Source organism: Eleutherodactylus coqui, chromosome 12 (assembly GCF_035609145.1).
Source record: "Eleutherodactylus coqui strain aEleCoq1 chromosome 12, aEleCoq1.hap1, whole genome shotgun sequence".
Lineage (NCBI taxonomy): Eukaryota > Metazoa > Chordata > Amphibia > Anura > Eleutherodactylidae > Eleutherodactylus > Eleutherodactylus coqui.
Window position 1 is genome coordinate 24474737 of NC_089848.1, and position 72089 is coordinate 24546825.

The following is a 72089-nucleotide window of genomic DNA, read 5'->3' on the forward strand; positions in this document are numbered from 1 at the left end:
TGAGATCCCAACAAATATCATCCACCGGCTGTGGAAATTGGCGCGTAGTGCGGATTATTACATGCACAATATATCCGTTTCCGTGGGGATGACAGCGGATTTGTTGCAGATTTTCCCCTTTGAAACCAAGAGGAATGAGGAAATCTGCAATCAAATCAATCTACAAGTGATGGAATGCAGTTATTATACCCCTACTGTACCTTATCAGATGAGGAGATCCTTTCTGTCTAACAGATTGGCGAATCACGTTGACGTAACATAATCGCCGGGAGATACACACGGAGTGCATATCTCTTCACCCGTAAAGGATGAAGTGTGAGGAATACCTGAGTGTCGGTCACTTATGTTCTAGCGGTCAGTGTTCTAGAACCGCTTACAGAACAATGGTTACTGTGACATCACAGTGCAGAGAGTTACTGGAAGGGCTTTTCTTAAAGGCGCAGTATCATCATTAAGTGGAATCCTTTCCCAGACCGGTGTCACATGAAGTCTCTTCACAAATATCATGTTTTTTGTGATTTTGACACCGGCGTTCTTCTGCAGCAAAAAATGCCATGTCCATTTGTTAGCTATAGGTCAATATGGAACATGAAATGCGCTACAAACACCGCATGTTTTGTGTTGTTTTTCATAACTTTTGGTACATTTTTGAAGTCCATGGCATTTTTTTCAAACTCGCCCCATTCTGTAGGTGAGATGTTTCTTCTGATGTTTTCCTCCAGGCTTCTCTGTAACAAATGAAATAGTAGAAATAAAAAGATGCGCGTTCAGAAAAAGCGCCACCAAAAAGCACTTGGAAAGAAAAGGTCCAGGAAATCCGTGGTGTTTTTTATAACCCTAAAGGCGCGATACACGCAGACAATCTTAGGGGAAGCTTGTATTTTATTTCGGTGGACAATAAATTCCTAAGGCCGCTCTCACACTTACGTTGAGTTAGACGCCGCTCAAAACTGCGGCATTTTACCAAGATTTTGAGCGCCATTTTTGAATGCATAGTGCAAAGCTTTACAGCGCTTTTTAACACACCCCATCACTGTGACGGGTGATGGGTTACGTTAAAAACCACAAAAACACTGATAAAAAGAACAAACAGTGCTGGTCTGCGAGGCCTGATTGAAATGGCAGTGTTGTACTGTGGTTAGCACGGTGCTAGGAACGGCGCACTAATCACTGCGCTCAGAATGCCGCACTAATCGCGGTTAAAAGCATCGAGTGTGAGACCGGCCTAACACTTGAATGCCAAATTGCTGGATATTTCTCTCCCGGTCCACCTGAGAAAGTTCTCAAAATTGACTATAGATGTCCTGTTCCATAAATTTGCGTAAGCCCCGCCTCCTTGTGGTCTTTTTTGCCTAAGGGCTCATGGGCGCGTTTTTATTGTGTATTACACATGCGATGCACGGCTGCGTGACACACGGTGAAGTCAATTTACATAAATTGGCTTTCATTGATCCATTCACATTAGCGTGTAAACACTGCGTGTAGATACCTGCGAGAAATAGATCACAGCATGGTCTTTCTCTCAGCGTATCACGCAGTGTGCGCCCCCTACTTTTCTATGTGCAGCGTATCAGGATCTGGTTTCCTTGAGGCTCTAAATCAAGGATTGACATGTGAGCCCTGAGCTTCCTCCCCCGGTGTCAAATGTTATCCTGCAGTGTGTTTACTGCGAGGAGCCACATGGTTACATTATAAAGGTTACACATGTATCTACTACAAGGTGCTGCAAGTCTCCCAACAATTCACATGCGCATGCAACAATGTATCAGTTGTAACACTGAACACATGTGACCTGTTAGCTGCACTGCTGGCAGCCTGAAAATATGGATCCATGGACATTTATCTGACATTCCCAAAATCCGTGATAAACATGTATTGTAGCTTCTCACCACTTTGCTGAGGTCCAGAATGGGGCTTTCTTTTACTTAGAAGTTTAGAGCATAGAAAGAGTTGATGCCACTGCGCCAATCAATAGCGCCGATCAAAATAAAGTGAAGAAAAAAAGCTAAAGATTTAGCTGCCCTGATGGATCGGATCCATCAGGGCAGCTGAGCATACTCCCCTGCCTTGTCCATGGTGTCCAGCAGTGAACTGGTCCTCCAGGACCCGTCGACGCTCTTCTGCGCATGCTCATGTGCTGAAGGCTGGGAGCCCCAGCAAATTTAAAATCTCCTGGCTCCTGAAGGTAGCCAGGAATCAGGATATGTCACCGGGGACCGCGGTGATTGGTCCCCGGACCTGTGATCGCCGCTATCCAATGGAAACAAAAAAGTTGAAAAACGTTTTTAAAAAGTTCAATTTTCACCTCCCCTCATGGATCAGATCCATGGGGGAGGTGAAAATACTCACCCCAGATCCTCCGCGATGTTCTGGTGTCGGAGGACCTGAAGTCCCCATCTGCACATGCCCGCCCAATGTCATTCATCGGGTGCATGCACAGAGGGGCTTGTGCCCCGGGAAATTCAAAATTCCTCTTCTCCTGGCTACCATGTGTAGATGTCAGAGAGATGTCACATGATCACTGTTATCCAATGGATTACAGTGATTATGTGAAGTAAAACAAAAGTGTAAAAAAAAAAGTTTAAAAAAAGTTTAAAAAACTTACGTTTCAGCTCCCCTCACTGATCATATGCATGAGGGAGGATGAAATTACGTACCTAAGGCCCCCGGATTTATCCACAGACCGTACCCCAGCTTCTGCACACGCGCCCGTTGCCGAAGTGGTAGACGCATGCGCAATAGCCGCGGAGCTTGTTGAGCGCCTTCTGTGTAAGACTGCCGCACCTCAGAACGATTACGAAGCCTCACAGAGAGCTACTTTTTACGCCCCATCCCTGCCACTGAGGTCAAGAAGTACCCCCCAAAAAGCATGAGAGGAGGGGGGATAACCGGTTTTATTGAGTCATGTACCCATCCCAACCAGCCTCCGTAATTACCCCTGTCTTCGGAAATACCACGCAGTTCAAATTATTACTATTATCTAAGATTTGAGGAATGCTAAAAAGGTGCGGAGGCGGGCATTATTTTTAGGGAGTCAATTTTTATTCTGTACAAGTGGGCAATGGGGCCTGGAATTTATTCAGATGTGCCCTGCAATCCAACGGGTGTTCCCTCCATTATAGACCTTACCATGGGTATGTTTCTGAACATGGGACAAACAGGGGGATCCATTTTTGGGTGAAAGTCTTCATTCATATGTGTGCTGTACAAAAAAAAGTGTTTTTAAATTGACACAATTGCCAAAAAAATGAAAATTGTAATTTTTTCCTACTGCTTCGCTTAGATTTATTCAAAATATGTAGGGTAAAAATATTCAGTACACCCCTAGATGAATTTGCTAAGGGGTCTAGTTTTCAAAATGGAAGAATTTGTTGGGGTTCTCTGTCGTTTTGGCCGCTCAAGTGCTAGGGCCGAAAACACCTTCATGCAAAATTTCTGCTCTGAAAGCCACCGACTACTCCTTTCATGTTGGGCCCCGTTGTGCATCCAGACATTAAAAAAGCACAATTTTTTCCTTCTGCTTTGCTTAAATTCATTCAGAAACTGTGGTGTCAAAATGGACAGTACAGCCCTAGATAAATTCGTTAATGGATCTAGTTTTTGAAATGGGGTCACTTGTTGGGGTTCTCTATGGTTTTGGCCACTTAAGAGCTCTACAAGTGTGCTATGGGGCATAAAAGGCCTTCAAGCAAAATGCGGTCATTTGTTGGGGTGTCTATCATTCTGACACCTGTGAGCCTTTGCAAGCTTGGCTTGGGGCAGGAAAACAAAGTGTTACTCAAAATGCTGAAAAGTAATGTTAAATTTGTATGTCTCCTAAATGGTTAAAAAACACGAGAGTTTTTCAAATGTGCATTCAGAATAAAGTAAACAGATGGAAATATATATCTTTGCAAAAATTTGTACAGTATGTTTGCACATATTTGAAAATGTAAAAAAATGACAATTTTTTAAAATGTTCCCAATATTGGCACTTTTAATTCTATCGGTCTATTTTTACCACCTAAATGAAGTACAATATGTGGCAAAAAAACAATGTCAGAATCACTTGGATATGCAAAGCCTTTACGGAGTTATGATATGTTAAGTGACACATGTCAGATTTCCAAAATTTGGCTCCATCGCTAAGGCGCAAACAGGCTTCGTCACTAAGGGGTTAATGGATGGCCTGTTGTGTTCATTCCGTGCATACACACTAGCTAGCAGCCATGACTGAGGGCACGTTGTGTGGATTTTGATGAGGATTCAAAGCAGCTTTCACCCCTTCAGTTTCTGGGATGTAGTCTGCTGCGGATCCTAGTCAGAATCCACAGCACATGGTGCAGATTTTATGCGGATGCCAACCAAAATGCACCACACATCAAGACACCCTAAGGGCTTAAACACAGGAGCGTATATTGGCCACTGTTTTGATGGCCAGCCGATATACGCTACCATCTGATCTGTCATCCCCCTCCCCCCTTCCCTCACCGTCTCTCTGCCTCTCTCCTCCCCTCTGGCTGTTTGCAATGGAAGAGGACGGGGTGAGTGTGGAACTAATCTCCCGCCCCCTCCCCTTGTCTGCAACCAGCAATGAGAGAGGGCGGAAGGAGGAGGGGCTTAGCTTCACCCTCATCCAGCCCTCTCCCATTGCAAACAGCCGGAGGGGAGGAGAGAGGCAGACAGGCAGCGAGGGGGAGGGAAGACAGCTCATATGGTAGAGTATATCGGCCAGCCGATATATACTCCTGTGATAAAAAGCCCTTAGGCCGGGCTCACAAGAACATATCTGGCAGGGTGCAATGACATTGTGTACTGGCTGCGTGCTGACCATAGCCATGTACTATAGTGACGTGTATGCAGGTGTAATATGTGCCCAGATAGAACATGCTGTTCATTACATCGTTCGTATACTAATTATGAGGACACAAAAATGGATCCACACATAGAGCTTAGAGTAATTAAAATAGCTAAACTTTATTACAAAACATAATAATAGTTAAAAACATATATATAGTGGGAAACAATGAGTATCTGGATTGCAGGAACAGGACTTAAACAATAGAATAAAAATATATTCATGGTATAAATAGGATAGCAATAAATACAATAGCGTATCTACTAAGTCATATATAATACAAGCCAGACAAACAAGGCAATAAATTAAGACTGTCAGATCACACAAAGTATAAATGCAAAGCTGTTACCACATCCTAGTCCAGACCTGTATCCTGAGCCCCAACACATGTTTAGCATCTGCTTTCTCAAAGGGCTCCTTTGAGAAAGCATTGGGATGCAGGAATTGAGATATAAGCCCTTCCCTGTAAATCATCCCTGTCAGGATTCAATGAATGGCTGAGCGTTGCCTGTGATTGTCTGAGCGCTGTGACCAATCACAGGCAGCACTCAGCTGTCATTCAATGAATGGTTGAGTGCTGCCTGTGATTGGCTGCGCGCTCAGCCAATCAGACACAGCCCTTTCAGGAGACGGGGATTTTTAAATCCCTAACAAGAGAAGAAGCTGCAGAAGAGCAGTAGTGTCGGGGAGCCAGCGCCGGACAGCAGCGGAGAGGTGAATTTTTTTTTATAGCAGCTACGAATGATTTTCAGGGGAGGGATTATATTTTAAGCCCTTCCCTGAAAATCAATGCGGGGGTTGCCTGCATCCCATTGAAAGCAACTGGATGGCATCGCGGTCCTTTGCCACAGCTGTCACAGCTGTGTCAGGGGATTCCTTTATACCTGTGGGGAGTCCCCTGGTCACTGAACACTGACAGCGCTGTCACAGAGGTCAGTAGTGAGGAGACTCCCTGCGGGGAATCTTTCCACGCAGCACAGAGCTTCCCAGTGCACAGGTGTCCTATCTTTTGTAGGTGCGAGTATTTTGCACCTGTAAAGGACGGACATGTGAACACACCATAGGAAACCAATGGTTCTATCAAACGCACTTATTTTTGCGCACATAAAAACGCTCGTCTGACTTCGCCCTCGGACGCATTTTTTTCCTCCAGTCAGTGTGTCTTATAAAGCAAACGTACCGGAATTCAAGCTGGCTGGCACTATTGTAGGATCGCATGCCAACAGCAGGGCAGGTTAGCAGTTCTCTATCTCCTCTGCACTGCCGCCCGTACCTACCGTTGATTGGTGGTGAGCGCCGGCAGGAAGAGGCATTTTGCATTAGGATAATGCTTGGCGGCACACAAGGGGATCACAGGAAGCCGCCACAACACTGTCACACTTTTTTGGCCGCCCGGTTACCAGATTTATCACCAGAAGAACATATATGGAACCATCTGGGATGTTAACTTCCACATCTTGCTCCGCATAGGGGACAATTTCTGAAACCCGGATAGGGAATGGCAGAGGCAGCATGCATGGCTGTATCCGAGGCTCTCAGGTCCCACTATTAAGCCAAGTTGGGGGCAAGAGTCGGGCGGTCACCTAACTATTTACTTGGGACAGACCCTCACTAGCAAGGCACACATGCTGGCACATCTTAGCCAAGCACCACACTAGCTGCAACCAAGGACAATTACTGCCCGCAGGTGACACCGCTGCCTCTTCTCCTGGGTTACATACTGGCATTGCTGTCCAACCCCCCCCCCCCCCCCCCCCGCACGACCTTGCATCCACAGCGCACACAAAATTTTCCCTGTGCAGCGTTCAGCTGCCCTCACGCCACACACTCACTTTATAGCCACACCACCCTCATGTCGATTTATAAGGGCATCTGCAATGAGAAGGAACTGGAGAAACACACTGCAGAGGGTTGGCAGGGCGAGGCAGCGACCCGCTTTGAAAGTGTAGGCGATAGCCCACAATGCTGATGAGAATTGATGATAAATTGACGTATGATCATCATTCCAATGCCGTGCCACCTCCATCACAAAATTGTCAGGAGCCGCAAATGTGGGCATAAAGGGGACCAGGTGCCAGCACTTCTACACATCTCCACAATGGCATACTAACACCAATGATTGGTTTGAAGCAGGAGGTGTCGCCAAAGTAGCCACCACAGGTATACAGTGACCCTCTGAAAGTCTCATGAAATCACTAACGCTTCCTGTGAATGCTCTAATCCAGTATCTCGGATATCTGTGGTAATTTGTAGCACAAGAGATATTACATGCCAAACAACGCAGATCCCCAGGCCCCAAGCAGGAGGAGGAGGTGGCATAATAAGCCTGAGAAGCCATGACCAAGGTAGGAACCGCAATACTCTGTGTGGGAAGTACGTGAGCGGGCCCAGCGTCAGGCTCGGTCCCAGCCTCCACCTTGTGTTACCCAAGGTGCTGTGAGTTACATAGCAATGGGAAATCCATGTGTCCCCACACAATTCATTCTGTGTAGGTGTCAGATAGCTGAACCCCGTAATGGGAAATCCTTCTGCGCCCTACCCAAGTCATTCAGTGTATTTGTGCCAGATAGCTAAAACACCGCAATGGGAAATCTTTGTGCACCCACAGCATAGGCGAGCCCATGAAAACCAAGGAAAGTATTAAACATGAAGCAATTACAGTGCCCAAACATGGCAGAGTTTCACCCCGCCTAGGACCTTGGCCTCTGCATACTCTGTATTCTACGCTTTCCATCCTGGTATGTCAGCATCCCTTTTCGGTCCCTAGTGAGAGTGGGGACTGCCGCCCAGTTGCCTACCTGGGGTTAGCCAGGAGTGGAGGCAGGCAGGTAAGGACAGGGGTTGTTTGTGAGATCTATTGCACCCGGGCTGGCGTATCAAAGGTAGTATACTGTAACAGATAGCTGAACAACGCAATGGGAAAGCCTTTGTGCTCCCACAGTATAGGAGGGCCCCTGGAACCCAGGGACAGTATTAAACAGGAAGAAAAGAGAGTGCCCAAACATGACAGAGTTTCACCCCGCCCAGGACCACACTTCTGCCCTAGCCATTCAGTGTAATTGTGCCAGACAGGTAAAGCAACGCAATGGGAACGCCGTCTGCACCCTACCCAAGTCAGTCAGTGTATTTCTGCCAGACAGGTAAAACAATGAAATGGGAAGTCTTTGTGCACCCACAGCATAGACGAGCCCATGAAACTCAAAGATAGTATTACACATAAAGAAATCAGAGTGCCCAAACATGGCAGAGTTTCACCACGCCAAGGACCTCGGCCTCGGCCCACATTACTGCCCAATTCATTCTTTGTATGTGTCAGATAGCTGAACAACGCAATGGGAAAGCCTTTGTGCACTCCAGTATAGGCGGCCCCCTGGAACCCATGGACAGTATTAAACAGGAAGAGAATAGAGTGCCCAAACATGGCAGAGTTTTACCCCGCCCAGGACCTTGGCCAACACTTCTGCCCTAGTCATTCAGTGTATTTGTGCCAGATAGGTAAAACACCGCAATGGGAAAGCTGTCTGCACCCTACCCAAGTCAGTCAGTGTATTTGTGCCACACAGGTAAAACACCGCAATGGGAAGTAATTGTGCACCCACAGCATAGGCAGGCCCATGAAACTCAAAGATGGTATTACACATAAAGAAATCAGAGTGACCAAACATGGCAGAGTTTCACCCTGCCGAGGACCTTGGCCTTGGCCCACACCCTCAGCAATCGTGGGCATAAAGCAGACTCGGATGCTAGTACAGCTGTGAATGTCTCATTCAATCAGTTATGGTTGCTTTCATCTCTCCAAAGACTGGATGAACCACAAAGAAATTCCACAGGCCAAACCTGGCGCAGTTGCATCCCCCCTCTGGACTTCGGCATCTGCCCACACCCTCAGTAATCATGGCATAAAGCTGACTCGGATGCTGGTACAGCTGTGAACATCTCATTAAATCACTTACGGTTGCTTTCATCGCTCCAAAGACTGAATGAACCACAAAAAAGTTCCACAGGCCAAACCTGGCGCAGTTGCATCCCCCCCCCCCCCCCAGAACCTCGGCCTCTGCCCACACCCTCAGCAATCGCGGGCATAAAGCGGACTTGGATGCTAGTACAGCAGTGAACATCTCCTTAATTCAGTTACGCTTCTTTTGATTGGTCCAAACCAGTGTCTCAGATAACTGCAGTAACACGAGAGCAAATACATGTCGACCAGCGCTGATCCCCAGACCTCAAGCTGGAGGAGGAGGTGGCATAATAAGCCCGAGAAACCATGACCAAGGTAGGACCCACAATACTCTGTATGGGAAGCATGTGAGCGGGCCCAGGGTCAGACTCAGTCCCAGCCTCCACCTTGCGTGACCCAAGGTGCCGTGAGCTACATAGCTATGGGAAATCCATGTGTCCCCACACACTTCATTCTGTGTATGTGTCAGATAGCTGAACACTGCGCTGGGAAAGCCGTCTGCACTCTGCACACTAACCAAGTCACTCAGTGTATTTGTGCGAGACAGGTAAAATACCGCAATGGGAAATCTTTGTGCACCCAAAGCATAGGCGAGGCCATGAAACTCAAAGACAGTATTACACATGAAGAGATCAGAGTGCCCAAACATGGCAGAGTTTCACCCTGCCCAGGACCTCGGTCCACACTTCTGCCCAAGTCATTCAGTGTTTTTGTGCCAGACTGCTGAACACCGCTATGGGAAACCTTTGTGCACCCTCAGTATAGGTGGACCCCTGAAAAATGTCTGTAGGAAGAGTATAGGTGAACCCGTAAGACTTTTCTGTTGCAAGAATATAGGCGAACACCTCAAACCTTTTAGTAGCAAGTGTATAGGCGGACCCCTCCAACCTTTTAGTAGCAAGTGTATAGGCAAACCCCTCAAACCTTTCAGTAGCAAGTGTATAGGCGGACCCCGGAAAGTTTTCTGTTGCAAGAATATAGGCAGACCCCTGAAAACATTTCTGTAGCAATACTATAGGTGAACCCCTGAAACTTTTCTGTTGCAAGAGTATAAGTGAACCCCTAAAACCTTTTTGTACCAAGTACATAGACGAACCCCCCAAACCTTTCAGTAGCAAGTGTATAGGCGGACCCCAGAAGCATTTCTGTTGCAAAAGATTAGGCGAACCCCCAAAACATTTCTGTAGCAAGACTATGGGCGAACCCCTGAAGCTTTTCTGTTGCAAGAGTATGGGCGGACCCCTCAAACCTTTCAGTAGCAAGAGTATGGGCGGACCCCGGAAACATTTCTGTATCAAGAGTATAGGCGAACACCTGAAAAAATTGGTTTGCCAAGAGGATAGGTGAAGGCAGGAAAAATTTGTTGGCTAGGAGTATAGGCGAAGGCCTAGAAAATGGGTGTACCAAGAGTACAAGTGTACCCCTGAAAAATTGCTTAACCCCAAAGACAGGTGAAAGATATAAACATTTTGTTAACATACAGCTCGTTGTTGCTTTATTTGTAACAGAGCCTGGAGGCAGCCCTCCGAAAACATTGGTTTTAACAGAGCCTTTTGGGCTGCAGAAAAATTGGCGGTTCAGCGTGATGATATGCTGTTTTAGGAGGAGGAGGATTAAGTTCAGAAAGGGATAGACCAAGCTACTTCTCCCCTTTTTGGGGGCTAGAGAGAGCATGCATATTTCTCCTGTTGCAGCTGAAAGAATCTTTAGCGGAGGCTCTATGCTGTGACTGGAAAAAATTAACCCGCTGTCTTACGCTGATACCTAGGGGAAATTTACCACTCACAGGGACTTGTAGATAAGAGCAGCTGTATGGAGTGGGAGAAGACTCTAAAGCCAGTGGATAGTGCTTGTAACTGCGGCTATTTGAACCCCCCCAAGGAGAGGGTATTGTGAGACGCTCTGCAAAGTGGCAGAGCTGAAATACTTTGCAGTGGCCTACAAAATATTAGAGTTCTGTTTCGCGGTGAGACCTTGGTCTAATGCATTGCAGACTGAGAACGGTATAACTGAAACGCTCTGCACAGGGGTAGACGCTTAAAAAAAAAGGTGCAATACTGCTCCCAGCCAGCCACAACTATAATGTACATGGTAAGGAGTAGCCCTAAGAAGGGCCGTTGGGACTCTTGTAGAGAGGATCCCTACTGTAAAACTTTCCCTATCCCAGCAGCTCTTTCCCTAAACTCTGCGTAATGCACTGCAGACTGAGAACGGTATAACTGAAAGGCTCTGCGGTGGCCTAGGAAATATTAGAGTGCTGTTTCGCTGTGAGACCTCTGTCTAATGCACTGCAGACTATAAGTGAAAAGCTCTGCACAGGGGTAGACGCTTAAAAAAAAAAAAGGGGGTGCACTACTGCTCCCAGCCAGCCACAATTATAATGCACACGGTGAGGAGTAGCCCTAAGAAGGACCGTTGGGGTTCTTGCACAGAGGATCCTACTCTAACACTTTCCCTGTATAAGCATCAGCACTTTCCCTAACTATTGCCATCATGCGTCTGAGGTGAGCCGCGGGAAAGACCAGTGTAAGTACTCGGTGGTCACCTAATCGACCCAGCCACTCACTACTGTTAGGGGGGGAGAGGACTGGTACGTCACAGCAGGAAGTAGTAATGCCTTCCCCACATGTTTATTGCTAGAAGATGGCGCTAAACATGCGGGGAAGGAAATGAAATTGACTCAAGTGCCGCTTGGTTTTCGCCTCGAGTAACGAGCATCTCAAGTACCATAATACTCGAACGAGTGGCAAGCTCGGAAAAACATGCTCGCTCATCTCTAGTGGAAATCTTGGCGGCAATTTATGTTACCAGTTTGATATATTTTGACAATGTTATAAAAAAAACAAAAAAAAACTAAAATAAAAATAGATTAAAGACATATATTTGTATGTGCAAAAGGTTGAAGAGGAGCAAACATAATCCAGGGTAAGAGCAAGCGATACCCCACACATGTGGCTCTTAGAATGTCTGCTTTCATCATTGTAATATCTTTATATGATTAAAACAAAGTGTATAATATACCTGCTCTCTACACAAATGTAAGCAGTAATACTGAGTATGTGATTTTCCTTTTTGTATGTCTTACAAAATGCTAATAAAAATTATTTGGAGAAAAAAACCGGGGTTGTACCATTGCATTGACGCATTGCCAATGTGGTTCCAATTTACAAAAAGGGGTCCAAAAGACAGCCTGTTAACTACAGGCCAGTAAGTCTCACTTCAATAACTGGAAAAACATTCGAGGAGTTTCTGAGAGATGCCATCCTGGAATGCCTCAAGGAGAAAAATGGAATAACTGCTCATCAGCATGCGTTTATGAGGCATCAATCATGTCAGACCAATCTGATCAGCTTCTACAATGAAGTAAGTTCTAGGCTGGACCTGGGAGAGTCTATTGATCTCGTATATCTGGATTTCTCTAAAGCATTTGACACTGTGCCATAATAGGCATAATAGGTTGATATATAAAATGAGACATTTCAGACTGGGTGAAAATGTGTGTATCTGGGTAAAGAACTGGCTCAGAGAAAGGAAGCAGAAGGTGGTAATAAATGGTTCCTACTCTGATTGGGCCACCGTCACTAGTGGGGTGCCACAGGGCTCAGTATTAGGCCCCATTCTGCTTAATATATTTATCAGCGACCTGATAGAGGGGCTGCACAGTAAAATACCAATATTTGCAGATGACACAAAATTATACAATATAATTAATACAACGGAGGACAATGTGCGGCTACAAAAGGACCTAGATAAGCCGGGGGCTTGGGCAGAAAAATGGCAAATGAAGTCCAATGTTGATAAATGTAAGGTTAAACACATGGGCAGGAGAAACAGATGCCACCAATATACACTAAATGGGGTAATGCTAGGGAAAAGTGATATGGAAAAAGACCTGGGGGTACTAGTGGATTGTAGATTTAACTGGAGCAACCAATGCTAGTCAGCTGCTGCAAAAGCAAATAAGGTCTTGGGGTGCATTAAAAGAGGCATAGGGGCGAGCGACGAGAACATTATTCTCCCACTATGTAAGGCACTTGTCAGGCCTCACATGGAATACTGTGTACAGTCCTGGACACCGGTGCTCAAGAAAGATGTTGCAGTGCTTGACAGGGTTCAGAGAAGGGCAACTTAATTAATACATGGAATGGGAGGACTGGAATACCCGGAGAGATTATCAAAATTGGGATTATTCACCCTGGAAAAAAGACGGCTATGGGGCGATTAAATAACTATGTATAACTACATTAGGGGACAATACAAGGATCTCTCCCATGATCTGTTTATACCCAGGACTGCGTAGGTAACAAGAGGACATTCACTACGTTTAGAGGAAAGAAGGTTTCATCACCAATATAGAAGGGGGTTCTTTACTGTAAGAGCAGTGAGACTGTGGAACTCTCTGCCTGACGATATGGTGATGGCAAAATCCATTGAGGATTTAAGAGCGGACTAGACGTCTATCTAGAGCGCTATGATATTACAGGATATACACATTAGGTGACCAGCGGATTATTGTTCTGGGTCTTATATTCAGGTAGGAACTATCAAAGGTTGATCCAGGGATTATTCTAATTGCCATTATGGAGTTGGGAAGGAATTTTCCCCCAAATGGGCTAATTGGTTTTCTGCCTCTTGGGGTTTCTTGCCTTCCCCTGGATCAACAAGGTAGTTGCAACAGGCTGACCTAGATGGACATTGTCTTCATTCAGCCTAACCTACTATCTTACTATGTTTTGCCCAAAATTTTACATTACATTGTAAACACTTGTGGTGCACATATAAATGGCTATTTATCAACAATGTAACAAACCATATGTTCCAGCAGAGCCAACACCGGCGGTGACAATAACGATTGACAATTGTTCAGCATTACCACCGACTAAATATCTGACCAAAACAAAAACCTCTGATCAGCCAGCTGAGCGCCCCATGCTTCAAGAGACATTACTACGGAATTTTTTTTACCGTACTAATACTTAATGATCTCCCTCTCTTTCCACCAACCTGAGCAGGGAGTTCTGCACCCATGGTTGCCAAAAATACCCAAATCGATGACTCCCACTGTATCCGTAAGATCTTGCTACTAACTAAATACACGATACATGGAGATAGCTCTCCATCCCCTTGTTATGCAAACAAAAAGATGCGATTCCGAAACTCCCACCATTGCCAAGGAACATCTCCTCAAAAAGGACGACCCATAGAGATAATCTAACACACCCATTTCAGCAACTCTAAAGCACCTGAATTTGGTGAGAAGTAACCTTTGCGCCTACTCACTGCATTGACCACCGGCTGCAACCGCGTCACTTTTTTGCTTGGCAATCTGAAAAACCCATACTTCATTAAGTTCGATCCCTAAGAAAAAAATCACGCGTGACCCCAGTCCGCCGTCTAACTCGGACAATGGGACGCCGGACTGCGACATCAACCTGTGAAAAGACGTTACTAAGACAACAATTCACAAAACAGTGAAACCTTCGAGCGACAGATAAAAAATCATCTATATAGTGAATGACCGCTGATACCCGTCACCACTCCAAAAAGGAACTAAAGAACTCAAAAATAATAACACGAAATGAGGCAATCACATATAATCTACAGCCCAATAATGAACTAATGGGAACTAAACCTAATCTCGTAAACGATTGTCCCAAAATGAGACCGCCATGCCCTCTTTAACCCACAGGACACTAAATGCCCCTTTCTTATTAAAATAAAAAGTCTTCAACACTACCTTCGTTTTTTACTTCAGGCAGGCTAACCAAGCCCCCTGTTTTCATCAAAAATTAAAAGCGATTTTAACGCTACCTCCATTTCCACATCTGGCGGACTAACCAAGCCCCCTGGGCCACCACAGGACACTAAAAGCCCTTTTAAGAGCGATTTTAACGCTACCTTATTTTTCACATCAGGTGGGCTAACCAAGGCCTCTGGACCAAATCAACAAGTAAACGTGATTTTCCACATCAGGCAGGCTAACCAAGCCCCCGGGGCCAAATCAACAAGTAAAAGCGATTTTCTACGTCAGGCGGGCTAACCAAGCCCCCCGGGCCAAATCAACAAGTAAACGTGATTTTCCACATCAGGCAGGCTAACCAAGCCCCCTGGGTCCAAATCAACAAGTAAACGTGATTTTCCACAGCAGGCAGGCTGACCAAGCCCCCTGGACTAAATCAACAAGTAAAAGCGATTTTCCACATCAGGCGGGCTAACCAAGCCCCCCGGGTCCAAAGAGTTTAAAAGTGAATTTAACGCTATCACAAATTCACTATCACCATAAACAACCACAGGAGCAGCATTTCAAGCATTTTGACAAATCCACTCACTGGCTTGTCCGTCCTCTGGCTTCGCCAAGGGTAGACTCTGCACCGATCCGCGTTGCCGTCTCGTATCCTACTTTGTTACATGCTGTTCCTTACTGTGCCTGGGAGAAGCACCATGATCCCCATCGATCCGACGACCACTGCACAGGTCTAGGGCCCACTGACTGGATCCTCCCCTGCGCCTATGCTGCCATTTATGAACATCCCCCATCAAGTTTGATGTTGACTCAGATAACAAGCGGTGGCTCCTCTTGTGAGGGTGCCGTCCATGACGCATGCTCTACCCAGAACCATTGCTTGCCTCGTGATAATGCATATCCATCTGATGCACTTTCGTCCTGTGCTGCTGATGTTCCGCTGCAGCTAAACATGAAAGTGAACTGTGATCTCAGAACTGCCTAGCTCGCACCCCTATCTCGCCCTCCCTATCAGCCAGCCACCACTCCCTCCCATCCTATCCTTATCCATACCACCCCTCCTTGTCGCTGCCATTCTCCCTCATTTCTCAAATACACGCTATGCACCCATTAAAACACCTCCCCACGTGCAGATGATCCCCCTCTTGTGCTTCTGCGGTCATACCACTTGTTATCCAATGCTTACTCTGGCTGGCTTCCCTATCCCAGCTGACAGATGGCAGCCACTTCTCCAGGCTCTCACTCCACTGCCGCTGGACTGCACCAGTACGCGTCCCTGTGCGAGCCTGCTCACATCCCGACACATGTGAAACACAAGGCTTGTGGGGCAGATCCGGCCGGCCACCTCATTTTAGATGGCCCATCGGTTGTGCAGCTACTTAACAGGTATTCCACTCACCCAACCTGCAGCTCAGATCTGGAGGCCGCACTTAGTCTGTGACTGCTGAACTCTTCCCCCGGGCGTTGTTACTGAGATCACTATGGGGGTCACTATTACTACTGGGACTACTGCAGAGGTCACTGTTACTACTGGTGACTCTATGGGGGTCACTATTACTACTGGGACTACTGCAGGGGTAACTGTTACTACTGGGGACACTATGGGGTCACTATTACTACTGGGACCACTGCAGAGATCACTGTTACTACTGGGGACACTATGGAAGTCACTATTACTACTGGGACCACTGCAGAGGTCACTGTTACTACTGGGGACACTATGGGGTCACTATTACTACTAGGACCACTGCAGAGGTCACTGTTACTACTGGGACACTATGGAAGTCAGTATTACTACTGGGATTACTGCAGGGGTAACTGTTACTACTGGGGACACTATGGGGTCACTATTACTACTGGGACCACTGCAGAGATCACTGTTACTACTGGGGACACTATGGGGGTCACTATTACTACTGGGACTACTGCAGGGGTAACTGTTACTACTGGGGACACTATGGGGTCACTATTACTACTGGGACCACTGCAGAGATCACTGTTACTACTGGGACACTATGGAAGTCAGTATTACTACTGGGATTACTGCAGAGGTCACTGTTACTACTGGGGACACTATGGAAGTCACTATTACTACTGGGACTACTGCAGAGGTCACTGTTACTACTGGGGACACTATGGAAGTCACTATTACTACTGGGACCACTGAAGAGGTCACTGTTACTTCTGGCACCACTATGGAAGTCACTATTACTACTGGGACCACTGCATAGGACACTTACTACTGGTGACCCTATGAGGCTCACTATTACTATACAGTCTTAGGCCGCTTTCACATCTGCGCTGAATCTGGCACAAAGTACCAGAAGAATAAGTGCTGCATGCAGTTTGATTACATCATAAGACGGATCCGTTCGGCAGGGGATTCCCCTTTTCTGCCCCCTGAACACAGCAGGAGGGCAGAAACCCAACGCAGATGTGAAAGCAGCCTTACAATTTCAATTGGTCCATTTGGTGATGTGGCCCTCGGTGAACACTAATTTGCCCCCCTCCCCCCTTGCTCTTTGTCTCCCTCAGTTTCATTCATTCCGGTACTTACCTAGACCAATTGTCGCTGGGTGGTGTCCTCCGGCACAAGATTCCAGCAATTTCTTTAGTGGCTCAGTGACAGTTTTGAATAATCTGATTCTCGGAGATCTAGCAGTTGAACTTGTGGCTACAAATATAATTATTTTGGGCTGTCTGGCGCCCGTCTGGAGTACCAAGTAGAATATTTATTGCAAGGTTATACTTATTTGTAAATCACCTGTAAAAACTACTGCAGCCATTATGTTACCAGACTTTTATTTCTTCCTGCCTTGTTGGCAAGCAACGCTGCTAAACTTTACCTGCCACGTTTAGTCCTGGTGGACTGTTATGTACCAGGCCGGCCGCTGGCTCGCTAAGCTGTCCGTCCAGGAATCCGTAGAAAAGGGAGCGTGCTGCGATTTTGTATCCTGCGTGTGTGATCCGCACGCTGGGATAAAATGACATGCGCAGGTTTTTAATAACCTCCACATGCCCAATGATTATCTATGGCCATATTGAACTGCAGATCGTCTACAGGTGACCCGCACGCATTCCGCAGTTCAATTTTGGCCGTGGACATGAAGCCTTAATGTACATTTAAACGGGGCGATTATCACCTGAATTATTGCTGGAAACAGTGAATTTGGGCAATAGTCATCCCGCTACAAGCCGCCGCCGCCGTCAGGCATCGAGGGACAAACCGGAGTTGCTTGTTTTTTTTAGCAGAACCCAAAACCAAATGACTGTCAGCTGCGGAAACAAGAGTCACTCAATCTTTGGGCAACTCCTATTTACAGTGAATGATAGCGGGCGGTCAGAACGATCCCCGACGCATACCGCCTCCATTCACGTGAACGACTATCGCTCCTGTGTAAAGTCCAGCAGTAATAGTCGCCGGTACAGCTGTCATCTCACGCAGATATGAATAGAGCCCAAGAGCGGCTTCACCCGACCGTGTTTGTGCGCAAAACACAGAGGATAGGACCCCCTGATTGCAGCGGGTTACTTCTCATGAGTTTTGTGCGCACATTTCGCATGTGGGGAAAATAATAGGACCTGCTCGATCTTTCTACGTTTTGCACAGCAAAAGCCCCATAGAATACAAATGTCCAAGGGGATGCGTGAAACACCGCGCAAAAACGCTATTAGGTGAGCTGACGAGTAGCGACTAGCAACTACTGAGCGCTTCCTCACATGGCGCCCCTGTCAGGTCCCGGATTTACACGGGACAACTACCGCTGGAAATCATTCATTTGAGATTTTTCGGCCGATAGTTGCCCCATGTAAAACCACCCGAACTCCGTATTCTCTCTTGTGGAGGATAAATACAGCAGATACCAGAAAAGGGTTTTTTTAATTCTTTATTTATATTATATACACAAGTATATATTTAAAGAAGCATCATAATAATTGCATTTTCTTTGGTGGTAGCTGATGCTCTATTGGCATGTATTGGAACGCTATGGTTCCTGGGTGAACAGGGTCTTCTCTTGTTCACCATCCATAGTCAGAGTGGGAACTATGAATTTTAGCCACATGACTGGTCCTGGGGCACTACGGACATCCAGTTTTGGGCATCGCATCTTGATAAAGACTCCAAAGCATTTCAGAAGATGATTAATATGCTTGCGGCACTCTGCATGTTTATCAGCCGCAGCCTGATGCGGAACCTCTTTAGCGGAAGATGCTGTAAATAAATATATATATACATTATAAGAGGAGCACTCATAAACCAATCCATGTGATTAATAATAAAATACTGACTAGACGCAGAAAGAAGAAACAAAGTGACTTACAGGTGACGTCCACTCTGATGGTCAGTACTTTGGAGTCTTCAATTTCATCTGGTTCCCCAGAGAAATCCTTTCGGAATAGATTTCCCATCTGCAGAATTAGATACAAAGACATCGTTAGCGGATGCTGGAGTTCTGGTCAGAGCGGTGGGGATACGTGGAGGATACGCTCACTTCACAGTAATGTATGAAGTGGAAAGATAAGCTGTGCGTCGGTCACCTAACGGTTAATATTCAAATACAGGACTATAACGACCGTTGCTATGGCAACAGCACCTGTCAGAGTTAGTAAAATTCTGTTGTAATGGTGCAAAAATCATCATTAAGTGGAATTCTTTTAAAACCTTATTTGTGGTAGATAAATTGTTAATCCACACAATATTTACTTCTAACACCTGAATATTAAATTACAGAACATTCCTCACCCCCCCCCCCCATGCACCCAGGAAAGCCCTGACTATTCCCTATAAATGCATAAGCCCCGCCTCCTTGTGCTCCCGTTCACCTAAGAACATCCATACGGGAAAGAAATGTTACGCAATTTTTGAATAGAAAATCCCCAGAATTCCTTAGCAGTAAAGTAGATGAGATCCCAACAAATATCATCCACCGGCTGTGGAAATTGGCGCACAGTGCGGATTATTACATGCACAATATATCCGTTTCCGTGGGGATGACGGCGGATTTGTTGCAGATTTTCCCCTTTGAAACCAATAGGGATGAGGAAATCTGCAATCAAATCAATCTACAAGTGATGGAATGCAGTTATTATACCCCTACTGTACCTTATCAGATGAGGAGATCCTTTCTGTCTAACAGATTGGCGAATCACGTTGACGTAACATAATCGCCGGGAGATACACACGGAGTGCATATCTCTTCACCCGTAAAGGATGAAGTGTAAGGAATACCTGAGTGTCGGTCACTTATGTTCTAGCGGTCAGTGTTCTAGAACCGCTTACAGAACAATGGTTACTGTGACATCACAGTGCAGAGAGTTACTGGAAGGGCTTTTCTTAAAGGCACAGTATCATCATTAAGTGAAATCCTTTCCCAGACCGGTGTCACATGAAGTCTCTTCACAAATATCATGTTTTTTGTGATTTTGACACCGGCGTTCTTCTGCAGCAAAAAATGCCATGTCCATTTGTTAGCTATAGGTCAATATGGAACATGAAATGCGCTACAAACACGGCATGTTTTGTGTTGTTTTTCATAACTTTTGGTACATTTTTGAAGTCCATGGCATTTTTTTCAAACTCGCCCCATTCTGGAGGTGAGATGTTTCTTCTGGTGTTTTCCTCCAGGCTTCTCTGTAACAAATGAAATAGTAGAAATAAAAAGATGCGCGTTCAGAAAAAGCGCCACCAAAAGGCACTTGGAAAAAAAAAGGACTAAGAAATCCGTGGTGTTTTTTTATAATCCTAAAGGCGCGATACACGCAGACAATCTTAGGGGAAGCTTGTATTTTATTTCGGTGGACAATAAATTCCTAAGGCCGCTCTCACACTTACGTTGAGTTAGACGCCGCTCAAAACTGCGGCATTTTACCAAGATTTTGAGCGCCATTTTTGAATGCATAGTGCAAAGCTTTACAGCGCTTTTTAACACACCCCAACACTGTGACGGGTGATGGGTTACGTTAAAAACCACGAAAACACTGATAAAAAGAACAAACAGTGCTGGTCTGCGAGGCCTGATTGAAATCAATGGCAGTGTTGTACTGTGGTTAGCGCGGTGCTAAGAACGGCACACTAATCACTGCGCTCAGAATGCCGCAATAATCGCGGTTAAAAGCGTCGAGTGTGAGACCGGCCTAACACTTGAATGCCAAATTGCTGGATATTTCTCTCCCGGTCCACCTGAGAAAGTTCTCAAAATTGACTATAGATGTCCTGTTCCATAAATTTGCATAAGCCCCGCCTCCTTGTGGTCTTGTTTGCCTAAGGGCTCATGGGCGCGTTTTTATTGTGTATTACACATGCGATGCACGGCTGCGTGACACACAGTAAAGTCAATTTACATAAATGGGCTTTCATTGATCCATTCACATTAGCATGTAAACACTGCATGTAGATACCTGCGAGAAATAGATCGCAGCATGGTCTTTCTCTCAGCGTATCACGCAGCGTGCGCCCCCTACTTTTCTACGTGCAGCGTATCAGGATCTGGTTTCTTTGAGGCTCTAAATCAAGGATTGACATGTGAGCCCTGAGCTTCCTCCCCCGGTGTCAAATGTTATCCTGCAGTGTGTTTACTGCGAGGAGCCACATGGTTACATTATAAAGGTTACACATGTATCTACTACAAGGTGCTGCAAGTCTCCCAACAATTCACATGCGCATGCAACAATGTATCAGTTGTAACACTGAACACATGTGACCTGTTAGCTGCACTGCTGGCAGCCTGAAAATATGGATCCATGGACATTTATCTGACATTCCCAAAATCCGTGATAAACATGTATTGTAGCTTCTTACCACTTTGCTGAGGTCCAGAATGGGGCTTTCTTTTACTTAGAAGTTTAGAGCATAGAAAGAGTTGATGCCACTGCGCCAATCAATAGCGCCGATCAAAATAAAGTGAAGAAAAAAAGCTAAAGATTTAGCTGCCCTGATGGATCGGATCCATCAGGGCAGCTGAGCATACTCCCCTGCCTTGTCCATGGTGTCCAGCGGTGAACTGGTCCTCCAGGACCCGTCGACGCTCTTCTGCGCATGCTCATGTGCTAAAGGGTGGGAGCCCCGGCAAATTTAAAATCTCCTGGCTCCTGGCTCCTGAAGGTAGCCAGGAATCAGGACATGTCACCGGGGACCGCGGTGATTGGTCCCCGGACCTGTGATCGCCGCTATCCAATGGAAACAAAAAAGTTGAAAAACGTTTTTAAAAAGTTCAATTTTCACCTCCCCTCATGGATCAGATCCATGGGGGAGGTGAAAATACTCACCCCAGGTCCTCCGTGATGTTCCGGTGTCGGAGGACCTGAAGTCCCCATCTGCACATGCCCGCCCAATGTCATTCATCGTGAGATGTCACATGATCACTGTTATCCAATGGATTACAGTGATTATGTGAAGTAAAACAAAAGTGTAAAAAAAAAGTTTAAAAAAAGTTTAAAAAGCTTACGTTTCAGCTCCCCTCACTGATCATATTCATAAGGGAGGATAAAATTACGTACCTAAGGCCCCCGGATTTATCCACAGACCGTACCCCAGCTTCTTCACATGCGCCCGTTGCCGAAGTGGTAGACGCATGCGCAAAAGCCGCGGAGCTTGTTGAGCGCCTTCTGTGTAAGACTGCCGCACCTCAGAACGATTACGAAGCCTCACAGAGAGCTACTTTTTACGCCCCATCCCTGCCACTGAGGTCAAGAAGTACCCCCCAAAAAGCATGAGAGGAGGGGAGATACCCGGTTTTATTGAGCCATGTACCCATCCCAACCAGCCTCCGTAATTACCCCTGTCTTCGGAAATACCACACAGTTCAAATTATTACTGTTATCTAAGATTTGAGGAATGCTAAAAAGGTGCGGAGGCGGGCATTATTTTTATGGAGTCAATTTTTATTCTGTACAAGTGGGCAATGGGGCCTGGAATTTATTCAGATGTGCCCTGCAATCCAACGGGTGTTCCCTCCATTATAGACCTTACCATGGGTATGTTTCTGAACATGGGACAAACAGGGGGATCCATTTTGGGGTGAAAGTCTTCATTCATATGTGTGCTGTACAAAAAAAAGTGTTTTTAAATTGACACAATTGCCAAAAAAATGAAAATTGTAATTTTTTCCTACTGCTTCGCTTAGATTTATTCAAAATATGTAGGGTAAAAATATTCAGTACACCCCTAGATGAATTTGCTAAGGGGTCTAGTTTTCAAAATGGAAGCATTTGTTGGGGTTCTCTGTCGTTTTGGCCGCTCAAGTGCTAGGGCCGAAAACACCTTCATGTTAAATTTTTGCTCTGAAAGCCACCGACTACTCCTTTCATGTTGGGCCCCGTTGTGCATCCAGACATTAAAAAAGCACAATTTTTTCCTTCTGCTTTGCTTAAATTCATTCAGAAACTGTGGTGTCAAAATGGACAGTACAGCCCTAGATAAATTCGTTAATGGATCTAGTTTTTGAAATGGGGTCACTTGTTGGGGTTCTCTATGGTTTTGGCCACTTAAGAGCTCTACAAGTGTGCTATGGGGCATAAAAGGCCTTCAAGCAAAATGGGGTCATTTGTTGGGGTATCTATCATTCTGACACCTGTGAGCCTTTGCAAGCTTGGCTTGGGGCAGGAAAACAAAGTGTTACTCAAAATGCTGAAAAGTAATGTTAAATTTGTATGTCACCTAAATGGTTAAAAAACACGAAAGTTTTTCAAATGTGCATTCAGAATAAAGTAAACAGATGGAAATATATATCTTTGCAAAAATTTGTACAGTATGTTTGCACATATTTGAAAATGTAAAAAAATGACAATTTTTAAAAATGTTCCCAATATTGGCACTTTTAATTCTATCGGTCTATTTTTACCACCTAAATGAAGTACAATATGTGGCAAAAAAAACTATGTCAGAATCACTTGGATATGCAAAGCCTTTACGGAGTTATGAAATATACAGAGGTCAGCGTAGCGCTCCTGCGGTCATATATAGTGAGATATAAGATATTAAATGAGGACTTACCCGGTACTGTGCAGGGTCTTATGCCAAGACAGGCCCTGCCAGCACCTCTCGGTCCAAAATCGCCTTAAAATTTTTGATGAAAATTCTTCCTCCACATCCACAGATTGGGAGAGCTGCAGGGTTCCTTGAGTGCCCCAAGGAGGAGACCCAATAAATTCAGGAAAATGGTAGAAAGAAAAATGACCCCAGCGCTCGCTGGAGAAAAATTCCAATATGTATGGAAATAACTAGTTTGCAAAATAAACTAGTTATTTCCATACATATTGGAATTTTTCTCCAGCGAGCGCTGGGGTCATTTTTCTTTCTACCATTTTCCTGACTTTACGGAGTTATGATATGTTAAGTGACACATGTCAGATTTCCAAAATTTGGCTCCATCGCTAAGGCGCAAACAGGCTTCGTCACTAAGGGGTTAATGGATGGCCTGTTGTGTTCATTCCGTGCATACACACTAGTTAGTAGCCATGACTGAGGGCACGTTGTGTGGATTTTGATGAGGATTCAAAGCAGCTTTCACCCCTTCAGTTTCTGGGATGTAGTCTGCTGCGGATCCTAGTCAGAATCCACAGCACATGGTGCAGATTTTATGCGGATGCCAACCAAAATCCACCACACATCAAGACACCCTAAGGGCTTAAACACAGGAGAGTATATTGGCCACTGTTTTGATGGCCGGCCGATATACGCTACCATCTGATCTGTCATCCCCCTCCCCCCTTCCCTCACCGTCTCTCTGCCTCTCTCCTCCCCTCTGGCTGTTTGCAATGGAAGAGGATGGGGTGGGTGTAGAACTAATCTCCCGTCCCCTCCCCTTGTCTGCAACCAGCAATGAGAGAGGGCGGAAGGAGGAGGGGCTTAGCTTCACCCTCATCCGGCCCTCTCCCATTGCAAACAGCCGGAGGGGAGGAGAGAGGCAGACAGGCAGCGAGGGGGAGGGAAGACAGCTCATATGGTAGAGTATATCGGCCAGCCGATATACACTCCTGTGATAAAAAGCCCTTAGGCCGGGCTCACAAGAACATATCTGGCAGGGTGCAATGACATTGTGTACTGGCTGCGTGCTGACCATAGCCATGTACTATAGTGATGTGTATGCAGGTGTAATATGTGCCCAGATAGAACATGCTGTTCATTACATCGTATACTAATTATGAGGACACAAAAATGGATCCACACATAGAGCTTAGAGTAATTAAAATAGCTAAACTTTATTACAAAACATAATAATAGTTAAAAACATATATATAGTGGGAAACAATGAGTATCTGGATTGCAGGAACAGGACTTAAACAATAGAATAAAAATATTCTCATGGTATAAATAGGATAGCAATAAATACAATAGTGGATCTACTAAGTCATATATAATACAAGCCAGACAAACAAGGCAATAAATTAAGACTGTCAGATCACACAAAGTATAAATGCAAAGCTATTACCACATCCTAGTCCAGACCTGTATCCTGAGCCCCAACACATGTTTAGCATCTGCTTTCTCAAAGGGCTCCTTTGAGAAAGCATTGGGATGCAGGAATTGAGATATAAGCCCTTCCCTGTAAATCATCCCTGTCAGGATTCAATGAATGGCTGAGCGCTGCCTGTGATTGTCTGAGCGCTGTGACCAATCACAGGCAGCACTCAGCTGTCATTCAATGAATGGTTGAGTGCTGCCTGTGATTGGCTGCGCGCTCAGCCAATCAGACACAGCCCTTTCAGGAGACGGGGATTTTTAAATCCCTAAGGCCTCATGTCCACGGGGAAAATCAGATCCGCTGCAGATTCTACATGGAGAATCTGCAGCGGGTCCCTCCTGCCCCCGCGGACATGAGCGCTGAAAATAGAAATTTAAAAGCATTTACCTATCCGTAGCAGGCGGCGAAGGTCAGCTGTTCCTCACGGCCGGATCTTCATTTTCGGCCGGCGGATGAATTCCTGACGCCGGCGGCACGTCGCCGGCACGTCGTCGACGTGCCGCGCGCATGCGCCGGGCACATCCGCCGAGCTGAAGCAAGGGAGATGCGGCCGTGAGGAAGAGCAGAGCTTCGCGGCCCGCTGCGGGTGAGTAAATGCTTTTAATTCCTATTTTAGGTCTCCCGCGGATCCGGACGGCTTCCATAGGCTTCAATAGAAGCCCGCGGGAGCCGTCCCCGCGGGAGACCCGCATGAAAATGGAGCATGGTCCAGATTTTTTCATGTTCCATTTTTTTTTAAATGCCTTTTATTGACGATCCGCGGGTATTTATCTACCCGCGGGTGGTCAATGCATCCCTATGGGGTGCGGATCCGCGCGCGGGAGATCCGCTGCGGATTTTAAATCACATTTTGCCCGTGGACATGAGCCCTAACAGGAGAAGAAGCTGCAGAAGAGCAGTAGAGTGTCGGGGAGCCAGCGCCTGATAGCAGCGGAGAGGTGATTTTTTTTTTATAGCAGCTACGAATGATTTTCAGGGGAGGGATTATATTTCAGGCCCTTGCCTGAAAATCACTGCGGGGGTTGCCTGCATCCCATTGAAAGCAACTGGATGGCATCGCAGTCCTTTGCCACAGCTGTCACAGCTGTGTCAGGGGATTCTTTTATACCTGTGGGGAGTCCCCTTGTCACTGAACACTGACAGCGCTGTCACAGAGGTCAGTAGTGAGGAGACTCCCTGCGGGGAATCTTTCCACGCAGCACAGAGCTTCCCAGTGCACAGGTGTCCTATCTTTTGTAGGTGCGAGTATTTTGCACCTGTAAAGGACGGACATGTGAACACACCATAGGAAACCAATGGTTCTATCAGACGCACTTATTTTTGCGCACATAAAAGCGCTCATCTGACTTCGCCCTCGGACGCATTTTTTTCCTCCAGTCAGTGTGTCTTATAAAGCACACTACCGGAATTCAAGCTGGCTGGCACTATTGTAGGATCGCATGCCAACAGCAGGGCAGGTTAGCAGTTCTCTATCACCTCTGCACTGCCGCCCGTACCTACCGTTAATTGGTGATGAGTGCCGGCAGGAAGAGGCATTTTGCATTAGGATAATGCTTGGCGGCACACAAGGGGATCACAGGAAGCCGCCACAACACTGTCACACTTTTTTGGCCGCCCGGTTACCAGATTTATCACCAGAAGAACATATATGGGACCATCTGGGATGTTAACTTCCACATCTTGTATCCCAGCTATAGTCAGTCCAGCAGGGTACTAGAGCATCCATGCCCACCCGTATCACATCTAGTATCCAATCTAGAGGATGCCCAACAGAGTACTAGAGAATCCATGCCCCTGTATCACATGTTATATCCAAGCTAGAGGTAGTACAACAGGGTACTAGAGCCTCTATACCCGCTCGTATCACATCTTGTATAGATTGATTACATGTATAGACCGATATTAGAGATGAGCGAGCACTGAAATGCTCGGGTGCTCGGTACTCGAGTCGAACTTTCCGTAATGCTCGAGAGCTCGTTGAAGTCAATGGGGGACTCAAGCATTTTTGTATGGGACCAATGCTCCGCATAGGGGACAATTTCTGAAACCCCAGAAAACATCAGAAAGTGATGGAAACACCACAGAAACGGATAGGGAATGGCAGAGGCAGCATGCATGGCTGTATCCGAGGCTCTCAGGTCCCACTATTAAGCCAAGTTGGGGGCAAGAGCCGGGCGGTCACCTAACTATTTACTTGGGACAGACCCTCACTAGCAAGGCACACATGCTGGCACATCTTAGCCAAGCACCACACTAGCTGCAACCAAGGACAATCACTTCCCGCAGGTGACACCGCTGCCTCTTCTCCTGGGTTACATGCTGGCATTGCTGTCCAACCCCCCCCCCCCCCCCCCCGCACGACCTTGCATCCACAGCGCACACAAAATTTTCCCTGTGCAGTGTTCAGCTGCCCTCACGCCACACACTCACTTTATAGCCACACCACCCTCATGTCGATTTATAAGGGCATCTGCAATGAGAAGGAACTGGAGAAACACACTGCAGAGGGTTGGCAGGGCGAGGCAGCGACCCGCTTTGAAAGTGTAGGCGATAGCCCACAATGCTGATGAGAATTGATGATAAATTGACGTATGATCATCATTCCAATGCCATGCCACCTCCATCACAAAATTGTCAGGAGCCGCAAATGTGGGCATAAAGGGGACCAGGTGCCAGCACTTCTACACATCTCCACAATGGCATACTAACACCAATGATTGGTTTGAAGCAGGAGGTGTCGCCAAAGTAGCCACCACAGGTATACAGTGACCCTCTGAAAGTCTCATGAAATCACTAACGCTTCCTGTGAATGCTCTAATCCAGTATCTCGGATATCTGTGGTAATTTGTAGCACAAGAGATATTACATGCCAAACAACGCAGATCCCCAGGCCCCAAGCAGGAGGAGGAGGTGGCATAATAAGCCTGAGAAGCCATGACCAAGGTAGGAACCGCAATACTCTGTGTGGGAAGTACGTGAGCGGGCCCAGCGTCAGGCTCGGTCCCAGCCTCCACCTTGTGTTACCCAAGGTGCTGTGAGTTACATAGCAATGGGAAATCCATGTGTCCCCACACAATTCATTCTGTGTAGGTGTCAGATAGCTGAACCCCGCAATGGGAAATCCTTCTGCGCCCTACCCAAGTCATTCAGTGTATTTGTGCCAGATAGCTAAAACACCGCAATGGGAAATCTTTGTGCACCCACAGCATAGGCGAGCCCATGAAAACCAAGGAAAGTATTAAACATGAAGCAATTACAGTGCCCAAACATGGCAGAATTTCACCCCGCCTAGGACCTTGGCCTCTGCATACACCCTTAGCAATCGTGGGCATAAAGAGGACTGGGGTGCTAGTACAGCTGTAAATGTCTCATTAAATCAGTTACGGTTGCTTTCATCGCTCCACAGACTGGATGAACCACAAAGAAGTTCCACAGGCCAAAGCTGACGCAGTTGCATCCCCCCCCCCCCCCCCAGGACTTCGGCCTCTGCCCACACCCTCAGTAATCATGGGCATAAAGCGGACTGGGATGCTAGTACAGCTGTAAACGTCTGATTAAATCAGTTACGGTTGCTTTCATCACTTCAAAGACTGGATGAACCACAAAGAAGTTCCACAGGCCAAACCTGGTGCAGTTGCTTTCCCCTCAGGACTTCGGCCTCTGCCCACACCCTCAGTAATCGTGGGCATAAAGCAATCACAGCACTTCAACAGTTAGCAAGTTCTCTCCATACATATACAAACAGCTTGCAATTTCCTACTTTGATAGGATATTTAAAGCAACCCTCCACGCTCTGACTTATTAGTTCATATATCCTTCAGTATACTGTATGTACAATAATTACCTGATAACCATTTTTTTCCACTGGTGGCTTATTTGCATTTTGTAATAATTCTGCCCTTGTACTGGAAATCATCCCTTTATACACTGACATCCTGGTCATTATGTGGTAAGCTTGTACTTATATACAACTTCAAATCAGAAGGGGCAGAGCTGTAAGGAAACATAAACCAATTGTGAGACAGGGGGTGTGTCTCAGACTACATAACCCTCCCTGTAGATACTGTAGATAAACTATAGTCACAGACCATGGCTCTCCAGTTATGGAGAGGATATACTGTAAAAAAGCAGCAAACCCTTGACTGGACTTCACTTTAAGTTGTTTTAGCCATCTACTTACTCCCTATCTGCTGCTACAGCTCACACCAGAAAGAAGAAAGTAAATAGATGCAGTAAATCAAGTCTTCTCCTACTCAGTCCTAAATTGAAATGAATGGAGTATGCAGTCTGCAAGTGAAAGAAGCAACCAAAGAGCATTGATTACTCATTCTCTTAATTCCAAATAATAAACTTGAATTTTGTATGTAGATTACCGGGGCTACGCTTGAAGAGCTTCACCGTATGTGCAAGAATATGCAAGCAAATATACTGCTCTCTACTACCTCCTAACTTTCTCGTCATATTTGTCAAGCTTGTATATGTAAGGGCCCTTTTCAAGGGACACAAGATGAGAAGGGGAAGGGGTGGAGCTCCTTTAGCTTATAGGGTTAATATTCCTTATAAGAAATGGAGTGAGGTGCTACCTGTCCACCAGCGCCAACTATATACATGGAGCATAGCGTGTAGACTGGGAGGAGGAAGAAAAAAATTGTTGACTTAATTGGCGCAACTCTTCTAAATATTTCAATGAGTATTATAATTGGTTCTTTTATTAATAAATTTAAAAACAGCCAATTTAATGCGTTTTGGGGAACCCCCCCCCCCCTTTTTTCCCAGAAATGACTGAGGAGCACGGAGTGTGTCAGAGATTTCTCCTGTCTGCGCACAGAAGAACAGTCCTGATGTACAACTCCATCTTGAGGCTTCATTCACACGAGCATATATCGACCACGCTTTCACGGCTGGCCGATACATGCTGCCCATCTGATGCATTGGTTTACAATGCATCAGTTCAGATGGGCGTATTCCTGCGGCGTAAAAGCGCCCAGCTGGACAAGATAGCACATACGGTGCATTTTTAAACCGGCCAGAAAAGATAAATACGGCGGGGGCTCCCATATACTCCTGCTGGAGAAGGGAGGTGGGAGGGATTTTAGAAGCTTGTCTGCTAAAGACCCACCTCTTTCCCTCCTCCTCTTCTCCCCTTGCCGACTGTTTGCAATAGGAGGGAGTGGGACGGGGAGGGGCCTAGTTGATAAACTCTCGCCCCGTCCCAACCCCTCCCACTGCTGGTGCAACACCTCAGAGGGGTACCCCGCGCACTTGACTACTGTGCAGAGCTGGGAGGGATAAGTGTTGGCTTGTTACAGCGGCACTTACCAGGCTCTAGTCGCTGAGGGACATCACACAACCAAGGCTAGAGCAGGATTTCAAGCCACCTTCGACACCCCTAGGATAGGGAATGCCAATAAACGGGTAATAGTACCGTAGTAGTTATCACTTGTGATACCACCATTCCCACACACTGGTATTCTACGTGGCGGGTAAAAGAACACAGAGACTTATATATAGTACCTTGGTCCCCAGGAGAGACTTGTATAAAGTACCTCCTACAGTCCACAATATCTGTATGGCACCACTCCTGGATTGGGAGAACGCCAGAGGAGGAAGGGGGGTAGACGTCTCTCCACAGACATTCCGGCAGACAATTATTTAAAGGAAGGCTTAGACAATAAACACCCTGCATGGCAGGTGCGTGGGTGTAACTCAGTAGTGTACCTCTGTGCAGTGATCCTGACTTTGGACAGCCGCACAGGAAAAGCCTGTAGTGTGAATTAGTACCTTTAAGGCGGGTTCCTCTATACAGAATGATTTGGATTGCTCTTTCTCTCTACGATCTTGGGACTCACTCCATTCACATTCAAACTTCACACGCTACGAAGTATCGCTTCTGTTCCTCCATCTTCACCTACATGGAAGCTGAAGGTGCTTCCATGTGGCTCTGTGTTACCACTATCTCAGTAGCAGACAAGATGGAACTCCTCTTCCCGCTCTCAAGCACTCCTATTTATACTCTCACTCACACCACATGACATGACAAACTGTTACATCTACATGCAGGCAGTGATTTTATTACTGTTAACCTCTCAAGCACTGCAGCTGGGCAACACACTTGCTGGATATGACAAAACAAGCTGTGCACAGTGCATGTACATAGGACAGACATTTATAGAGGGGACCAGGATGGTGTTCTTGGCCACTAGACTGGCAGCTGACAAGGGGCTAGAACACTAGCTCCTGTCCCGTCCCCTACCCTTGCCGAGAGCTGGCGAGGGGGCGGAAAGGGCTAGGCAGTTTAGCAATGCTAAACTGTCCCCCCCCCCCCCCCTTCCCCCGCTCAACTGCATTCCAGGCTCGGCATATATGTGCCAGACCTGGGCATTCTGAACGAGAGCACAAATGGCTGATTTGTGCACCCCTTCACGTGATTTTCAGTCGCGCTGTGGCTGTGACACGGACGACTAAAAATCATTACGCTTGTGTTAAAGAGCCCTAACTGTAGATGTGGAACTTTCGAGATGAGGCTCCTTTGATTGCCCCCTTTTTTAATTTTAAATGGACAATCCCAGGTACAGCATGTAGAACCTCTCCTAGCCTAAGCCTACTCAATTAATCAAAAAAAGGCTGACATTTTTGTATGCAGGTCCTACTTCATGCAAATACATCCTATTTCTCTCTACCATTTTAATTCTAATTGCATTATTGCTGCACGAATGCAGGTAGGAATCACCAGTGTGCTCTTATATAAATACTCTCTACAGCAGTAATTACCAGATAAAAAGCACTCGCTGAATGCACACTGCTATTATGCAGAATGAACTTAATGTGCAGAATAGTAACTTATATATTCACAGCTCTACAATATATTCAGAAGAATAGCTTTCCGCAACTCCCTTCATTTGAGCTCTATTGCTATTTACTCTTAAAGGAACACCTCACTCATTGTTTTCAATTGGAACTTAAAAGACATTGCACGCCACTCGCATACCTTGCGATGGGCATGGAAGTGCAATGTTTCCTATTGAAGTCAATGGGAAACACTTGCGATCCTAGCATGTGTGTGAGGATTGCAATTTCACAGTAGCGATACAATTTTAAATCAGAAACACTTCACACTGCTGTCGCACTCGCCTGTATAAATGTAGCCTAAGGCCTCATGTCCACGGGAAAAATTAGGCCCGCTACGGATTCTCCATGGAGAATCCGTAGCGGGTCCCTCCTGCCCCGCGGACATGAGGGCTGAAAATAAGAATAAATCAGAATAAACTCACCTCCTGCCCGCTCCGGATCCTTCCTTCGCTGCGGCGTCATCTTCTCTGCATCGCGGCCGGATCTTCTTTCTTCGGCCCCGCGGATGCGCAGGATGACATCGGTGACGTGCCCGGCGCATGCGCCGGCCCGAAGAACAAAGATCCGGCCGCGACGGAGAGAAGATGAAGCCGCGGCGAAGAGAAGAACCGGTGAGTAAATTCTGATTTTTGTCTCCCGCAGGTCCAGGCGGCTTCCATAGGCTTCAATAGAAGCCCGCGGGAGCCATCCCCGCGGGAGACCCGCACGAAAATGGAGCATGGTCCGGATTCTTTCATGCTCTGTTTTTTTAAAATCACTTTTATTTACCATCCGCGGGTATTTATCTACCCGCGGGTGGTCAATGCATCCCTATGGGATGCGGATCCGCGGGCGGAAGAAGAGTTAAAATCCGCTGCGGATTTTAATTCTTCTTTTGCCCGTGGACATGAGGCCTAAGGCTGGGTTCACACTGGGCGGATTTGCCACCAAAATTCCATCTGGAATTTCCCCACGGCAAATCCGCCTGCGGCCGCTAATCCCGTTATTGGCCAGCCATGTGGACGAGATTTCACATAAATCTCATCCGCACGGGACAGCGAATCTGCCGTGGCAAAGCCGGCAGAAACCGGCGCTGCAGCGCCCCTCTGCACTATTTGCAATGGGGAGAGGCGGGGCGGGCTAATTCTCGGGACTTAGCCCCGCCCCCATCCCGCCTCCTCTCATTGCAAATAGTGCAGAGGGGCGGAGAGGAGGCAGAGAGGGGGCAGGAGCTCAGTTCCTGCTTCTGGCTCTTCCATCTTCCCTCCCCCCTGCAGATGAGGACGACGTATATCGGCTCGGCGTGAAAACCGAGCCGATATACGTTCATGTGAATGCACCCTAAGAAATACAGGCAGATACTTATGCATCATTCAGTACCACCAGGAAGGCGTCTGATTGGCTATAAATGTATTCTGCAGCTGTCTACAAGCTGTCCGTTCACAAACAAGATTACTACTACCCATAGTCACTCTACAGCCATACAATGACTATGTGACTGCTCAGAGGCAGCCAGTGACAGAATTAATAATGACACTGTGACTCACACATGAAGTCATCTCTAATTAGCATGGTGGGTTTCTTCTCCATCCAGTCCAGAACGACATGACAATTTCTCCTGGACATAATTTGTCTCTTCAATGGTTGTCACACAGAAGTCTTTAACTCTTTGCTTTTTCATATCTGTAATTACTATATTAAGATAATCTTTAAATAGTGCCACACTTAATTTCCTCTAAACACTGTATAATAGTGCAACTTACAGCGTCCTCTGAGTCATAAATAACAAGCCGCATTGTCCCCCTATAGGAAATAAGAAGCCATACAATTCCCCCTTTAGTAACAGCCATAGTGTCCCCCTGTAGTAGCTGCCATAATGTCGCCTATAGGAGTCATAATGTCCTCTGTAGTAATAAACAGCCATAATATCTCCTGTAGTAGCCATAATGTCCCCTTTAGTAACAGCCATAACGTCCCGCTATAGTAACTGCCATAATGTCGCCTACCGGAGTCATAATGTCCTCTGTGGTAATAAACAGCTCTAATATCCCCTGTAGTAGCCATAATGTCCCCTTTAGTAACAACCATAATGTCTGCTGTAATATTAGCCATACTGCCTCTTCTTTTGCTATACTGTGCCCCCATTGTAAAATAATAAAGTCACTCACCTCCCCCCCAGTTCCACGCCACTTTTCGTCCACCGCTGGGCCTCTTCTGTCTCAGATCATGCGGAACATCACCAGCAGCGCAATGACATCATCATGTCGCCTGTGTCACATAGAAGGTGCCAAGTGGCAGTGTAGGGAGCTCAGCATGGTTTCCAGCACCGGCGCTGCCACTGTTAATTGTATTTGCATCATAAAGACATGGATACAATTACCTTTAAATTCTGCCATAGAGGATCAGTGGGCAGCCAACTAAACCCAGGCATGCTGCAATTCTTCTAAATTGCCGCCCCCCTGCAGTAGGGAAGGGGCGCCCCCTGAGTCAGAAGACTCAACTCACCTCATAGACATGGCGCCCCTGACTAAAAATCATCGAGCCTGTCGGGGATTACATGAAAAAATAAAAAGATTTGAGTGAGCCGGCCTCCACAGAAGATCTGTGCTTAGTTCTTGAAGATGTCTGGAACAATGTCCCTGCTGAGTTCCTTCAAAAACTGTGTTCAAGTGTACCTAGAGGAATTAATGCTGTTTTGAAGACAAAAGGCGGTTACACCAGATATTTATATGATTTAGATTTCTCTTTTGTTCAGTCACTTTGCATTTTGGTAATTTACACTTCTATTTATAAAAGTATTCTAACTTTGCAGCATTTTTTGCAGCATTTTAGGACTTAGAGAATGCACGCACCAAATTTAACGCTTCTACAACACCGGGAAGTTACATTACATAGGGGAGCCAATACTTTAGCACTTAGCGTTGAATAATCACGTTGTGACCCCTTTACTTTACCTATTTAGGACCTAAGGAATGGTCATGCTAAATCTCATGTTTGTACGACACAGAAAAATTAGAGAATTAGTGGCGAGTGAGTCAGTGAGGGCTTTCACCTTTATATATCACATAGATATTCCACAGACTGTACTTCACTTATTTGGTTATGTCCCCATTGGGGCTCACAATCTAAATTCACCTATTAGCGCAATAAAATGCGGACTGATAAAGACACCAGGACCATGGACACCCCTGAAGGGAAACCCAGACTTCCCTCAGGGGGATACGGGACTACATTTGCTAGAGGGTCTGGGCTTACAATGCCTGAGGGTGCGCGACATCACAGACAAGGATGGAATATTACGAATGGAAACGATCTCGGGAGGGGGGAGGCCGCGGGCAGGCGCGTGGCTCCAATATCATCAGATCGCTCACTACATAAGAACCTTGGGCCCGATGGCTATACTGACACAGCCTTCGACCCCCTTCGAGGAGCTATGTGAGACACCTCAGAAAAAGAAGGGAATGATCTCCGCGGTCTATGGCATTTTGGTCGCCGAGGGGGGTCGGGACGCCGGGGAGGGATTCAAGAGATCCTGGGAGAAGGAGCTAGGACAAACCGTGCCAGCAGAGGACTGGGCAAAGGCCCAGTGTTTGACACACAAGATGACAGTATCAGGTAACCACCAAGAATTGAACTATAAGTTGCTTACGAGATGGTACCGTACTCCGGCAAGATTGGCTAGATTCTACACAGGGGTGTCGAACCAATGCTGCAGATGCTTGACGGAAATCGGGACACTTACACACATATGGTGGGCGTGCTCCCAAGTTTCACCCCTCTGGAAGGCGGTGGAGGAATTATACAATGCCTTAACCAGAGATTCTTTAACATTCACTCCCGAAATTGCCCTCCTGTCAGTGCTACCGGGGTCAATAGGGACAAATAAGAAAAGAATTCTCCGATTCTTTTTGCTAGCGACAAGGGTATCAATCCCCCGTCTTTGGAGATCGCAAACCCCGCCCTCCAGACTTAACTGGGTGACAGATTAGCCATATGGAGGAGTTGAGAGCAAGCGACGATAACAAATATACATCCTATCATGCGATTTGGGAGCCATGGCTGACTTTCCGAAGGTCAGTAGACTTCAAAGGGTGGCTGCGGGGAGGCGACTCGCCCAACCAATAAATAAATTAGGGACTAACGGGCGCACCGAGATCCGAGGTATAAAGAGGTATTCTTTACCCCCTGTACTCTTTCTTCTTACCAACCCCACCCCATCTGTTTACCCTTTTTTCTTCTTCTTCTTTCTCTTACTATCTTACATTCTTTTCCTCCCAATACACCATATGATCAGTTCACAAGCAATGCTATCAAAAGTTATATAGGGATCCGACGACCGCCACGTCCTGGCCACGCGTGGGGCGGGGTGGAAGCCGGATAACAGAACAAAAGTAAGTTAATGCAGTTACAATGTTGACAGTTTTAATTACTTAAGTAGCAACGTTAGACACGAAGATAAATTCAGCTGGAGGACAGCGTTGAAGTTTAAGGAGATATTTGTTGTGAAAAATGAGAACAGATAAACAATGTATGTTATACGTTAATTTCAGTTTAATCAACATAAGTTAGGAACAGCGCGAAAATTGGATCCAGGAGCGACATGAAAAGAAATGTGTGTTGTATCTTGCAAAAAACCTTAATAAAATACTTTTGAACACATAAATTCACCTATTAGAATGTTTTTGGTGTGTGGGAGACAACCGAAGCATCCAGAGTTAACCCACGCAAACATGTGGAGATCATGCAAACTCCATGCAGTTATTGTCCTTGGTCGGATTTGAAGCAAGGACCTCAATACTGCAACTTGACAGTGCTACCCACTTAGCCACATGGCTGCTATCTCACGGAAATATCTGGAGCTCTGTATCAGGGAAAGACAAGCTCTGACCGCTATGAAGATATATTAACATAGTAACATAGTAACATAGTATGTAAGGCCGAATGAAGACATTGTCCATCTAGTCCAGCCTGTCTATCCTACTGTGTTGATCCAGAGGAAGGCAAAAAACCCCAAGGCCAGAAGCCAATTAGCCCTTTTGGGGGAAAAATTCCTTCCTGACTCCCTAATGGCAATCAGACTGTTCCCTGGATCAACCCCTAATAGTTCCTACCTGCCTATATACCAGGATTGACACTTAACCTAATATTTATATCCTGTAATATCCTTCTTCTCCAGAAAGACATCAAGTCCCCTTTTAAACTCCTCTATGGATTTTGCCATCACCACTTCCTCCGGTAGAGAGTTCCACAGTCTAACTGCTCTTACAGTAAAGAACCCCTTTCTGTGTTGGTGATGAAACCTACTTTCCTCTAATCGTAGCGGATGTCCTCTTGTTACCGTCGTGGTCCTGGGTGTAAACAGATCGCGGGAGAGATCCATGTGTTGTCCCCTCATGTACTTATACATGGTTATTTGGTCGCCTCTTAACCTTCTTTTTTCTAGAGTAAATAGTCCCAATATTGATAACCTCTCGGGGGATTCCAGTCCCGTCATTCCATGTATTAGTTTAGTCGCTCTTCTTTGAACCCCCTCAAGTACTGTGACATCTTTCCTGAGCACCGGTGTCCAGAATTGTACGCAGTATTCCATGTGAGGTCTGACAAGTGCCTTATATAATGGAAGGATGATGTTCTCGTCCTTCGCCCCTATACCTCTTTTAATGCACCCCAAGACTTTATTTGCCTTTGCAGCGGCTGACTGGCATTGGTTACTCCAGTTTAGTCTATTATCCACTAATACCCCCAGATCCTTTTCCATATCACTTTTCCCTAGTGGCACCCCATTAAGTGAATATTGGTGACATCCGTTCCTCCTGCCCATGTGCATAGTCTTACATTTTTCAACATTGAACTTCATTTGCCATTTTTCTGCCCAAGCCCCCATCTTATCCAGGTCCGTTTGTAGCCGCACATTGTCCTCCGTTGCATTAATTATATTGTATAATTTTGTGTCATCTGCAAATATTGATATTTTGCTGTGCAGCCCCTCTATCAGGTCATTAATAAATATGTTGAACAGAGTGGAGCCTAATACTGAACCCTGTGGCACCCCGCTAGCGACTGTGGTCCAATCAGAGTACGAACCATTTATTACCACCCTCTGCTTTCTATTGTTGAGCCAATTTTTTACCCACTTACACACGTTTTCGCCCAGTCCGAGCTGCCTCATTTTGTATATTAGCCTATTATGTGGCACGGTGTCAAAGGCTTTAGAGAAGTCCAGATATACAAGATCAATAGATTCTCCCTGGTCCAGCTTAGAGCTTACTTCATCGTAGAAACTGATCAGATTTGTCTGACATGAGCGACCCTTCATGAATCCATGCTGGTGAGGAGTTATTCCCTTAATCTCCTTGAGGTACTCATCGATGGCGTCTCTCAGAATCCCCTCGAAAATTTTCCCCGTTACTGAAGTGAGACTTACTGGCCTGTAGTTACCAGGCTCACTTTTGCTCCCTTTTTTGTAAATTGGAACCACGTTGGCAATGCGCCAGTCCAATGGTACTATTCCGGTCTTGATAGTGTCTAGAAATATTAGGTATAGCGGCCTAGCTATCTCGTCACTTAGTTCCTTTAGTATCCTTGGGTGTAATCCATCTGGGCCCGGTGATTTATCAATTTTAGTTTTCTTTAGACGCTTCCGCACCTCCTCCTGCGTTAGGTATGAGATATTTTGTGAGGGGTTTGTTTTATTCCCCTGCATCTCGTGTGGCATTTCCTTTTCTTTGGTGAACACACTTGAGAAGAAACTGTTTAGTAGATTTGCTTTCCCTTCGTCATCATCAATGATTTCTCCTGCATTGTTTTTTAAAGGGCCAGCGCTCTCCCTGCAAATCCTTTTGCTGTTTATGTAGTTGAAAAATAGCTTCGGGTTGTTTCTGCTCTCTTTTGCGATCCGTCTTTCTGCTTCCTCCTTGGCAGTTTTGATCGTATCTTTGCATATTTTGTTTTTTTCCCTGTATGATTTTAGCGCTTCTTCGCTGCCTTGTTGCTTTAGTAGTTTGAACGCTTTCTTCTTTTCGTTTATTGCCCCTCGTACCATCTTGTCGAGCCACATTGGTTTCCTTTTAGCTGAGTTTCTTTTATTTTTAAAGGGAATGAACTGCTCACCTGAGGCGATTAGGATCCTTTTGAACTTTTCCCATTTGTCCTCTGTACCGTTATTTTTGAGGATGTTGTCCCAATTAATGTTACCGATAGTAGTTCTAAGCTCATCAAATTTTGCTTTACTAAAGTTTAGTTTCTTTGCCACTCCCTGATAAGGCTTCCTATAGATTGACAGCTGGAAGTTGATTATATTGTGGTCGCTGTTCCCCAAGTGCCCCTCAACCTGCACCCCCTTTATACGTTCCGGTTTGTTAGTTAGTACTAGGTCCAGAATGGCTCTCCCTCTTGTTGGTTCCTGCACAAGTTGGTTCAGGTAATTGTCTTTAATTACTCTCAAGAACTTATCACCCCTGTGAGATTTGCAGGTTTCGTTCTCCCATGTTATATCTGGGTAATTAAAGTCCCCCATGATAATTACTTCGTTTCGTTTTGACACCTCTTCTATCTGCCTTAGTAGTAAGTCTTCAGTTTCTTCTGTTGCTTTTGGTGGTCTATAGAAGACCCCTATCAGGATTTTGTTATATTTTCCTCCCTGTATTTCTACCCACAGAGATTTCACCTGTTCGTCTCCTACCCCTATATCCTCCCGTAGCCTTGGCTTCAAGTTCGATTTGACGTACAGACATACCCCTCCCCCTTTCTGGTTCCTTCGGTCTCTTCTGAAGAGATTGTACCCCTGCAAATTCACCGCCCAATCGCACTTATCATCAAGCCATGTTTCAGTAATTCCGACTATATCATAACTTTCATCAGTCATTCTTGCTTCAAGCTCGCCCACTTTACCGATCAGACTTCGTGCATTCGTGATCATACAATTTATATCATTTTTTTTGTTTTTTAAATTTGTTTTGTTGCTATTCGTACTTATGGCTGATCTATCAGTTCTAACTGTACTAACCCCACCCCCTGCTCGTCCCCCATTCCCTTTGCTTGGACCCAGATCGCTAATTACACTGGCTACCCCACTATTTCTCATTTTACCCTCCCCCCCAGTCCCTAGTTTAAACACTCCTCCAGCCTTCTAGCCATCTTTTCCCCCAGCACAGCTGCACCCTCCCCATTTAGATGCAGCCCGTCCCTACGGTAGAGCCTGTAGCCGACCGCAAAGTCAGCCCAGTTCTCCAGGAACCCAAATCCCTCCTTCTTACACCAACTCCGGAGCCACTTGTTTACCTCCCTAAGGTCCTGCTGCCTTTCTAGTGTGGCTTTAGGTACAGGTAGTATTTCCGAGAAAACTACCCTGGAGGTCCTCGCCCTGAGCTTCGACCCTAAGTCCCTGAAATCATTTTTGAGGGCCCTCCATTGACCTCTAACTTGTTCATTGGTGCCAACGTGCACCATGACTGCTGGATCCTCACCAGCCCCTCCCAGTAATCTGTCAATCCGATCCGCGATGTGTCGAACTCGAGCGCCAGGAAGACAACACACCGTTCGACGATCCCGGTCTTTATGGCAGATTGCCCTCTCTGTCCCCCTAATAATTGAGTCCCCCACCACTAGAACCTGTCTAGCCTGCCCTGCGCTCCCCGTCCCCGTCTCACTGGAGCAGTCATCCCCCTGGCGTTCAGAGGGCGTGTCGTGCTGCAGCGGTGCTGGCTCTGTAATGGCATCCCCCTCATCTGCCAATCGTGCAGACTTGTTGGGTTGTGCCAGTTCAGGACTAGCCTCCCTGGTTCTCTTCCCTCTATCCCTCCTTCTTTCTGTCACCCAGCTGACTGCCTGCTCCCCCTGCTCTTCCGTACTACCATCCGCCCCCGCCTCTACCCCAGCGAGTGCCTGCTCAGTGAGCACCAAACTCCTTTCCATGATGTCAATGGCTCTCAGTGTTGCCAGTTGCCCATTTAGATCCAGAATTTGGGCTTCTAAATGTGCGACGTGCATGCATCTTGCGCAACAGTATGCACCCTCGATCGGCTGATCAAGGACCGCATACATTGCACAAGTAGCACACTGGATGACATTGCCAGGCATGGAGCTCATCCTAATGATGAATGAATTGCCACTTAATTTTGAAGGAATTTAGATTAAAAACAAAATAGTATTTAACCCCTTAACGACCAGCCCATAGTGTTTTTACGTCCTCCCGAAGTGGGCTCTATTCTCTGAGGACGTAAAAACATGCTTCCTGCAGAGAATAGTGCCCCTCGGGCTGTGGACGTGACAGCTCCATGCTGTCGGTGTCCGCAGGTAGCTGACAGCATGGAGCTGTCATCCCGGGCTGTTCGGAGCCCCCCCCGGCATTGCGATCGGCGCTATGCAATGTATAGCGCCGATCGCAAAAAAAGTAAATGAAAGTACATAAAAGTTAAAGATTCAGCTGCTCTGATGGATCGGATCCATCGGAGCAGCTGAAATTACTCACCCAGGTCCTGCACGCTGCTCCCCGCTCTCCTGCCGCTCCGGGGCCCGAAGCCGGTCTTCTGCGCATGCGCGCCAGGCGGCATTACGTCAGCCGCATGCGCAGAAGGCCCGGCGGCGCGGGAGATTTAAAATCTCCTGGCTCCCGGCTCCTGTAGGTAGCCGGGAGGCAGGAGATGTCAGCGGGGACTGCGGTGAGCGGTCCCCGGTACCGCGATCGCCGTTATCCAATGGTTAGCGGCGATCGCGAAAAAGTTAAAAAAAAGTTTTAAAAAAGTCAGTTTCACCTCCCCTCATGGATCGGATCCATGAGGGGAGGTGAAAATACTCACCCCCAGTCCTCAGCGGTGTCCCGATGTCCCGGGACCCGAATCCCCGTCTGCGCATGCGCGCCCGATGATTGACATCGGGCGCGTGCACAGACGGGCTCGAGCCCCGGGGAATTTAAAATCCCTCTGCTTCTGGCTGCCATGTGTAGCTAGGAGCAGAGAGATTATACCGGGGACATGATCACTGTCATCCAATGGATGACAGTGATCATGTAAAGTGAAAAAAAAGTGTAAAAAAGTAAAAAAAAAAAAAGTAAAAAAAAGTTTTTAAACGTTTAAAAAGCGTATGTTTCATCTCCCCTCATGGATCATATCCGTGAGGGAGGATGAAAGTACGTACCTAAGGCCCCCAGATTTATCCGCGGACCTTACCACAGCTTCTGCACACGCGCCCGTCGCCAAAATGGCGGGCGCATGCGCAAAAGCTGTGGATTGCCAGGATAATTTAAATTCTCCCTGCTCCTGGCTACAAAACGTAGCCAAGAGCATGGAGATTTAATGGGGGTCCGCGGTGAGCGGTTCCTGGTCACGTGTTCGCCATTATCCAATAATGGCGATCACGTAAAAGTAAAAAAAAAATTTGAAGTTTCATCTCCCCTCACTGATGCGATCGGTGAGAGGAGATGAATCTTTTTACCGGAGGCCTGCGTATTTGAATCCCGACGCGATCTTCCTCCGTGGACCTTCCAGGATTCTGCACATGCGATTGCCGGCAAAAAGCCGGACACATGTGCAGGAGTCAGGGAGCCCAGGAAACTTAAAATCTCCTTGCTCCCAGCGACCAACAGTCACCGAGAGTCTGGAGCAGTGACGGGTGGCCTCGTTGAGCGGTCCCCGGTCACGTGATAAAAAGGTAGCGATCTACCATAGGCCGGTCTCACATGACCGGATAGGAATGACGGATTCCGCATGCTTCTGATCCACGGTATTACGCAGATCAATCGCATTGGATTACACAATTCCGCTCACATTAGCGGGTCAGAATTGCGTAATCCACTCGCAGAAAAGAGAACGCAGCAGGTTCTATTTTACTGCGGAATCGGCAACATAGAGCCCATTGTGCTCCATGGTCGCGGATATACCCGCTGCCCATACGCAACTACCTTGTATACGGGCTGCGGGTACCCGTGTCATCGCTAAGCGACGGTGCGGGAAATACAAACAAAGGTGTACCGTGCATGACCGCCTGTGTGAGTAGGCAGTTATGCGCAGTACATTACGCAGCCGTACGCAGGGTCACAGCCGGGCTCACAGATGGGATCCGCTGTGGGCCTCCGCAAGCGGATTCCGCCTGCACCCGCGTGAACCCGGCGTTATTCAGACAGCTACCTGTGATACGTATTTTACAAGAAGCCCTGGGAACGCTCGCTTTCCTGCAGTTCCAGGAGCACCTTGTTGAGCGCCTTCTGTGTGAGACCGCCGCACCTCATCAAGCTTACGGAGACTCACGGAACGCCACTTTTTACACCCCATACCCGCCACTGAGGTCATGAAATACCCCCAAAAAGCATGAGAGGGGGGGGGGGGATACCCGGTTTTATTGCCCCATGGGCCCATTCCAACCAGCCTCCGTAATTACCCCTGTCTTCGGAAATACTACACAGTTCACATTTTTACTTTTATCTAAGATTTGCGAACGCCAAAAAGGGCGTGGAGGGGGAGGGGGGGAATTTTTAGGGAGTCAATCTTTATTCTGTACAAATAAGCAATGGGGCCTGGAATGTATTCAGTTGTGCCCTAAAATCCAACGGGTGTTCCGTCCTTTATAGGCCTTGCCATGCGTCCTGTAAGTAGATTAGGGCCACAATGGGTATGTTTCTGAACTCGGGACAAACGGGGGTATCCATTTTGGGGTGAACGTTTTCATTCCTATGTACACTGTACAAAAAAACTGTTTTTAAATTGAAAAAATTGCCAAAAAAATTGAAAATCGTAACTTTTTCCTTCTGCTTTGCTTAGATTCATTCAAATACTGTGGGGTCAAAATACGCAGTACACCCCTAGATGAATTCGTTAAGGGGTCTAGTTTTCAAAATGGGGTCATTTGAGGGGGTTCTTTATAGTTTTGGCCGCTCAATGGCTCGATAAGTGGGCAATGGGGCCTGAAATTTATTCAGTGGTACCCTGAAATCCAACGGGTATTCCTTTCATTGTAGGCCTAGCCATGGGTCCTGTAAGTCTATTAGGGCCACAATGGGTATGTTTCTGAACACGGGACAAACAGGGGTATCCATTTTGGGGTGAAAGCCTTCATTTATATGTGTGCTGTACAAAAAAAACTGTTTTTAAATTGACACAATAGCCCAAAAAATGAAAATCCTATTTTTTTCCTTTTGCTTTGCTTGAATTTATTCAAAAACTGTGGGGTCAAAATATGCAGTACATCCCTAGATAAATTCGTTAAGGGGTCTAGTTTTCAAAATGGGGTCATTTGTGGGGGTTCTATATGGTTTTGGGCGCTCAAGAACTCTACAAGTGGGCAATGGGGCCTAAAAGGACTTCAAGCAAAATCTATGTTCTGAAAGCCACCGATTACTCCTTTTATTTTGGGCCCCGTTGTGCATGCGGACATAAGATTAGGGCCACAATGGGTATATTTCTGAAAACAGCACAAACAGGGGTATCCATTTTGGGGTGTAAGTCTTCCTTCATATGTGTGCTGTACAAAAAAAGCTGTTTTTAAAATGACAAAATTGCCAAAAAAACAAAAATCCAAATTTTTTCCTTTTGCTTTGCTTGAATTTATTCAAAAACTGTGGGGTCAAAATGCGCAGTACACCCCTAGATAAATTCGTTAAGGAGTCTAGTTTTCAAAATGGGGTCATTTGTGGGGGTTCTCTATGGTTTTGGGCGCTCAAGAACTCTACAAGTGGGCAATGGGGCCTAAAAGGACTTCAAGCAAAATTTGTGTTCCGAAAGCCACATGTCGCTCCTTTCATTTTGGGCTCCGTTGTGTATCCAGACATAAGATTAGGGCCACAATGGGTATGTCTCTGAACACGGGACAAACAGGGGTATCCATTTTTGGGTGCAAGTCTTCCTTCATATGTGTGCTGTACAAAAAAAGCTGTTTTTAAAATGACAGAATTGCCGAAAAAACGAAAATCACAATTTTTTCCTTTTGCTTGATTTGAATTCATTCAAAAACTGTGGGGTCAAAATATGCAGTACACCCCTAGATAAATTCCTTAAGGGGTCTAGTTTTCAAAATGGGGTCATTTGTGGGGGTTTTCTATGGTTTTGGGCGCTCAAGAACTCTACATGTGTGCTATGGGGCCTAAAAGGACTTCAAGCAAAATTTCTGTTTTGAAAGACACTGACTACTCCTTTCATTTTGGGCCCCGTTGTGGACTCAGATATAACAATAGGGCCACAATGGGTATATTTCTGAACACGGGAGAAATAGGGGTATCCATTTTGGGGTGTAAATCCTGATTTTCATGTAAACTATAGGAAAAAAATATGTCTTTAAAATGACAGATTTGCAAAAATATGAAATTTTACTTTTTCTCCTCTAAATTGAATTAATTCCTGAAAAAAAACTGTGGGGTCAAAATACTCATGACACCCCTCAGTGAATACATTAAGGGGTGTAGTTTTTAAAATGAGGTCATTTGGGGGGGTATCTATTATTCTGACACTCATGAGCCTTTCCAATCTCGGCTTGGTATAGGAAAACAAAGTGTTCCTCAAAATGCTAAAAAGTAATGTTAAATTTGTACGTCTCCTAAATAGTTAAAAAAAAACGAAAGTTTTTCCAATGTGCGCCCAAAATAAAGTAAACGGGTGGAAATATAAATCTTAGCAAAAATTTCTATATTATGTTTGCACATATTTAAGATATTGCAGTTGGAAATGTGAAAAAATGACGATTTTTTCGAAATTTTCCCAATTTTGGCGCTTTTAATAAATAAACACAATTTCTATCGGTCTATTTTTTCCGCCTAAATGAAGCACAACATGTGGCGAAAAAACAATGTCAGAATCGCTTGGATATGCAAAACCTTTCTGGTGTTTTTCCATGTTAAAGTGACACATGTCAGATTTGCAAAATTTGGCCTGGTCATTAAGGCGCAAACAGGCTTGGTCACTAAGGGGTTAAGGGCGGACATACACCCTGTTTGCCAGAAAAGATTGCCTCCTGCAGGATAACTTTTATAATCCCCAAAAATCATCATGAAGTGACATCCATGTGACCATATTGTCCCTGCGCTCTGATAATGTAGCGGTATGCACGGTGTATGAGGAGCGCTATACAATGGCTAGGATATTGAAATGGACAAGGTTTCAAGGAGTTGTCCCAAGATGTAACATATCTCCTATTCACAAGATAGGCATACGTGTCTGATTAGTGGTGTCTGGCCACTGGTACCCCCCACCAATCCTGAATGAGGGTCCCGTGTATGAAAGAAGCAGCTGCCATGCATGCTCTTCTGTAACATTCATCTCTATCAGACCGCCAAAAGGAAGCTGAGTTCAGCATTTAGCAATCTCCAGCAGTCCCATAGAGATAAATGGAGAAGCAGTGTACAGGCTCAATTGTTATGCAATTCACACAGAGGACCACGGGAGGCCATTCTTGTATTTGGTGGGGGTCCCAGCGGTCAGACCCGCACCATTCAGACATTTGTTCCTTATCCAGGATAGGGAACAAAGGATAAACCCTTTAAAAGGAAGGACCTTAGCCATATTTAGTCTCCGTTACAGAAATAGCAATGTTGGTGCTTTATGCTGCATCAAGTTGCCTCCCAGAAAATGGAAGACAAGCCGTAGAAGTCCCAGCCATTCCCAATATGTCTTTGTCATATGCTCTGAGCACAAGACGGACAAACAAAATAAATGTACAGTATGAAGCGCTGGTTGAATGAAGTCACTTTTAATCTTCCCACTTAAAAAAAAAAAAAAAAAAAAAAGTTTATAAAACTATCCAAAGAGCAGGAAATGTAATAAAACAAAAAAACCACTCCAAACCATTACTAACCGGTTATATCCCTTGTCGCTCCAGCACTGTGGTCTCTTGCTGAAGCAGTGAGATACTGTAGATCCACATGACCACAAGAGCCAATCACTGGCCTCAGAGATAACACAAGCATGTATGTCACAGTGATTGGCTGCTGTGTAGATATAATATGGCCTCTCATCCGGACTGGCGGGGACCCCCGGGTGGTCAGCACTGGCGTCTACTGTAATGGTTATTCTTTTATTTCACCACAATTCCGGCTGTTAGACTAATGTCTAACTCCTAGATAACCCCTTTAATTCCAGTGTGATCATACAGTACCTGAATTTGCTTAAACAGAGCCTGTCAGCTGGAACATACTGTCCAATCTGCAGGCATGATGTTATAGAGCCGGAGGAGCTGAGCACACTGATATATAGTTTTATGGGGAGAGATTCAGTAGAACTTGTATTTTATTCAGTTATATCTCTGCTCATTCTGAGCTTATAGGTCTAGTGGGCGGAGCTATCAGTGATTGACAGCTGTGTTTGACTGTACATACAGGGAAGGCTGTCAATCACTGATAGCTCCACCCACTTGACTGTTTAGTTCAGAATGTGCGGAGGTTTAAATGAATAAAATACATGCTAGGGCTCATTCCCATAGCCATATGTGTGCTGTGTATTACGTATAACACGGTGAATAGAACCCATTGGTTTCAATGGGTTCATTCACATGAGCGCGTTTTTTGACACAGTGTGAAAAAATGTTCTATCTTGAGCGCATTTGCACAGCACAAGAGCCCAATGCTTTCTGTTAAATTGCTTTTCATAAGCTGATTGGTGAGCATGTGACAGCCTAGTGCCTACATACAGCAGCCAATCTGAGCATACTCAGCTGCAGTGTAAAGCATTGAGGAGAGTCTGTGCATCAGCCTGAGGCTTTATTCATATGGGCATTTTATTGCAGTGATTTTGCGACGATAAAACGCCGGTCGAAAATCGCGTCCATCTGATGCATTGGATTCCAAGGCATTGGTTCAGATGGGTGATTTTTAAGGGCGTAAAATAAGCCAGCCTTAATGCACACCGTCTGCTTTATCTTTTCTGATTTTACGCCGGACGGAAAAGATAGGCCTGGACCTATCTTTTAGCCAGAATATGTCGGCCGGTACCATAGACTCCTAGGGAGCTTATGAGAGGTGCGGGAAAAGGGAGGTGGGAGGGAGTTTAGCAGCGTCTCTGGTAAACTTCCTCCTCTCCGCCCCTTGCTGGCTGACAGCAAAGGGAGGGGCGGGATGGTGCGGGAGATTAGCACACTAGATCCTGCCCCCTCCCCTTGCTGGCACCCGGCAAGGGGCAGAGAGTGGCCTGGAGTTTAACATACTAGCTCCCGCCCCCTCCCTTTGCCGGCAGCCGGCAAGGGGAGGGAGTTTAGCAGAGCTAAACTCTCTTCCCCCGCCCGATGGTATTTGGGGCTGTGGCATATATACGCTGCACCCAGCACATCTAAATGGGCATTTAAACGGGAGATGTAGCCATGACTTAGTTGTGGCCACCTCCCGTTCATGCGATTTCCGTCCACATTGTGGCCATAAGTTGCATTGCCCATGTGAAGAAGCCCTGATCCTGTAGAACTACAAAAAGTCAAGCAGCTGAAAACAACACCTGAGATCGTCCATAAGCAAATCTGATTTAGAGCGGCTTCAAACAAGCGTATTTCAAAATACGCTCGCTCCTGCGCATCTTTTTTGCGCAGTTAATGATGGTACTTTGCACAAATGCCTGCATACAATACTGTGCGTATTCATACAGGCAATGCTAGTTGACATGGATGGGGAAATCACCCCCGCCCTAATTTAAAAGGCTATTAAGCCAAAGTAGGTGCTGATTTGCGTGGGTTTGTGCGGCGTATAGCACATATCCACAAGTATACACGTGCGCATCTCCCATAGACTTCCATGGGGCTCTTAAAATAAAGCATGTTATATTTTTGTGTGCGCATGAGAACCGCATGCACAAACAATAGAAGGGAGAACGAATCCATTTAAATGAATAGCTACAATTTTCCACATTTTGCGTGCAGGGTTCTTCCAATCGTAAATACGGTTGTGTGAAGCCGCCATTGCTGTGTACACTTTTGTCTGCATTTCATGTATCATATATAGACCAGGGCTGGCTTAGATTTCCTACTAAGAACGTCACACTTTGCTACATAGTAAGAAAATGATTATATTATTCTTCCCCATTTTATTTCAAGTTTAAATCTCTTAATAAATAAGGTTTTTTTCCGGATCGCTCCACGTAAACTGCAATCGTCACAATATACAAATACAGACAAAAGGTAAGTGTGTTCCCTTTACCAAAGGTCAATGCTAAAACCCTCCTAGGGTTAGGGTTGCACTATATTAAGGAGTATCTCCCGCCTCCTGGTCCTTCGGAAATGAAAGGTCTAGATGAGCTGCATCTCACAGTTCTCTAATCATGGAAATCAAAAGCTGGGAGAAGAAGGAGGAGGAAAAAAGCAGAGGGAGGATGACTTGGAGGCAGTTACTAGCATCCTATTCCACGCCTGTGTGAGTTTCAGTCTTCGTGCAAGCAGTGTCTCCCTCCAGCTAACCATGCTGCCTCCTCTATAACACTCTGTGCAATGAGGGTGCTGCGCTTGTGCCCTCCTAGCAGCCTGCTCCAGGGGCTTGTGGCTCTGCTGGCCATCTGCATCCAGCCTCCAACCCTAGGATGGAACCAACAGGGTCATACAGAAGAAGATGTCTTCTTACTCCCCATTAATTCCTCCAGCAGATCTTTGGCCAACCTGGGTTTTGACCTGCAAACTGAAAAAAGCACTACTGTTGAGAGTGTGCAAGAACTGAAGGCTACCCAAACAGGACATACCAAGAGTCTACCTTCTCCTTCTTCTCCTCCTCCTCCTCCTCCTGTATCCTCTTCCAGCAGCGCATGGGATAACAGCAAAGACACTTTGATTGTGTCTCCTCAAACACATCAAGAGTTTCATGCCTCCCAGTCTCAGCAGCAGGTGTCAACCCATTGCAACATCAGTGTGCACCGGCTGATGCTCACCTCTCTACTAGTCCGCTGGGGTCGCCAGCTAGGCTTCCAATGTGACCTGTTGCTTTTTTCTACCAATAATCATGGTAGAGCCTTCTTTTCAGCTGCCTACAATCGTGTTGTGTCCCCAGTTATCATTGAGCATCTAGGGGTCTCTGGGGCTCAGCAGGAATTTCGCCTTTGTGTAGGGTGTGGATGGTCAAGAAGCCGAAGGAGTGGCCACCTTCGGCATCAACATGCATCTTCTTCTGCATCTTCCACTTTTTCTTTCCTTTCATCATCCTCTACAGATCCTCATAATCCTTTACCGGGGGAAACCTTGAATTTTTGTTGCCTGGATTTTACTTTAGAAGAGCTGAGAGGGGAGCAGGGTTGGCGAATGAATCGGAAGCCCATTGAATCGACTTTGGTGGCCTGTTTCATGACTCTTGTTATCATTGTCTGGAGTGTTGCTGCCCTCATCTGGCCAGTGCCTATTATTGCTGGCTTCTTGCCTAATGGTATGGAACATAGAAGGACAAGCAGCAAATAATTGCATTTTAACTTTAAATGGCACTCGAATTTATTACGGTAGATCTACTTTAGGTAACGTGCTGTGGAGAATTTCCTTTATCGGTCAGTTTTGTATTACCTAAGACGTAACTTAATGCTCTTTAGAGAATAGATTTGAGAAACAAAAATGACAGGTATAATCAATTTTCGTTAGTCGTGTATCTAAGCGAATGTATGAGCCTACACCTTTATGAATGTAGACAATGATTGAAGAATTGCAGAAAATCTAATTTTGCAACTTACATATCAAAAACCTCTGGTGCCAACGGCAAGTGACTGCAGGTCCGCAGAAGGTTACGAAAAGGTAGTGAATAGAATCGGATTTTGTAACTGTTAAACTATTACAAATGAAATACTATCACCCTTAAATATATATACACAAATATATTAAATGTTACAATATTTTATTAGCATTTTAAATTATTTTAATCTTAATTAACTGCAGGCCATAAAATGCATAATCCGATTACTTTTATCACAACTGTACATATCGAATTCTGGCATTTAAAAGTTTGCTATTAAGTATAGAGTACAACTTTGTTTGCCAAGTCGGGTTTGATGAAACCTGGTCAGGGGTTCCTGAGAACACAATGGTAAAACCCATCAGTTTTACATTAGAGATGGCAAGTGCTGCAATGTAATACTAGGCTAGAATTGTAGTATACATTACCCCCTACTGCACTGAGGTAGGAAAGGGAGTAGGGGCATCCCGGCAATGTCGGGGGTTCCCATGCAGAAATCATTGAGTATGAGAGATGTACGAAGTATTATGTAATATGCTTAGTTAAAGCACGGTGGTTCGAAGGCATCCGATGCATCACCTGGAAAATCTTGAGATTCCTTTAGAGCATGTATAAAAGTCAAATGTATCTAATTTCATTCCCTTTAGTTACACTGTTGTATTTCCCATGCTATGGTTGTATTTCATTTGACATAGTATGCATTGCTTAATCCAAAGCTACCTAGAAGCAGCCCAAGTACATACAAGCCCTTAAAAGTAGCCTACAATGTCAGCTTCATGAAGTTAGTACTTGAAGAGCTGCATACACAGGAAGTCATGTCATCAAACCATTGCTTGCTTTATTATGGCTTTCAAAATCCCCCCTGCATTCATAGGCTATGCACTGCACCATCGTAGCTGCCCCTCTTCTTGCAAGGATCAGAATTAGGGTGTATTGACATAAATAACTTTCCTCTGCAGGTCCTGTTCAATTGCAATATGGATGGAATTTGCACAGGGAAATGCATATTGAATTCAATGGGTTAATTTACATAGATGATTTTTTTGTTTGCAAGATAAAAAAAGATGAAAAATCGCAGAATATCCTATATTTGGGCAATTCTGTTGAAGAGTCACCCATTATTTGCTATTAGCGCGTGAAAAAAATTGCTTTGCACTGGCATGCCATGTGATGCATTTTTTCTAGTTTAACTATTAGAAGGACATGCGATTTTTTTTTCAGAACTCTGGAAATCGAATGTGCAGCGATGCATTTTTCTCACAAAAGGCATCGTAATTGCAGAAAAATAATTGCAAGGTGTAGGAGTGCAATATCTGATTTTCTCAGATCAATATCACACTCGCCCATGGAAATATAGCCTTACATGAATGCAGGGTCAAATTACACAGGATTTATCGGTTGTGTGTAACCATAGAGACAAATAAATCTGCAGAACAGCTGTATACATAAGAGCATTTGCAAAGTTGCTTCATTTTTCTAGTTTTTTTTTAGATGCATTGGAGCACTGGGGCTTATTTACTATTCAAAATATGACAGTTTTCCAGGACAACTTGTGCCACAAAACTGGCTTACATGCTTGCACCACAATTATCATTTGCGTGACCCTAAAGACGCCTAAATTAGGCCAAAATTACACTAAATTGACGAGAATTGCAAAAAACTTTGGCACAATTTTTGGCTTTAACTAATCCAACTAAAAGAAGGTCTAAAACTTAGACTAGACCATTTTAGACAGAGTTATCATTCAGTGATAAACGTGGCGTATGTTAAGACTGTCTAGTCTAGGTTTGCACTGTCTAAAAAAAAAAAACAATGATTTCAAAAGTGCATCCATCATTAGGAAATCTCTCATGTTGAGCATGCAGTCCAGTTGGCTGAGCAGATTGATATATGGTTTTGTGTGAAAAGATATCGTAGAACTGGCATTTTTTTCATTGTAGCACCTGCTTATTCTGGATTTAGGAGTCCAGTGGGCGGTCCTTCACAGTGATTGACAGCCATCTCTGTACAGTCACATAAGGAAGGCTAGCAATCATGTCTAGGACCCAAAATGAGCAGGAATTAAAGTGAATGAATCACAAGTTATATCGGACCTTTACCCACAAAATTATATCCAGTATTATACTATACATGAATCCGCTCAGCTCCTCCTGCTCTAGAATATGCCGCCCACAATTAGACTGTGTTATCAGTGTGACAGGTCCCCTTTAAGGCACTTTACGTCTATTATGTAAAATTTAGCCTTTAGGGTTTTTCTGGAAGGAATACTGCTGTCCAATACAACAAAAAGTTGGTCAATGAACATCAAATAAAAAGGAGTAAACTCTATCACTGCACTGCTTCTTGTAGAGTCATGCCACAAATTGTAGATGGGCTTAAATGTCCATCATGGGTAGTGTGGGTCACCTTCACACTAAAGTGGTTATGTTCTCCAGACACTGCAGGCAGCGTTTATAGAGGGTCTCTGTAACCAGACAATGACCTATTATTCACTAAGTGTACCTATTGTAATAAAGACAAGCGTCTTGGTAGGTGGTCAATTAACACTAAACTCATTACCTTATTATGGAGACTATGTTGCATAGAATAGCATGAAACATTGACTAAAAAGCCTGGTGCTCAGCACAAACCTCCAACAAAATGCTCTTACAGCAAATAAGAAGAGTCTGTTTTAAATAAAACCAGCAGTAAAATGTGTTTCGAGTTAAAAGAGGCTCTTCATCAGTTACAATAGATAGTAGGTAGTGTATAGCTGTATGGAAAGAGGAGTGTAATGAGTGCTGGAGCAAGCCTCAGGAACCGGTGTGGGTGGTAGGAGACAGCCATCTCCACAGCGACATCTGTACCGTTCCTACCCCCCACACTGGTGTCTGGGGCTTGCTCTAGCACTCATCATACTCCTCCATCCCTATGGCTATATGCTGCCTACTATCCTCTCTAACTCACGAAGAGACTTTTTTGCCTCAAAACATGTTTTATTGCTGGCTTTATTGGAATAAAGGAGCCTTATGTGACACAGTGTTAAGGCAGCAGAGATGCAGTCCTAAGCTCTCGCTCACGGCCTGAAGGTTGCGAGTTCAATCCTCGCATGGTTCAGGTAGCCGGCTCAAGGTTGACTCAGACGTCCATTCTTCCAAGTTCAGTAAAATGACTACCCAGCTTGGTGGTGGGGGTGATAAATAAATAAAAAATTACCTGAAATAACAATAATGAAAAAAACAATTCTTCCTACTGTATTTGTTGTAAGAGCATTATAAGAGCCGTGCACCAGGCTTTTTTATACAGTGTTTCACGTGGTCTCTAATGCCCCCTCAAGGGAAGGCGTTTCACCTGGTTGGCAGCAACTCTGTTTTACTCCTAACTATATCTCCTGCCTCAAGGTTTGTTCCACTTCTCTCCACTTGCTATGTTACATAGGAGGCAGATGTGAAAATATGTGAAGTTCTTAGGATCCTTCTAGACTACTTCAGTGATTTCTACAGGCAGGACATCAGGCTGAGCCATTACATACTACTCTCCTTTGTTCGAGCATATTGACATTTTTACATGTACACTACTCAACAGTGTTAGGCTGCTTTCACAGCTACATCTGGGGTTCCGTTGACTATAATGTGATCCATACACTACCCACTCAGCTGCCCGGCCTTTTATCGGAAAAGAGGTGCTGCATGCAGCGCCATTTCTTCTGATATTTTGTGCTGGATCTGTGATCGAGCCTCGAACAGAGGTTCCAGCGCAAATGTGAAACCACCCTTATTCAGTAAGCCATTATTAATGGTGTTTGCTCTTCAACTCTTACAGGGGTCTGACTGGAAACCTCCATAGTAGTTGAAGGGGAACTCTTAAGTTAATGTTCAGAACACTCTCCTTAGCAAATTCTAATATCTTTATGAAATATTCATAAAATCCCAACTACATTGTAAAAATATGCACTATACAGAAGGTTTTCTTGTTCTCGGAGTTGGGATCTCTTAAGTGTTGCCAGCCTTCTTCCGTATTAAATTAGCATGTGTTAAAGTCATAATTACTATAATTTACAATAAAATCTTCTTACATGACTTGCTGTGCAAGGAATTTTGGTAAAAGGGTGAACTGAAGTGAAGCTGCTGAAAAAAGTGTCACACAGAGGAGATAGCCAATTGATTGATCAATGGTTATTACTAATGATGCGCGTAACAATCATTAATGACAACTTAAAGGTTGCTTCAGTGATCTTTTAATTCGAAAATCTGCAGATAAACAATACAGGGTAATGCAGGGTCATCATCACCCCGGATGTATTAACAGAAAAACCATGAGTACATATGTTCTACATACTCAAGTTAAAGGGGTTATCCAGTGGTTATTAGTGGCATGGGGGAAGGGGGGGGGATATACAGTGGACATTAAATAAACAAACAACCCCCCCAAAAAATACTCACCTCCCGCTACCATGATGCTCCCCCGCCACCCTGATTTTCTGTTTACAAGAGCTGCATTGGTCATATGGTTATTTACTCACATGGCCGCTGCAGCCAATAGGAGGCACTACAGGGACATCACAAGTAATGTCCCATAAACCTACCGCAACTTCTACAATAGAAGTCCCTATGATAGGTTTATGGGACGTCACCTGTCGGTCAGATGCCGCGGCGCTGGACCACCGAAACAGCAGTCCAGCGACGGGATATGTATATTTATTTTATTTCATTTTGGACATGGGGAACCCAAAAATATATAAAATAAACAACCTGTAAAACCCCTTTAAGGTTAACTTTTACATATATTTAAAGTGACGCTCCACTTTTACATACCATTGTCTGTATAGTTAACAAATGTAAAATCTAGGATCTTTCCAACATTTTTTCTGAGTAGAAACAATAATCTAATTTTGCTACCTTTATGCTGCTACTGTTGACAGATTGATTCATGGATCTATCTTAACTGTAATTATGGCTCACTACGCAGTGAACACCCAAAATGGTCGGACTACCCCTGCAAATTACTTATATTTGTAATGTATGTTAGTACTAAACAGAGACACAGACCAGCTTGTTGGTTGCCATGTAACAACTCGAGTTGGTTTTTTCTCTACTATACAGACCAAATGAAGTGAAAAATAGCTAAAAAGAGCACAAAGAATTATGAATCTGTTAGGCCCAGTGCACATGGCCGGATTTGAATTGCAGAATCCAGAGCGGGCGTCCACCGCCTACGCACTGGGTCGGATTCCACTGCAGGATCCCGCATGCAGAATTGGACCCAACCGTGTGCATTCGGTCTTAGCCTGCTTTCACATTTGTGCTGGTACCTCTGGTCAGAGATTTTGTTGCAGATCGGACACAAAATACTGGAAGAAAGATCACTGCATGTAGCACTTTTTCTTTTGGTAAAATGCCGGAGAGTTGAGCGAAAACCGAATGTACCCCATTATAAATCAATGGAGTCTGTACCGCGCTGTTCGGTTCCATCATAAGACGGTCCCATTCGTCAGGGGATTCCCCTTTCCTACTTCCAGAACAGAGGAGGAGAACGAAACTCCCGCTGCAGATCTGAAGGCAGCCTTGCAAAGATGCTAGATTTTACAGTTACAATGTTAATCAGAGGTGGAGCTTCACGTTAAATCCCAAAGGTGTTTGAAGGTTAAATATATAGCCGTCTTCCCCCTTATCAGGCCGCCTTTACACTTGGAAATCCGTGAAATTTATCACATTCTGTTATAAATGCAGGAACAGTTCACAGGATATTCACCTGGAATATATACGTTTCATATACATTGCTTCACGCCATTACTTTGCTGAAGTGTGAAGACTCATTAATTGTTGCAGAAGAAAGAAAATGAACTTTGTATCCTAAGCCAAATCCATTTTCACGATTCATATTGCCATTTGCTGTACGTCCTTACATAGAAGACAATCACTCAGAGCTGCAGTATATGAAGCACAATCCAGAAGGTCACATTTGTTAGACTGTAGAAGAGGTCGCAGTAGGAGTCAATTGCAATTAAAAGTGATTGTAGATAGATAAGGTGGTAGGGGCCGTGTGATGCGGCACTGCAGAATCTTATCGTACAAGTCATTTCTCTTGCCCCGGCATAGCTATTGGATGTCTACTGCATTCTACTATATGCTTCAGTGTTCTTGGGGTTTCGGTCCCGCACCAGTCTGCTTCTAAGGACAGAATGGGAATATTGTTACTTGAATAAAAGACTTTCTTAATGAACTGAAGTTGAGTTTTTTCCAATTACTACTTTTATTCAGTTAAGTGAACTTTTAGGTTCCCCTGTTTTGTGACAGATGATTGCGAAGAATACAGATTGTCACGTAATAGTACACTAGGTCATTTAAGAAGTCTAAAAACCCCATGCTACTCAAACTGCTCCTCCTCTTCTCAACACTTTAAAAAAGTTGAGTAAGGAGCTCAAAACTGAAAAAATTCTAGTTTTTTTGCGCAAAATCACACTTGCACAAAAATGTTGTCACTTTTGGCACAGGAAACCTATTGCATAATGCTTAACAAATTCTCCCTTAAGGCCTCTTTAACACTGGTGACAGCGCTATTGCAGCATTTCTCCCATGGCATTGATTGGCCAATTCATAAATCCCGTCTCCACAACGCACTGGCTGTTGATTGGTTCTTTGGCCATTGCTCAGCCAATCAATGCAGCGCTGGATGAACCAATCACAGCCATTGCTTCCAGGAGGAGGAATTTATGAATCTTGCAACTAGGAGATAATCTTCTGTGGGAGATTGAAGACTGCAGGATGCCAGCAGTTCCAGAGAGCAGCGGGGGGACCCAGACCGGGCCTTTTAGGTAAGTATATGTTTTTTGGGTTTTTTTTGAGTGCAGCTAGGGCTTAGTTTTGGGGTAGGGGTTATTTTCTAACGATGGCAGCACACAAAAAACACGATCTCGTGCATTGTGATGGGACACAAATGAAGGTTGCATAATGAAACATGGGCTACAGAAAGAAAAGAAGAAAAAAAAAAAAATCACAAATTGTAGCATGCGCATGTATATGTGTGTGTGTGTGTGTGTGTGTGCTGCAATTTTTTTTCCTCGCAAAATAGCATCAGAGAAAATAGCACTCATGTGAAGGAACCCTTTGGAAAGCCTGGGCTTCACATACATGCGTTTTCTTGCACTATCACACCATAGCACAATTGCGCGATTTTGTCATCCGCATGAAAGCGGCCTGAGGCTACATTCACACTGGCAAGTGTAATATCAGGCCAAGAATCTCGGCCTAGTATCGTGCTTGCCAACGTGTGTTCTTCATTACACTGCAAAGCATTTTTGATTAAAAACACATTGCATAGCTTCTATGAAATTATGATTCGCTCATGTAAGGGTCACAAGTGTTTGCCATTGACTTCAAGGGGAAATATCGCACTTGCATGCACATAGTACAGCATGCGAGTGCCATGCAGTTTGTTTCAAGGTCAATGGGCAGGGCAGACAAAAACGGAACATATTGGGGGTGGGCGTGGGGGGGTTAATCGCTCATGTGAATAAATCCATTTAAAAGAATGGATTTCATATTCGCAAGAGTTTTGTGTGCATCGAAAATATCACTCGTGTGAATTAGCCCTTCCATGCATGTAGTACCTTCCAGCAGGGTAAGTTATGTTTAAAAGGGAAAACCTTTTTTAAACACAAATGTAAGATGGATACAATGATCATGTCACATAATGAACAGCCAAAAAAACCACCACCAATCACCTTTTATGGAATTTCCACCGCAGATACGCAGTAAATCCGCAGGTTAGAGTTACAGTACAGCAGAAAACTTGCAGCACTTTTTCCGTCTACATGTGTACAGGATTTGCTTTAATCCCATTTACTTTATAATGGCCTTAACCAGTGTGGTTTTTATGGCGCAAAATCGTCCGTCTGGACAAAATAGCACATAGGGTGCCGATTGACTTGTCCTATCTTTTGGCCGCAATTAGCTAATGGGAGGCGCTAGCAGGCGGAGAGGAAAGGAGTTTAGCACGACTAGCTCAGCTAAGCTCTCGCTTCGTCCCACTCCCTCCCCTTGCCAGCAGCTGGCAAGGGTGGAGAGGTGGAGGGAGTTTAGCAGAGCTGAACTCTCTACCCAGGGCCGACGGTATTCCGGGCAGCGGCATATATACCCCGCAGACCGCCTGTCTGAATGGGCAAGAAAACAGGATATGCAGCGGTGACTTGGGAGCAGCTGCCTCTTGTTCATGCGATTTTCGGTCATATTGCCAAAAATACATGATGTTATTGTAAGCTTTCCAACCTGCTCAGGGTACTCAAGAATCCTGAGAAGTTTAAAAGCTCGCTGTAACATCATGTATTTTTGCTAACTATAAAAAGGTATCATATCTACAAGATTACTTGGTTTCTCTTACTAGGAAAGGGACTTGTTATTTGTATAGCGCCAACTTATTCTGCAGCGCTTTCAGGTAGTTTTTATTACCCCCACCAAGCTGGGTACTCATTTTACCGATCTCAGAAGGATGGAAGGCTGAGTCAACCTTGAGACGCCTACCTAAACCTTCAGGTCGTGAGCGAGAGCTTAGGACTGTATACTGCTGCCTTAACACTCTGTGCCACACGAGGCCCTGTAAATTAGGCTCTACTGGCTAATACGCTACCAAACTTTTTTCAATAAAGCCTAAAGAACAAATTGGTCTGTCATTTGTATAAAAGTTTTACAGATTCTAGAACATTTTCACTGATCTTTATCTGGTGTTATCATTTTCCTTGCCAGTGGGTATTTATAGAGTGAATACTAACGCCAAGTTGTCAATTGAGGCTGCTGTCACACCGGCGTTAGGGTGTTAGGGTCAGTTCAGGGTCTCCATCTCATTTTTGGAGGAGAGAAACTGAAATGAAACTGAAAAAAAACCAAAACCTGTTTTTTCCCCACTGTTTTCAATGAGGTTTCCGAAAAACAGAAAGCAAATAAAAAGGCTCCAGTTTGTTTGCATTCCATCGGGTTTCGGTAACTTGGGGATGGACAAATAGCGCAGCCTGCAGCATTAGTTTTCTGTCCAAAAAGGTTTCTGTTTTTTGAAACCCCATGGAAATCAATAGGGAGAAAAACAGATCTGTTTTTTTTTTCAGTTTTATATCAGTTTCTTTCCTCCAAAAAGGAGCCGAGAGACTGAAACCCTGAACTGACCCTAACGTAGGTGTGACAGCAGCCTTACACACACATTTCCAGGAGGAATAAGAGAGGAACGCCATAATGTAGAGTTCTAAGAAAAGATGCATTTCAATTATTATTTTATGAGAAATGTGGTATTTACTAAGCCAGACAAGTCAGGGCAGCTGATGGGTCCTCTCTGATATCCCGCAGGCGATATATGTAATATCGCTACTGTACATCAGTCGCAGGTGTTTTCTCTATGGGAAAGTCTCAAACAGAACCTGACATATTGGGATTCCTTGAGGATTGGATTTGAGAAGCAATTATATTCCTGTTTACAATCTTGTTCTTGCTAATTGGGAGGGGAATTGTTTTACTGAATGGTAGATATTTAGTACATTAGAAAGGGACTGGGGAAAGAATGCTATGGAGCGCGGACGGACGCTGCTGGACTAACAGAGAAATCCGTTTCTATTCTCAGTATGTTAGTTGTTCACAGAACTTGTGCAAGTATTATTAGTCTTATGAGAAAATATATGCTAATAATAACAAGATTTCCCAGCGAGACATTTACATCAGGATCTCCAGCTGTTCTAGAGCGTGATTACTCTAAAAATAAAGAGTCTGGCGCAGCGCCACGAGGACGGAGACGTGAGACGTGCTACATTGTGGCCAGTCCTACACGAGCTCATATAGAGTCGAGCAGAATATCAGGTCTAATGCACATTGTAGCCGGTAGAATTGTATCTTTGCATACAGGAATGTAAGAGTCAGACATAGAATAACCCACAGCGGATAACTCAGCAGATACACAAGGACTACAAACAACTAGGCTTCTCATCTCCCATAATGATTGCCATCCCTGAAGACAGCCATAATTACCAGTGAAATATATATGGAACATCATTTATATCATGAGGACTGCACACAACGCATACCAAATATATATGGTGTATATATATATATATATATATATATATATATATATATACACACACACACATACATACATATACATATACACACATACATACATACACACAAAAAAAAACATATACACTCATTGTCAAAAATAATCCCTCCCTGAAAAGAGTTGTCGTAATTTAATTAATTTTTTATTAAAACCAAGCACATAAAATATATGGAGCCACAGAACCAAGCTCATAAAATATATGGAGCCCTGGAACCAAGCTCATAAAATACATGGAGCCCTGAAACCAAGCTCATAAAATACATGGAGCCCTTGAACCAAGCTCATAAAATACATGGAGCCCCAGAACCAAGCTCATAAAATACATGGAGCCCCAGAACCAAGCTCATAAAATACATGGAGCCCCGGAACCAAGCTCATAAAATACATGGAGCCCCGGAACAAAGCTCATAAAATACATACAGCCCCGGAACAAAGCTCATAAAATACATACAGCCCCAGAACAAAGCTCATAAAATATATGGAGCTCCAGAGCAAAGCTCATAAAATATATGGAGCCCCAGGACAAAGCTCATAAAATATATGGAGCCCCAGGACAAAGCTCATAAAATATATGGAGCCCCAGGATAAAGCTCATAAAATACATACAGCCCCAAAACCAAGCTCAAAAAATACTTGCAGCCCCAAGACCAAGCTCATAAAGTACATGCAGCCCCAGAACCAAAGCTCGTAAAATATATGGAGTCCCAGAACAAAGATCATAAAATACATGGAACCCCAGAACCAAGCTCATAAAATACATACAGCCCCAGAGCCAAGCTCATAAAATACATACAGCCCCAGAACCAAGCTCATAAAATACATACAGCACCAAAACCAAGCTCATAAAATACATACAGCACCAAAACCAAGCTCATAAAATACATACAGCCCCAAAACAAAGCTCATACCATAATACTGTACTGTACTGTACTATTATCAGATATCTCAAGTAGCAAAATTAAGATCAATAAAGGGATAGATTTTAGAGTCAAGGTAGCCCCTGCTGTAAAGGTTTGTACTATGTGAAACCATTGTGCTGCAGTATAAATCATTGTTATTGGCAGTACATCTCCCATTGTGTGAACAAGTGTTGTTCTGCCGACAGTGATAAGTGTGTATGGGGTGATCATATGAACAATCATTCTTCCACCATGTAGCCTTTGTAAAGGCTGTATAAAAAATGTGATCTAATCTTGTTGATCAGCACTTGTGAAGTAGCAGGAATCGGGCTCCATTGAAGGGCTCTCAGACCATCGAACATTCTGGATGAAACTGCCGTGTTTTTCAAAGTTGTACGAAGCACACATTTAAATTTCTAAAGCAGCATCTGCCCTATTATGTCAACTGCATCCAAGTACGTGCGATTACTTCAGAATGATCACTTGCATGGATATTATATTATAGATGAATAACTTAGCGGCTCAGAGTCTTGCATGTAGTTATGCGCTGATAATTGCAGAAAGTAAGGAAGATTTAAGCATTAAATGATCCATCACATTTCAAGAAAAAGACCTATTAAAATAAAAGTAAAGGAAGTCCCCAGAATTCTGCGGCCCTGCACCTTTGTTCCTATTTCCAGATGCATTCGAGAAGAGAAAAAAAATCAATACACGACGCAGAGCTATAGGCTGGTTGCAACAAACAAAGGCCCATTTACACCAGCCGATGATCGCTAAAAAAAAAACAAAATGCTAACCGGCAATCGTTTTAGCGATAATCCGTGCGTGTTAATGTGCGCCCATCGTCCGCTTTTTGGGCAATGCTGGCTGATCTTGAAATTCAGTCCAACCTAAAAATCGTCATTCACTTTTATCAGTCGTTTTCCACGGGGGAGTGCTGATAGCATTGTTTCTCCATGGAAAATGAAGAATCTGAGCACAGATAATAGCCTTTGGGCTATTAACTGTGTTTAGGGAAGGCTTCATTTACACACCTAATTGGTATTTAAGTAGCTGAGTAGCTACTTAAATACCAATAAATTTTTATGCAAAATGATTGCTCAAAGCTGTGGCTCAAACTGTCTTTTGAGCGATCTTTGAGCCATCATCGGCCCCTGTAAACCAGCCTTAATTCAGGCGCATTTTACATCTTGTCCATGGGTTTACAGACCCAAACTACCAGTGTTGTAGGAATGCATGTTTATGACACCTTTCTTAGGGTATGTTTAAACATAGCGGAAATGCTGCAGAGCGGGAAAATTAGGCAGCACAATCTGTAGCATTTCTGCAAAAGAGACAGAGTGAAAATCCACTGCACTTCCGCAGCTGTTTTCAGAAAATACTGCGCTTCCTGTTACCTCCGAAATCTTCATGCTCTCAGCGCTTCCTTCACTGGGCCCCCAGCGACCTCTTAGCGAGTGCAGTGCCGCTGGTCAGGTGATGCAGAAGTGACCAATGGCCCTAAACTCATTAGAAGGCGTTGGTTGCCCAATGAAGGAAGTCCCAAGAGTGCAAATACTTCCGAGGTGCTGGGGGAGGCTTGCGGTATTTTTGCAATCAGCTGCATAAGCGCGGCTGATTTCGAGTCGAAGTCCTCACCAATGGTGCAGATTTTGACTCTGCTTTGGATGTGGAAATGCTACGGAATTTTCCGCTCCGTGTAAAAAACACCATTTAGGCACAGTTCAAACGGGACAGCTTTGGTGAATTTTTGTCACTCATGAGACAACAAAAATACTCTTCCATGCATTCATCATATTTCGACTAGATTGCTAAAACACCAGCCGTTGGAAATGAACAGACTGGCACTTCACAATGTATCCTACAGCCTGCAGCATGACTCAATCACCTCTCCTCCTCTTCTTCAAGTGTCGTTCATGAGATGGGGGTCCATAGTGAAAACTCATGGGGCCCCTGTTATAGGGCCTGGCTTTGCCACCCAAGACAGTAGGTGGTTTTCTTTCCTATGTCCAAAAAAAGATAAAACAGGTCAGCACTACCCAATGGAAATATATCTCAATAGAAATATATAGGTGCACGTTAAACCACGGCCGCAACATACAGTGGAAGCAGAAAAGAAAAATTGGCAACAGCACGCAAAATAAATTTACTATCAGAGGTATACATACCTATTAAAGATGAGCGAACGTACTCGTCCGAGCTTGATATTCGTGCGAATATTAGGGTGTTCGGGATGCTCGTTACTCGTAACGAGTACCACGCGGTGTTCCGGTTACTTTCAGTTTCCTCTCTGAGACGTTAGCGCGCTTTTCTGGCCAATTGAAAGACAGGGAAGGCATTACAACTTCCCCCTGTGACGTTCAAGCCCTATACCACCCCCCTGCTGTGAGTGGCTGGGGCGATCAGATGTCACCCGAGTATAAAAGTCGGCCCCTCCCGCGGCTCGCCTCAGATGCCGTGTGAGTTAGCTGAGGGAAAGTGCTGTTCTATTGGAGTTCCTGTAGGGAGAGCGTTAGGAGTTAGTGTAGGCTTCAAGAACCCCAACGGTCCTTCTTAGGGCCACATCTACGTGTGTGCAGGCTGCTGTTAGCAGTGGAGAATTTTTTTTTTTTTCTCAAAATCGGCAGTGCAGAGCATTGCAGCCGGCATTAGGGACAGAAGTGGTGCTTAGGCAGCGAGAGTGTTAGGAGTGAGTGTAGCCTTCAAGAACCTCAACGGTCCTTTCAAGGGCCACATTTAACTGTGTGGAGTACTGTGCAGGCTGCTGTTAGCTGTGTTGCTTTTTTTTTCTTCTGAAAATCGGCGGTGCAGAGCATTGCACCCTGCATTGATACTACAGGCACAGAATTGTGTAGGCAGGGCCACAACACAGTTATTAGTCATTGAATAGGCACAGTGGGCCTATCCTTTTAAACAAAAGGGAAAAAAGTATATTTGCCCTGCCTCTGTCAGTCCTAAGGGCTCTGGGTACGTGTGTGCTGCGTGGAGAACGTTAAAAAATCAGACGCAACCAGCTACGGTTGAGTGCAGCCTTGCGCCAATTTCTTTCCTGCCTGGGAAATCAAATCACTGGTAATACAGCATGCTGAGGGGTAGGGGTAGGCCTAGAGGACGTGGACGCGGGCGAGGACGCGGAGGGCCAAGTGAGGGTGTGGGCACAGGCCGAGCTCCTGATCCAGGTGTGTCGCAGCCGACTGCTGCGCGATTAGGAGAGAGGCACGTTTCTGGCGTCCCCACATTCATCGCCCAATTAATGGGTCCACGCGGGAGACCTTTATTAGAAAATGAGCAGTGTGAGCAGGTCCTGTCCTGGATGGCAGAAAGTGCTTCGAGCAAGCTATCATCCACCCACAGTTCTGCGCCGTCCAGTGCTGCAAATCCGAATCCTCTGTCTGCTGCTCCTCCTTCCTCCCAGCCTCCTCACTCCACTACAATGACACCTGCTCAGGAGCGGGAACACTCCCAGGAACTGTTCTCGGGCCCCTGCTTAAATTGGGCAGCAGTGGTTCCTCTCCCACCAGAGGAGTTTATCGTCACTGATGCCCAACCATTCGAAAGTTCCCGGGGTCCGGGGGAAGAGGCTGGGGACTTCCGCCAACTGTCTCAAGAACTTTCTGTGGGTGAGGAGGACGATGACGATGAGACACAGTTGTCTTGCAGTGAGGTAGTAGTAAGCGCAGTAAGTCCAAGGGAGCAGCGCACAGAGGATTCGGAGGAAGAGCAGCAGGACGATGAGGTGACTGACCCCACCTGGTGTGCAACGCCTACACAGGACAGGTCTTCAGAGGGGGAGGCACGGGCAGCAGCAGGGCAGGTTGCAAGAGGCAGTGCGGTGGCCAGGGGTAGAGGCAGGGCCAGACCGAATAATCCACCAACTGTTTCCCAAAGCGCACCCTCGCGCCATGCCACCCTGCAGAGGCCGAGGTGCTCTAAGGTCTGGCAGTTTTTCACCGAGACGCCTGACGACCGACGAACAGTGGTGTGCAACCTTTGTCGCGCCAAGATCAGCCGGGGAGCCACCACCAACAGCCTGACCACCACCAGCATGCGCAGACATATGATGGCCAAGCACCCCACAAGGTGGGACGAAGGCCGTTCACCGCCTCCGGTTTGCACTGCTGCCTCTCCCACTGTGCCCCAACCTGCCACTGAGATCCAACCCCCCTCTCAGGACACAGGCACGACCGTCTCATGGCCTGCACCCACACCCTCACCTCCGCTGTCCTCGGCCCCATCCACCAATGTCTCGCACCGCACAGTCCAGCCGTCGCTAGCGCAAGTGTTGGAGCGCAAGCGCAAGTACGCCGCCACGCACCCGCACGCTCAATCGTTAACCGTCCACATAGCCAAATTTATCAGCCTTGAGATGCTGCCGTATAGGGTTGTGGAAACGGAGTCCTTCAAAGCTATGATGGCGGCGGCGGCCCCGCGCTACTCGGTTCCCAGTCGCCACTACTTTTCCCGATGTGCCGTCCCAGCCCTGCACGACCACGTCTCCCGCAACATTGTACGTGCCCTCACCAATGCGGTTAGTGGCAAGGTCCACTTAACTACGGACACGTGGACAAGCACAGGCGGGCAGGGCAACTACATCTCCCTGACGGCACATTGGGTGAATTTAGTGGAGGCTGGGACAGAGTCAGAGCCTGGGACCGCTCACGTCCTACCCACCCCCAGAATTGCGGGCCCCAGCTCGGTGGTGGTATGTTCGGCTGTGTATGCTTCTTCCACTAAAGCACCCTCCTCCTCCTCCTCCTCCTCAACCTCTGTCTCGCAATCTAGATGTGTCAGCAGCAGCAGGACGTTGCCAGCAGTCGGTGTCGCGCGGCGTGGCAGCACAGCGGTGGCCAAGCGTCAGCAGGCCGTGCTGAAACTACTCAGCTTAGGAGATAGGAGGCACACGGCCCACGAACTGCTGCAGGGTCTGACAGAGCAGACCGACCGTTGGCTTGCTCCGCTGAGCCTCCAACCGGGCATGGTCGTGTGTGACAACGGCCGTAACCTGGTGGCGGCTCTGCAGCTCGGCAGCCTCACGCACGTGCCATGCCTGGCCCACGTCTTTAATTTGGTGGTTCAGCGCTTTCTGAAAAGCTACCCACGCTTGTCAGACCTGCTCGTAAAGGTGCGCCGGCTCTGCGCACATTTCCGCAAGTCCCACACGGACGCTGCCACCCTGCGCACCCTGCAACATCGGTTTAATCTGCCAGTGCACCGACTGCTGTGCGACGTGCCCACACCGTGGAACTCTACGCTCCACATGTTGGCTAGGCTCTATGAGCAGCGTAGAGCTATAGTGGAATACCAACTCCAACATAGGCGGCGCAGTGGGAGTCAGCCTCCTCAATTCTTTTCAGAAGAGTGGGCCTGGTTGGCAGACATCTGCCAGGTCCTTCGAAACTTTGAGCAGTCTACCCAGGTGGTGAGCGGCAATGCTGCAATCATTAGCGTCACCATTCCTCTGCTATGCATCTTGAGAAGTTCCCTGCAAACCATAAAGGCAGCCGCTTTGCGCTCGGAAACAGAGCCGGGGGAAGACAGTATGTCGCTGGATAGTCAGAGCACCCTCCTGTCTATATCTCAGCGCGTTCAGGAGGAGGAGCATAAGGAGGATGAGGAGGAGGGGGAAGAGACAGCTTGGCCCACTGCTGACGGTACCCATGCTGCTTGCCTGTCATCATTTCAGCGTGTATGGCCTGAGGAGGAGGAGGAGGAGGAGGAGGATGATCCTGAAAGTGATCTTCCTAGTGCGGACAGCCATGTGTTGTGTACAGGTACCCTGGCACACATGGCTGACTTCATGTTAGGATGCCTTTCTCGTGACCCTCGCATTACACGCATTCTGGCCACTACGGATTACTGGGTGTACACACTGCTCGACCCACGCTATAAGGAGAACCTTCCCACTCTCATTCCCGAAGAGGAAAGGGGTTCGAGAGTGTTGCTATACCACAGGACCCTGGCGGACAAGCTGATGGTAAAATTCCCATCCGACAGCGCTAGTGGCAGAAGGCGCAGTTCCGAGGGCCAGGTAGCAGGGGAGGTGCGTAGATCGAGCAGCATGTACAGCCCAGGCAGTGCAACAGTCTTTAAGGCCCTGGACAGCTTTATGGCTCCCCAGCAAGACTGTGTCACCGCTCCCCAGTCAAGGCTGAGTCGGCGGGAGCACTGTAAAAGGATGGTGAGGGAGTACGTAGCCGATCGCATGACCGTCCTCCGTGACGCCTCTGCCCCCTACAACTACTGGGTGTCGAAGCTGGACACATGGCCTGAACTAGCGCTGTATGCCCTGGAGGTGCTTGCTTGTCCTGCGGCTAGCGTCTTGTCGGAAAGGGTGTTTAGTGCGGCTGGGGGAATCATCACAGATAAGCGTACCCGCCTGTCAACCGACAGTGCCGACAGGCTAACACTCATCAAGATGAACAAAGCCTGGATTTCCCCAGACTTCTCTTCTCCACCAGCGGACAGCAGCGATACGTAAGCAATACGTAGGCTGCACCCACGGATGGAAGCTATGTTCTCTCTCACCATCCAAAACGGGGACATTTCTGCTTCATCAATCTGTGTCTAATATTCCTCCTCCCCCTGCTCCTCCTCCTGAAACCTCACGTAATCACGCTGAACGGGCAATTTTTCTTAGGGCCACAAGGCTCACTCATCTAATTTTTCGAAACAATTTTTATATGTTTCAATGCTCTTAAAAGCGTCGAAACTTTAACTTGAACCAATTTTTAGTTAAACTGGGCTGCCTCCAGGCCTAGTTACCACTTAAGCCACATTAACCAAAGCGATTAATGGGTTTCACCTGCCCTCTTGGTTGGCCATGGCCAATTTTTTGGATGTACATTAGTACTGTTGATACAGCAATTTTTGTGGGCCCTCGCCTACAGTGTAATCAAATGAATTTTTAGCCCACCTGCATTACAGCTGACGTTACATCCGCTGTGTTGGGCAATGCAATGGGATATTTTTATGTACCGCCGGTGGGTTCCAGGGAGCCACCCATGCTGTGGGTCCACAGGGAATTATAAATGCATCTGTTTCCACTTGTAAAGAACCCCAGTCAGACTGGGGCATGCAGTGTGGCCCGAAGCCCACCTGCATTAAGCACGACATTACTACCTCAGCTGTGTTGGGCAATGCAATGGGATATTTCTATGTACCGCCGGTGGCTTCCTGGCACCCACCCATGCTGTGGGTCCACAGGGAATTATAAATGCATCTGTTTCCACTTGTAAAGAACCCCAGTCTGACTGGGGCATGCAGTGTGGGCCGAAGCCCACTTGCATTAAGCACGACATTACTACCTCAGCTGTGTTGGGCAATGCAATGGGATATTTTTGTGTATCGCCGGTGGGTTCCAGGGAGCCACCCATGCTGTAGGTGCACACGGAGTTTAACCTACATGTGTCCACTTGTAAAGAACCCCAGTCTGACTGGGGCATGCAGTGTGGGCCGAAGCCCACCTGCATTAAGCATGACATTACTACCTCAGCTGTGTTGGGCAATGCAATGGGATATTTCTATGTACCGCTGGTGGCTTCCTGGCACCCACCCATGCTGTGGGTCGACAGGGACTTCACAATAGGGAGTTGTACCTGCCTGTGTCTATGAATTAAAAAGCCCGGTCTGACTGGGGCATGCAGAGACACCTTGACAGAATGAATAGTGTGTGACACATAGGTTCCCCATTGCTAGGCCCACGTGTGCAGCTCCTGATGGCGGTGGCACAGGATTCTATTTCTCATTGCTTCTGTACAGCATTGTGGGCTATCGCCCCGCCCCTTTTAAAGAGGGTCGCTGCCTAGCCATGCCAACCTCTGCAGTGTGTGCCTGCGGTTCCTCCTCATGGCAGACGCACTTCTAAATAGACATGAGGGTGGTGTGGCATGAGGGCAGCTGAAGGCTGCGCAGGGACACTTTGGTGTGCGCTGTGGGGGGGAGGGGGGGCGGTTGGGCAGCATGTAAGCCAGGAGAAGTGGCAGTGGAGTGTCATGCAGGCAGTGATTGTGCTTTGTTGGAGGTAGTGTGGTGCTTAGCTAAGGTATGCCATGCTAATGAGGGCTTTTCAGAAGTAAAAGTTTTTGGGACGGGGGGGCCCCACTCTTGCCGCTATTGTGGCTTAATAGTGGGACCTGTGAACTTGAGATGCAGCCCAAGATGTAGCCCCTCGCCTGCCCTATCCGTTGCTGTGTCGTTCCCATCACTTTCTTGAATTGCCAAGATTTTCACACAAGGAAACCTTAGCGAGCATCGGCGAAATACAAAAATGCTCGGGTCGCCCATTGACTTCAATGGGGTTCGTTACTCGAAACGAACCCTCGAGCATCGCGAAAAGTTCGTCCCGAGTAACGAGCACCCGAGCATTTTGGTGCTCGCTCATCTCTAATACCTATAATTAATACTCTAACCACATTAAATAATGCAAGGTTCTTGGTTCTTGCAGCCATGGTTTAACGTGCACCTATATATTTCTATTGAGATATATTTCCATTGGGTAGTGCTGACCTATTTTATCTTTTTTTGTACAAATATTGTGAGGTTTTCGCTGCCTTCACTTGGTTGTGCACGCTCGCCACCCATTTACCTTCTGTCCCTCCTACTGGAGCATATGAATGGTATCCTACCTTCCCTGGTTTCATTTGTAGGCTTAGTCCCAAGAAAGGAGCATTCTGAGCCCAACTTTCCCAGGTTGAGATTTACCACCTGGTATTAGCATTAGGACCCATCTGAGCTCGGTCACCTGGACGTTGGTAGATGGGCCAATGTAATTTGATCAAATTATACACCATGAACCTTGCATTATTTAATGTGGTTAGAGTATTGATTGTAGGTATGTATACCTCTGATAGTAAATTTATTTTGCGTGCTGTTGCCATTTTTGGTTTCTGCTTCTTCTGTGCTATGTCCTTTAAAATGATATCTGGACTAATTCTCCACCTCCTTGTTTGCTAACAATGGAGTTCCTCTTAGGAGGAAGGTCTTGCATATGGTCTTGCTACCCAGTAGAAAAAGTGATGGTACAATCACACCTGGGCCCCCCTCTCTTCAAGGGCCCTGTAGTAGTCACCTGGTCTGTCTCTATGGTACGCACACCATTGTCACCAGCTAAGTCAGTCCTATATGAAGACAACTATATTCCCACCAAAAATGTCAGTCCCACACATCAACCGATATAACAACCCCAAAATAAATGTCCAAGAAAGGACTGCAGAGATGATCATTAAAATATTGTTTATTGAGAATTACATACATAATAAAAGCATTTAAAAAACAGAACTTGTAATAGTAATGTACTGGGCCCCGGCCTGCCGGTCCAATAGCTCGTCGATGCGGGGCATTAGATAGGCATTGGACACTGTGATGGCGTTCAACCTCTTGTAGTCTAAGAAGAACTGGGTTGTCCGGTCTTTCTTTGGTACCAGGACTACAGGGGAAGCCCATGCACTCTAGGACTTCTGGATGATGCCCAGATGCAACATCTTGTCGATCTCCCACTTCATATCTGCCTATACCTCCTAGCAAGCTTGGTAGGCGGGCCGCCTAACCAAGGTGGTCCCCAGTGTTCACATGGTGAACTGTCAATTGGGTCCTCTCCTGTTTTCCTGTGAAGATGGGTATGAAGGGGAGTAGGACCTCCTGCACCCAGGACCACTGGTCCCCATAGAGCTGCAGGTTGAAATGTTCATCCTTGATGGATCCACCCACCAGAGCGGTGGCTAGCAGATCCACCAGGGCCTTTCCCTCATCGGACGCACATGGGGGGTTCCCCCGTGGGATCTCTTAACACCCCCCAGGCTGGCATCCGAATGTACAGCGCCCTGGAACTCCTTGCTGTGGGCAGCCAGGAAGGAGGTTAAGGACAGGATCCCACATGGCCACTCCAGAGTAATCTCTTTTTAAAACAGATTTTTGAAACACTTTATTTATTCTCAGAGAGCTGGGAATCTCCAAACAAAATGATACAGGATTAAATTTTTCAATGATTTTTGAAAGGACCAATAAATCGTGGGCCTAACTTGAAAGACTGTTGTTTCAGTTTTAGGTTTTCAGTTAACAATCAAACCAAGTCTCCCACCAAGAAATCCATCCCCTCAGAATGCCTTTTATCTACCACCCGCTTGAAATTTCGAACCGTCCTTTGAAGATTCTTCTGAATCTCTTCCCCAACCACCTTGATGTTAGAGAAGAACTCATTCTCCTCTAGTACCTCAGAGAACTTTTTAGAAAAGGGACCAAAACCAGGATGGAACCCAAAATTACAAAAGAAAGGCAATGTCCCTGTAGATTTCCAAAGACCTATTGTTCAAAGAAAATTCAGTTAAAAGGCAAAAACCTCGACCAATCCTCTGTATTCTCTGAGACATAGCACTGCAAGTATTGTTTCAGACTCTGGTTACATCTTTCTGTCTGGCCATTAATCTCTGGATGATATGCCGAGGAAAAAGAGCTGAATTCCCAACCGAGAGCAAACAAAACGCCAGAATCTGGAAACAAACTGGACCCATGATCGCAGATGATATTTATTGGTAAACTGTGTAATCTCACAATATGAACAATGAACAATCTAGCCAAGATTTTAGTATTAGGAAGACAGGGAAGAGCTACAAAATGATACATTTTGCTAAACCGATCAATCACAACCCAAATGATAGTTTTACCCTCAGAAGGCAAACTGTTGTACTCAGCTTTGTG

The 72089-nt window shown here is 45.8% G+C and overlaps 1 protein-coding gene across 1 annotated transcript; it reads left to right on the forward strand.

Moving 5' to 3' along the window:
• Positions 1 to 49184: 49184 nt before the first annotated feature.
• TMEM158 (transmembrane protein 158) lies at positions 49185 to 53133 on the forward strand. The gene has a single exon (XM_066585076.1). It carries the CDS (start codon positions 49212 to 49214, stop codon positions 50160 to 50162), a length of 951 nt encoding a protein of 316 aa, XP_066441173.1. The 5' UTR covers positions 49185 to 49211; the 3' UTR covers positions 50163 to 53133.
• Positions 53134 to 72089: the final 18956 nt, after the last annotated feature.

Coding starts and splice junctions, on each gene's coding strand:
- TMEM158 (XM_066585076.1), top strand. CDS start 49,212: ATGAGGGTGCTGCGCTTGTGCCCTCCTAGCAGCCTGCTCCAGGGGCTT.